This window comes from Rutidosis leptorrhynchoides, chromosome 9 (genome assembly GCF_046630445.1).
Source record: "Rutidosis leptorrhynchoides isolate AG116_Rl617_1_P2 chromosome 9, CSIRO_AGI_Rlap_v1, whole genome shotgun sequence".
In the NCBI taxonomy this organism is placed as follows: domain Eukaryota; kingdom Viridiplantae; phylum Streptophyta; class Magnoliopsida; order Asterales; family Asteraceae; genus Rutidosis; species Rutidosis leptorrhynchoides.
In genome coordinates, this window is record NC_092341.1 from 186,053,575 (window position 1) to 186,125,663 (window position 72,089).

General features: G+C 35.1%; 2 protein-coding genes across 4 annotated transcripts; both read left to right on the forward strand.

Annotated features, from left to right (window-relative positions):
* The first annotated feature begins 16,086 nt into the window (after positions 1-16,086).
* On the forward strand, positions 16,087-32,172 carry LOC139865908 (triacylglycerol lipase 2-like). Of its 3 annotated transcripts, XM_071854010.1 has the most exons (10): positions 16,087-16,281; positions 16,426-16,542; positions 29,358-29,498; positions 30,092-30,235; positions 30,405-30,548; positions 30,653-30,693; positions 30,805-30,884; positions 30,956-31,051; positions 31,162-31,511; positions 32,112-32,172. In XM_071854010.1, the coding sequence occupies exons 1-9, from the start codon at positions 16,099-16,101 to the stop codon at positions 31,482-31,484; spliced, it is 1,269 nt and encodes a 422-aa protein (XP_071710111.1). In that variant the 5' UTR covers positions 16,087-16,098; the 3' UTR covers positions 31,485-31,511; positions 32,112-32,172. The 3 variants fall into 3 exon arrangements, with proteins under 3 accessions (XP_071710111.1, XP_071710110.1, XP_071710112.1); XM_071854009.1 differs by lacking the exon at positions 32,112-32,172 and having other exon boundaries at positions 31,162-31,622; XM_071854011.1 differs by lacking the exon at positions 32,112-32,172 and having other exon boundaries at positions 30,092-30,202; positions 31,162-31,622.
* Positions 31,953-32,921, forward strand: LOC139865910 (mavicyanin-like). The gene is made up of 2 exons (XM_071854012.1): positions 31,953-32,207; positions 32,457-32,921. Exons 1-2 carry the CDS (start codon positions 32,051-32,053, stop codon positions 32,810-32,812), a joined length of 513 nt encoding a protein of 170 aa, XP_071710113.1. The 5' UTR covers positions 31,953-32,050; the 3' UTR covers positions 32,813-32,921.
* The last annotated feature ends 39,168 nt before the right edge of the window (positions 32,922-72,089 follow it).

Here is a 72,089-nt window from a genome sequence, read left to right on the forward strand (position 1 = left end):
TTAACCCCTGGTCCGTAGACCTCACACTTCACCGCGCTATGACCATTTCTTTTACACTTGTTGCAAAATTTGGTGCAGAACCCCGAGTGATACTTTTCACACCTTTGGCATAGCTGCTTCTGATTGTTGTTGTTGTTGCGGTTATTATTGTTGTTGGGATAATTGTTGTAGTTGTTGTTGTTGTTGTTGTTGTTGTTGTTGTTGTTGTTGTTGTTGTTGGGCCGTTTGTTGTAGTTGCGATTGATGTTGCGATTGTTGGGATAGTTGTTGCGATTATTGTTGTAATTGCTGTTGTTGTTGTATTGGTGATTCTTATCACCGTGTTCCTCCCACTTTCTTTTGACTTGCTTCACATTGGCCTCTTCAGCAGTCTGTTCTTTAATTCTTTCCTCAATCTGGTTCACTAGTTTGTGAGCCATTCTACATGCCTGTTGTATGGAGGCGGGCTCGTGTGAACTTATATCTTCTTGGATTCTTTCCTGTAATCCTTTCACAAACGCGTCGATCTTCTCTTCCTCCTCTTCGAACGCTCCCGGACACAATAGGCATAATTCTGTGAATCGTCTTTCGTACGTGGTAATATCAAATTCTTGGGTTCGTAACCCTCTAAGTTCTGTCTTGAGCTTATTGACCTCGGTTCTGGGACGGTATTTCTCGTTCATCAAGTGCTTGAATGCTGACCATGGTAGTGCGTAAGCATCATCTTGTCCCACTTGCTCTAGATAGGTATTCCACCATGTTAACGCAGAACCTGTGAAGGTATGCGTAGCGTACTTCACTTTGTCCTCTTCAGTACACTTACTTATGGCAAACACCGATTCAACCTTCTCGGTCTACCGTTTCAATCCGATCGGTCCGTCGGTTCCATCAAATTCCAAAGGTTTGCAGGAAGTGAATTCTTTGTAGGTACATCCTACATGATTTCCTGTACTGCTAGATCCAAGGTTATTGTTGGTAAGTAGCGCAGCCTGTACTGCGGCTATGTTTGAAGCAAGAAAGGCACGAAATTCCTCTTCGCTCATATTCAAGGTGTGTCGAGTAGTCGATGCCATTTCCTTCAAAATAGTCAAATGAAACGAGTTAATTATATAGAATATCAAGAGTAGTCAATAGTATTTTGTAGCATAATATGAACTTATTTATAAAACATCTTTCTTCATATTAGCGTTTTATACTCTTTAATTCGGGTAGTACCTACCCGTTAAGTTCATACTTAGTAGCTAACATACTATTTCAACTACTACAATTCTATATGAAAAACTAACCACAAAAAAAAAATATATATATCATATTCAAACCTTTATACAATAACTTGCAAACTTACAATATCGCTTTTTTTTTTTACATATAGCATGAAATATAGCACATAAAACTTTGATACAAAGTAGTTGCGAAGATAATTCTAGTTAATAAATAAGGCGTTCAGCAAAGGCAATAAAGACACGTAATTCATACGTCCAGAAACAAGTCATGCATTCTGGTTTTACTAATACCACTTCCCATCCTTGGTTTTATGGAACATAACTGTTGTGACCGATAGTAAGACAATGTGTTGTAACGTCGTCAAAAGGATGAAGGTTACGTAATGACCAACAGTCTCGTAATAACCTAAAAACCTCATTTCTTACCCCAATTACCGACTCCGTCACTTGTGGGAATGTTTTGTTTAATAGTTGTAGCCCGATGTTCTTATTCTCACTTTGCTGAGAAGCGAACATTACTAACCCGTAAGCATAACATGCTTCTTTATGTTGCATGTTAGCTGCTTTTTCTAAATCACGAAGTCCTATATTCGGATATATTGAGTCAAAATAATTTCTTAACCCGTTGCGTAAAATAGCATTTGGGTTCCCCACAATATATGCGTCAAAGTAAACACATCGTAACTTATGGATTTCCCAATGTGATATCCCCCATCTTTCGAACGAAAGCCTTTTATAAATCAAGGCATTCTTGGAACATTCTTCGAATGTCTTACAAACTGATCTCGCCTTAAAAAGTTGTGCCGAGGAATTCTGACCGACTCTAGACAAGATTTCATCAATCATGTCTCCGGGTAGGTCTCTTAAAATATTGGGTTGTCTATCCATTTTGTGTTTTTATACTGTAAAATAGACAAGAGTTAGATTCATAAAAAAAATACTTATTAATACAAGCAATTTTTACATATATCATAAAGCATAAGCACACTATATTACATATATTACACCACAAGAATACAACTATCTTATTCCGACTCGCTCGTTTCTTCTTCTTCGGTTTTGGTTCGTTTTGCCAAGTTTCTAGGGATATATGATGTTCCCCTAATACGAGCCGTCGTTTTCCACATTGGTTTAGAAAAACCTGGTGGTTTAGAGGTTCCCGGGTTATTGTCACAACTTAAGAAATACGGATGTTGACGATACATATAAAGTTCATCTGGTTTGGAATCAAATTTCTCTATTTTTATGCCCTTTCCCTTATTGTTCTCTTTTGCCTTATTAAATTGTGTTGGGGTAATTTCTATAACATCATCGGAATCCTTGTCGGGATCCGATTCATCGGAGAATTGGTGAAATCATAGGTGTATTTGTAAACGTTGTTTTTGAACCACAAGATTTAGTATTCCCATAGTTGATTATCAAAATCGTTTGCATTCCAAAAGTATTGTTCGCGAGCACCCAATTATCAAGACTTAACGTTTCCTTCCATAGAACCCCATCACAATAGTGTTAGAACATACACTGTTTCTCGAAAATATATTTCATCCGTAGACGGTAGCGAACCGTCCGTAATGAGGGTTTGTCAAACCCGTATGGCCACACAATATAAGTTCTCGCTTACACCCTGCAAGTGTAACTAATGATAATCGAATTGAGGATTTTTGTTCTAACTCGCTGTCGAATGTTTGTTTTCCTTGTACTTGTGTTCAAAGTATAAAAGTAAGTAGTACAAAATGTAACAAAATATATTTCTCAGCCCACAATTTAAAAGTATAAAAAGTTGTTGAAAAGGTGAGACTATGATCTCACATAATATATCACATAATATTCACATGTTAAAAATATATAGTTTCCAACAAAATTTGTTAAGCAATCATTTTTCAAGTAAACACGGTCGAAGTCCAGACTCACTAATGCATCCTAACAAACTTGATAAGACACACTAATGCAAAATTCTGGTTCTCTAAGACCAATGCTCTGATACCAACTGAAATGTCCCGTTCATATTGATTATAAACGTTCCATATTAATTGATTTCATTGCGAGGTTTTGACCTCTATATGAGACGTTTTTCAAAGACTGTATTCATTTTTAAAACAACCATAACCTTTATTTTATCAATAAAGGTTTCAAAAGCATTACGTAGATTATCAAATAATGATAATCTAAAATATACTGTTTACACACGACCATTACATAATGGTTTACAATAGATATATATTACATCAACATATGTTTCTTGAATGCAGTTTTTACATAATATCATACAAACATGGACTTCAAATCTTGTCCTTATTTTAGTATGCAACAGCGGAAGCTCTTAATATTCACCTGAGAATAAACATGCTTTAAACGTCAACAAAAATGTTGGCGAGTTATAGGTTTAACCTATATATATCAAATCGTAACAATAAACTACAAGATTTCATATTTCAATATACATCCCATACATAGAGATAAAAATCATTCATATGGTGAACACCTGGTAACCGACATTAACAAGATGCATATATAAGAATATCCCCATCATTCCGGGACACCCTTCGGATATGATATAAATTTCGAAGTACTAAAGCATCCGGTACTTTGGATGGGGTTTGTTAGGCCCAATAGATCTCTCTTTAGGATTCGCGTCAATTAGGGTGTCTGTTCCCTAATTCTTAGATTACCAGACTTTAATAAAAAGGGGCATATTCGATTTCGATAATTCAACCATAGAATGTAGTTTCACGTACTTGTGTCTATTTTGTAAATCATTTATAAAACCTGCATGTATTCTCATCCCAAAAATATTAGATTTTAAAAGTGGGACTATAACTCACTTTCACAGATTTTTACTTCGCCGAGAAGTATGACTTGGCCACTGGTCGATTCACGAACCTATAACAAATATGTACATATATATCAAAGTATATTCAAAATATATTTACAACACTTTTAATACATTTTGATGTTTTAAGTTTATTAAGTCAGCTGTCCTCGTTAGTAACCTACAACTAGTTGTCCAACGTTAGATGTACAGAAAAAAATTGATATATATTATCTTGAATCAATCCACGACCCAGTGTATACACGTCTCAGGCTAGATCACAACTCAAAGTATATATATTTTTGGAATCAACCTCAACCCTGTATAGCTAACTCCCACATTACTGCATATAGAGTGTCTATGGTTGTTCCAAATAATATACACACATGGGTCGATATGATATGTCAAAACATTTGCATACGTGTCTATGGTATCCCAAGATTACATAATATATTAGAATACATGTATAATACAATATAAGTTAGCTAGGATATGATTAATATAGATTTGTTACCAATTTTCACGTTGCTACAACAAGAAAAATTATCCAATCTTGTTTTACCCATAACTTCTTCATTTTAAATCCGTTTTGAGTGAATCAAATTGGTATGGTTTCATATTGAACTCTATTTTATGAATCTAAACAGAAAAAGTATAGGTTTATAGTTAGAAATATAAGTTACAAGTCATTTTTGTAAAGGTAGTCATTTCAGTTGAAAGAACGACGTCTAGATGACCATTTTAGAAAACATACTTCCACTTTGAGTTTAACCATGATTTTTGGATATAGTTTCATGTTCATAAGAAAAATCATTTTTCCAGAAGAAAAACTTTTAATTCAAAGTTTATCATAGTTTTTAATTAACTAACCCAAAACAGTCCGCGGTGTTACTACGACGGCGTAAATCCGGTTTTACGGTGTTTTTCGTGTTTTTCGTGTTTTCAGATTTTAAATCATTAAGTTAGCATATCATATAGATATAGAACATGTGTTTAGTTGATTTTAAAAGTCAAGTTAGAAGGATTAACTTTTGTTTGCGAACAAGTTTAGAATTAACTAAACTATGTTCTAGTGATTACAAGTTTAAACCTTCGAATAAGATAGCTTTATATGTAAGAATCGAATGATGTTATGAACATCATTACTACCTCAAGTTTTCTGGATAAAGCTACTGGAAATGAGAAAAATGGATCTAGCTTCAAAGGATCCTTGGATGGCTTGAAAATTCTTGAAGCAGAATCATGACACGAAAACAGTTCAAGTAAGATTTTCACTCGAAATAAGATTGTTATAGTTATAGAAATTGAATCAAAGTTTGAATATGAGTATTACCTTGTATTAGAAAGATATCTTACTGTAAATAAGAAAGATTTCTTGAGGTTGGATGATCACTCTACAAGATTGGAAGTAAGCTAGCAAACTTGGAAGTATTCTTGATTTTATGAAACTAGAACTTGTAGAATTTATGAAGAACACTTAGAACTTGAAGATAGAACTTGAGAGAGATCAATTAGATGAAGAAAATTGAAGAATGAAAGTGTTTGTAGGTGTTTTTGGTCGTTGGTGTATGGATTAGATATAAAGGATATGTAATTTTATTTTCATGTAAATAAGTCATGAATGATTACTCATATTTTTGTAATTTTATGAGATATTTCATGCTAGTTGCCAAATGATGGTTCCCACATGTGTTAGGTGACTCACATGGGCTGCTAAGAGCTGATCATTGGAGTGTATATACCAATAGTACATACATCTAAAAGCTGTGTATTGTACGAGTACGAATACGGGTGCATACGAGTAGAATTGTTGATGAAACTGAACGAGGATGTAATTGTAAGCATTTTTGTTAAGTAGAAGTATTTTGATAATTATCTTAAAGTCTTTTAAAAGTGTATGAATACATATTAAAACACTGCATGTATATACATTTTAACTGAGTCGTTAAGTCATCGTTAGTCGTTACATGTAAGTGTTTTGAAACCTTTAGGTTAACGATCTTGTTAAATGTTGTTAACCCAATGTTTATAATATCAAATGAGATTTTAAATTATTATATTATCATGATATTATGATGTACGAATATCTCTTAATATGATATATATACATTAAATGTCGTTACAACGATAATCGTTACATATATGTCTCGTTTCAAAATCATTAAGTTAGTAGTCTTGTTTTTACATATGTAGTTCATTATTAATATACTTAATGATATGTTTACTTATCATAATATCATGTTAACTATATATATAATCATATATATGTCATCATATAGTTTTTACAAGTTTTAACGTTCGGGAATCACCGGTCAACTTGGGTGGTCAATTGTCTATATGAAACCTATTTCAATTAATCAAGTCTTAACAAGTTTGATTGCTTAATATGTTAGAAACACTTAATCATGTAAATAACAATTTCATTTAATATATATATAAACATGAAAAAGTTCGGGTCACTACAATTTGCTCCCTTTTTTAATGCTTTTGCAATATATATTTTTGGGACTGAGAATAAATGCGTTGTTTTTATAAATGTTTGACGAAATAGACACAAGTACTTAAAAACTACACTATATGGTTGGATTATTATACCGAATATCGCCCCTTCAAGTCTGGTAACCTAAGAATTAGGGAAATGGCCCCTGATTGACGCGAATCCTAAAGATAGATCTATGGGCCTAACAAACCCCATTCTGAAATTTGGAATGCTTTAGTACTTCGATTTAAATGGTGATTGCGATTGCCAATATTTATGGCATACTTGCGAGTATGCGGGGATATTCTATATGCATTATGTTAATATCGGTTACCAGATGTTCATCATACGAATGACTTTTATACACTTGCGAGTGTAAGGTTGTTTATGAAAAATGAAATCTTGTGGTCTATTAAAATTATGGAATTGATGGATTATGATAAACTAATGAACTCACCAACCTTTTGGTTGACACTTTAAAGCATGTTTATTCTCAGTTATTAAAGAAATCTTCCGCTGTTCATTAGCTCATTTTAAAGATATTACTTGGAGTCATTCATGACATATTTCGAAGACGTTGCATTCGAGTCATTGAGTTCATCAAGATTATTATTAAGTCAATTATAGTTGGATGTATTATGAAATGGTATGCATGCTGTAACATCCCGCATTTTTCCGTTAAATTTATTTTAACACCGTCTTTTTTTTAATAATATCTTTCGTCATTTAATTTGGCATCTTTCGTTAACTAATGTTCATAATATCCTCGTTATTTAATTATAACGTCACCCGTTTACTCGAGCGTTTTAAATATTCGTTTGGTTATTTCCCGCACCCGCTTTGAAACTAGAGGGACCAAACTTGCAAAGAGGCCAAAGATTTGACTAGGTCAACTAGTCAAACCTTCAACCTCCTCCTCTCATTCATCTCTCTCTTTCTCCTTTTGATACTTCCAAATCCTCTCAACTTTCTAACATAAATTCATCATCTAAATCCGGATTAGGGAGCTAGCAACCAAATAAATTACATATTCTTGATCCTCTCATCATCCTCTTCGATTTGATGCTAACTACTTCGATTTTGGGTAACATTTCTAAAACACTAGATTTCTTTAAATTTGTGTTCTTGACTTAAAAGTGTGTTAATTAGTGTCTATGGCTCATTGTGATGTCGTGTATGTAATTTGTATGCTCGATTTGTTGTTTTTGGTGTAACTAGCTTGAATATGAAAATTGCTTGCTTAATCTTTGATTTTGGATGATTAAAAGTTGTTTAATTGTTAAAGTTCATGTATTAAATGTGTTACTAGCATCATTAGCTTCAAATTGATGTGTAGGTTGATTAAGAAAACTTCAAAAACATGATTATTGATTTTGAGATGTTTGACTAGGGTTTGATAGTTCTTGACATGAATTTTTGGATGCTTGAATGTCATGGAATGTTAATTGTTAGTGTTTAGTAGTAATGTATGCTTCATTACCTTCAAAACGGCATATCATATGTGTGAATTGGTTTCCCGAAACTCAAAATGCAATTGATGAACTTGAAACTTTGAAAATGGACTTTTATTGTTCGCTTGATGAGATTTCGGCTATTGTAAAGGATGTTATTGTTGGACCATAAGTGCTTAGTTGTATTCCTCGTCAAAATACCTTTCCAACGATATATGATAGGCATTATAAGTGTTTGCGGGTCAAGAGTTGGGTTGGAAAAGGTTTTGGTTCGTGCATACTTTGAAAAACTGACCAGAATTCTCTGCCCAGATGGTGGCGCGGCGCGCGGATTGGCCTGGTCAGATTCTGACCTCTTTGTCCCATTTCACGTGAAATGTTTGACTAGCTACCGACCTCCGATTCACATGAAACTTGTTCTAATATACTTGTATATGAATAATTAGCATAGAAAAATAGTCCGGGACCCGACCCGAACATGTTGACTTTTTCGTTGACTTTGACCCGACCAAGTTTGACTTTTTGTCAAACTTAACCAATTAATTATGCAATCTTTCTAACATGATTCTATACTTGTATCTTGCATGAAACTTGACAATTTTCTTCACATGTTACATAATCGAGTCGTGTCGAGCCATAGGACTAATTGAACAACTTTGACCCTTCGTGACTATCGTTATTGATACAACCTACTTGTTTAGGTCGAGTTTAGCTTTGTCTCTGCACGCGTTTACTCGTTGAAGTACTTTATTAACTCTTGCGCTCAAGGTGAGATCATAGTCCCACTTTTACTCTTTTGAACTTATATTTGGGATGAGAAAACATAAACGATTCTTTTGAATTAAGTGAACACAAGAACGGGAAAACAAACATTCTACATACGAGTTTAGAACAAAAATCCTCAATTCGATTATCATTAGTTACACTTGACGGGTGTAAGCGAGAACTTATGTTATATGGCCATATGGGTTGACAACCCTCATCTTTGACGGTTCGCTACCGTCTACGGATGAAATATATTTTCGAGAATCAGTGTTTGTTCTAGCACTATGGATGGGGTATACAATGGATGGAATGTTAAGCTTTGATAATTGGGTGCTCGTGAATATTAACTTTTAGAATGTATTACTATTATTTCAACTTTGCAAACCTTGTGGTTCGACTTACTTACTTTTACTCACTTACTTACTTAAACCTATGATTTCACCAACGTTTTCGTTGACAGATTTCTATGTTTTTCTCAGGTCTTGCACGATATGTGATACATGCTTCCGCTCATTATTTGATACTTGCATTGGATGTCGAGTATACATGCATTTCATGGAGCGTCTTATGACTTTACTTTAAACCGTGTCGCCTAGATTTCATTTGTACTCATAACCTTGTAACTTAACTTTTGGTTGAACAATTCTTTTAAACTTTGGAAACAATCTTTATGTTGAAATGAAAGCGACATATTTTGGTCAAACGTTGTCATAAAGACTTATGACCAGGTAATGGGACCCATGTAGACGACGCCGTCACTTGACGATTTGTCGGGGTCGCTACAAGTGGTATCAGAGCTTTGGTTGTAGGGATTTAGAGTTCATTTGTGTCCACCCCGAGTCATAGGGTACATAGGTGAATCTAGACTACAACCGGCATATAGACTGAAGTAGGAATTACTTGACTATTTGTGCGTTTATACTCGAACTCTTCTATCATATCTAACTCGTATTCGATCTTGATCTTACGTTGATAAATTTTGTTGACGCGCCACCTTGACTTTATGAAGTAATGTTAAATGCACATGAGAATCAGGGTAATATAATTTCCGGGATTATATTACGGTGATTCACATGGACTTTCCGACATTATGACATAAAGAATTTAAGGCGAGTCAAGGAAAAAATTTCTCTCTATCCTTATTCCATATCACGGTTAGTATTGTTAAGAATACTAATCAACGATATTCTTGTGTCATGAAGGAACAATGGCTCACCAAGGTTAACACAATACCCCTCTCGAAACTCTAGAACAAGCTCTTCAACGAATGATAACCACCGCCGTGGGTACGGCCGTGGCCGATCACTTTTCCAACAACACCAATCGTGGAGCCGGTAATTCAAGCGAAGGTTGCTCCTACAAGAACTTCATGAAGTACAACCCTCCCACTTTCGATGGAACCGGAGGATCGGTTGTTCTCACCCGATGGTTTGAACAAATGGAGACCGTTTTTAACACAAGCGGTTGTCGAGACCAAGATAAGGTCAAGTTTTCCACCCTCACTTTCACCGGCATTGCTCTTTCGTGGTGGAACAAGTACGTACAATCGGTGGGTATCGATGAAGCCCACACACTCTCATGGACCGAATTAAGAGAAAGAATGATCACCGAATATTTTCTGCGCGACGAGACTCGAAGGCTCGAACAGGGTCTAAGGAATTTAAAAACGGTCGGGAATGACCTCGGAACTTATAATCAACGGTTCACCGAACTAGTCTCAATGTGTCCAAATCTCATGACTCCCGAATCCCTAAGAGTCGAACTTTACATGGATGGCCTCCCTAAGAGCATTCAACACGGGGTAATAGCATCCCAACCCACTAACCTACAAGAGGCTTTAACCAAGGCCCGCCAAACTTTAGAAACGGCGAATGAAATGGAAGCACCGTCACCAATGGTCGAGAACCACCCGAGTAACAACAAAAGAAAATGGGAAGCCTCCCAATCAAGCAACCGCAACAATAACAACTTCACCAAAGAGCCCTTTTTCCCCGGCGACAAGAAAGGGTATGCCGGAAAACTACCTTTTTGTAACGAATGCCACAAGCATCACTTTGAAGGATGTGGCAGGTTTCGCCACCGGCGCCAAGGAAGTGGTCACATCGACAAACATTGTGGAAGTGCCACCCCCATCCCTCGAAAGGGACCCAACACACAAAAGTCGGTCGCTTGCTACGCATGTGGCCAAACGGGTCATTTTAGGAATGAATGCCCAAATAAGAAAATCAACCCCAACGCACGCCGTTAAACTTTCAACATCAACGCCTAGGATGCCCGAGACGAGGATGGACTAGTCACGGGTATGTTTCTTCTCGAAATTCTCACGTTTCATGTTTATTCGATTCGGTTACCGTTAGACGTTTTATAATCAAGGCTCTGACTCATACTCTTTGCACTTCACCTTTTTCCCCCTAGACACTACTTAGGCAATTTAAGTGACCAACGGAAAATATTGTGTGCCTAAAAATTTTATTGGAGGATATACGTTAAGACTTTTGACTTGACACCTATAGAACTAGGGAGCTCGGAACCTATTCGTTAAAAAGAAAATGTTTCCCCATCATCTTGTATAGATTATTGTGAACTGAGTAATTTTCGGTTGGAAACCGATAACCTCTCCCTCGCATCCATGACCTCATGATTACTTGCATGAATCCCGTGTGTATTCCAAAACGACCTCCGTTCCGGTTATCATCAATTGGGGGTTAAGGGAGACGATGTCTCCTAAGCCATCTTCCGAACTCGCAACGTTAGTTGTAAATCTCTCTTAGTACCGTCGATTTATTTAGGACTCCGTCCGTATTCATGAACCTCCTAAACCACGTATGCAAACTTATCTAGACAAATCTGTTATCGTATTTATAGATGACATCTTAACTTATTCAACTAAGTCCAATTTTCTAGACTATGATGTTAATGGTCAAGGCATTACAATCAATCTCGAAATCAAGCCACATGTAATCAGGGAACTCTCCCAACTCAGACTTGTATTCGTAAAAATCTTAGATCTCACCGGTTCTTACCGAAAATTCATTTCTGACTTTTCTCGTGTTACACGACTTTAATCTCTCCGCGATCGAACCTTGAGCGTGATTCTTCACACCAACATTTCTAGCTAAATTCGTACAACACCAGATGGGACTCAAATATGGAAATATTTCTACTTGGACGCCGAAAGGCATACTCCCTCGACTCGAAATCAACGGAACGGAAATTCGTTATTTTGCACGAAGAATTCGAATACTAAATTGTGGATCCGATCAATATTCTCGTCATCACGTACCACACTACATACCTCTGTTATTTCACCGTTACCGTCTGATATTACTGGAAATTAAGATAACACACAATCCAACGATACTTCACTCTTCTTTGACTTAACGCCCTTGTATTTCTGATAATCGGCCAACTATTATTCAACCCCGAACTATACAACTACGTGTACTATCTCGTTTCTCTTTCAGACTTCAACTTTTGACAACTAGAGGCACGTTATGGCAACCTCGAGATGCAAGCTCATCCTATTCTAAGTCCTCATTTCACTCCTATCTTTATCGCTCGCATTTTCGTTTAAAGAAACTCCTTGTAACATTTCTCCATGGATAGAGAAATTCCTCATATTACATTAGTATTCGCCACGAGGGTGAATAGTCCTAACGAACATTTTTCGAACCCTAACTGACTTGTTCAAACATATCTTAAGAGATTCTATTCCAACACGGAGTATCTTTGTCAATTATCCCGTATCGAAATACTCGTTTCGCCTCTAGTTTTACAAGAAACCTTGGAGACCCGCTTAGACATGAGTACCGCGTACCACCCACAAACAGACAAACCGAACAAACGAATGATTTACGTCTTCGAAAGACATGTTTCAAACTTGCATGGTCGCTTTTAGTAGATCCCTCTTACAATAGTAGTTACCACTCGAGTGTTCACACGCACTTTCCGAAACCCTATATGACCGCTAATGTCATACCCCTATTCGTTGGACCAAAGCATGTGGCAAACAAAACACCGAATCTTAACTCATCCAAGAAACAACAATTGAGATAATCCAAGTCCGAGAAGGGCTCGAGACGACCCGTAGTCGCCCAAAAGAGTCATACCAAACTTAGATGAAAACCCCACAAATCCCAGTGTGTAACCGCGTAATATTGAGAAATCGCACCTTGGAAAGGTGTAATCCATTTTGGGAAATCGAGAAAGGCTATATCCGCAATATCGAACCTTTTGAAACCTTGGGGCGTATTGGAACCGCTTCCTATCGTTTAGAACTTCCGACTCAATTAAGTTTCCGTTTACCCTACATTTCGTGTAACAAACTTAGAAACGTGTCCTGCGGAACAGGAACGTGCAATCCTTCTAGATGCACCAACTATTGATGACAAACTTCTCCTCATAGGAAAAACCGGCTGAACTTGTGGATCGTAAAACCAAGCCCTAATACAACGTAACACCCCGACTATCCGGATTCGTGGAATGTCCAAGAAAGTACCTTCAATCATTCGTAGAGTTACTACACTAGGTCTCGAGTAAGAGACATCGACTATTACTTCCAACTAAATTTCGGGACGAAATTTCTTTTGAGGTGTGGATAATGTAACATCCCGCGTTTTTCCGTTAAATTTATTTTAACACCGTCTTTTTTTTTTTTAATAATATCTTTCGTCATTTAATTTGGCATCTTTCGTTAACTAACGTTCATAATATCCTCGTTATTTAATTATAACGTCACCCGTTTACTCGAGCGTTTTAAATATTCGTTTGGTTATTTCCCGCACCCGCTTTGAAACTAGAGGGACCAAACTTGCAAAGAGGCTAAAGATTTGACTAGGTCAACTAGTCAAACCTTCAACCTACTCCTCTCATTCATCTCTCTCTTTCTCCTTTTGATACTTCCAAATCCTCTCAACTTTCTAACATAAATTCATCATCTAAATCCGGATTAGGGAGCTAGCAACCAAATAAATTACATATTCTTGATCCTCTCATCATCCTCTTCGATTTGATGCTAACTACTTCGATTTTGGGTAACATTTCTAAAACACTAGATTTCTTTAAATTTGTGTTCTTGACTTAAAAGTGTGTTAATTAGTGTCTATGGCTCATTGTGATGTCGTGTATGTAATTTGTATGCTCGATTTGTTGTTTTTGGTGTAACTAGCTTGAATATGAAAATTGCTTGCTTAATCTTTGATTTTGGATGATTAAAAGTTGTTTAATTGTTAAAGTTCATGTATTAAATGTGTTACTAGCATCATTAGCTTCAAATTGATGTGTAGGTTGATTAAGAAAACTTCAAAAACATGATTATTGATTTTGAGATGTTTGACTAGGGTTTGATAGTTCTTGACATGAATTTTTGGATGCTTGAATGTCATGGAATGTTAATTGTTAGTGTTTAGTAGTAATGTATGCTTCATTACCTTCAAAACGGCATATCATATGTGTGAATTGGTTTCCCGAAACTCAAAATGCAATTGATGAACTTGAAACTTTGAAAATGGACTTTTATTGTTCGCTTGATGAGATTTCGGCTATTGTAAAGGATGTTATTGTTGGACCATAAGTGCTTAGTTGTATTCCTCGTCAAAATACCTTTCCAACGATATATGATAGGCATTATAAGTGTTTGCGGGTCAAGAGTTGGGTTGGAAAAGGTTTTGGTTCGTGCATACTTTGAAAAACTGACCAGAATTCTCTGCCCAGATGGTGGCGGGGCGCGCCCCATCCCCGCGCGGCGCGCGGATTGGCCTGGTCAGATTCTGACCTCTTTGTCCAATTTCACGTGAAATGTTTGACTAGCTACCGACCTCCGATTCACATGAAACTTGTTCTAATATACTTGTATATGAATAATTAGCATAGAAAAATAGTCCGGGACCCGACCCGAACATGTTGACTTTTTCGTTGACTTTGACCCGACCAAGTTTGACTTTTTGTCAAACTTAACCAATTAATTATGCAATCTTTCTAACATGATTCTATACTTGTATCTTGCATGAAACTTGACAATTTTCTTCACATGTTACATAATCGAGTCGTGTCGAGCCATAGGACTAATTGGAACAACTTTGACCCTTCGTGACTATCGTTATTGATACAACCTACTTGTTTAGGTCGAGATTAGCTTTGTCTCTGCACGCGTTTACTCGTTGAAGTACTTTATTAACTCTTGCGCTCAAGGTGAGATCATAGTCCCACTTTTACTCTTTTGAACTTATATTTGGGATGAGAAAACATAAACGATTCTTTTGAATTAAGTGAACACAAGAACGGGAAAACAAACATTCTACATACGAGTTTAGAACAAAAATCCTCAATTCGATTATCATTAGTTACACTTGACGGGTGTAAGCGAGAACTTATGTTATATGGCCATATGGGTTGACAACCCTCATCTTTGACGGTTCGCTACCGTCTACGGATGAAATATATTTTCGAGAATCAGTGTTTGTTCTAGCACTATGGATGGGGTATACAATGGATGGAATGTTAAGCTTTGATAATTGGGTGCTCGTGAATATTAACTTTTAGAATGTATTACTATTATTTCAACTTTGCAAACCTTGTGGTTCGACTTACTTACTTTTACTCACTTACTTACTTAAACCTATGATTTCACCAACGTTTTCGTTGACAGATTTCTATGTTTTTCTCAGGTCTTGCACGATATGTGATACTTGCTTCCGCTCATTATTTGATACTTGCATTGGATGTCGAGTATACATGCATTTCATGGAGCGTCTTATGACTTTACTTTAAACCGTGTCGCCTAGATTTCATTTGTACTTATAACCTTGTAACTTAACTTTTGGTTGAACAATTCTTTTAAACTTTGGAAACAATCTTTATGTTGAAATGAAGGCGACATATTTTGGTCAAACGTTGTCATAAAGACTTATGACCAGGTAATGGGACCCATGTAGACGACGCCGTCACTTGACGATTTGTCGGGGTCGCTACACATGCTATCAACTTTAGATGTAAAGAAAGTTTGTCTTTTAAAAACGAATGCAATGTTTGTAAAATGTATCATATAGAGATCAAATACCTCGCGATATAATCAACTATTGTGAATTGTTTATAATGTATATGAACGTTCCTTTCATGAAGTATTAGTTTATGGTGTAACTAAACGTAAAATAATTACAGAAAGATAAAGTGGGTCATGGTGACCATCCTACCCTTGTGTCACCGAGAAAATTAAGGAAAAAGGGCTCTCTTCTTTCACACTTTGAGGTAAGAGTTCAGAAAGCAGACCGACCATAACTTTTTCCGAATTTTGTTCACATACTGACATTATATATTATATATACACGTAATTGCTACCTAACAGAATCCTATGTTTTTTTCATTAATAATCGATCTCGATCTAAAAGTTAAGTTATGGGTGAATTAGTTATGAAATTGATCATATGGGTGATTGTAATTATATCAATTCAAAAATATAATACATGTTTGGGTTCACGAAGACTGAGCTCTGATAGTTTGATTATCACAAACCCTCCCCCGCTCGGAATATGCGCCTCAACTGTGATCAAATACGGATACAAGTGTCAAGAAATTGACGTACGTACCTACTATCTTTTTCTAATTTTATTTACTTTTCTCAAACGATACCAAAAAAAAAAAAAAAAAAAAAAAAAAAAAAAAGAAATAAAATGTGATTACTAATTAACGAATTTGTGGTATTTAATTTAATTTAATTTATAGGTGATGACAGAAGATGGATACATATTAAGTGTTCAACGAATTCCCGAGGGGAGAGACGACCACGGGGGTTATCGGAGAAACAGACAACCGGTGTTGTTACAACATGGAGTTCTAGTGGTAATTTTTTATTTTAAATCTATATTTATCGCAATGATACTAGACATACATGATTATTTAAATTAATGTTTATATACAACAACAACCAAACTCACATAGGAGTATGGACAGTAGTCGAACTTGAACCCAGATACAGATGGATCGAATGTAAAAACGTAATAAATTTTTCAAATTTAGCACGAGTTAACACTAAATAAAATCCTTATTTTTTTGGTATAAAATTACAGATGGATCGAATGTAAAAACGTAATAAAATTTTCAAATTTAGCACGAGTTAACACTAAATAAAATCCTTATTTTTTTAGTATAAATTTTTTTTCCGGTTAAATCCGGGTGGGGCTCCTTTGTGATACACCAGAGCTGGAAATTTAGAAAATCCTTCGTATACTCTAGAATAAAGGAAGTAATTTTTTTCACTTAGACTGAAACACTGAAAAAGTAGAGGACGCATAAAAAGATTGCTTTCAAGAGGACCTGACCAATAAGTAGAAAAAATTTTAAATAATAAATAAAAAGAGTAAAAATAAAAAAATCAATAAAAATGAAAAAAATGAGACGACGTGAAAATGGTAGAATCAAATTTCCTGTCTGAAATTCAATTTAAACTTTAAACGGCAGTCAAATTGTTAAAAAATGTACGATTACTGTTGACTCAATTAATAGAGCTGATAATGTTCATATATCATTAGCAGATTTTATTTTATTTTTTTAAAGACATACATACTGATACACATACAACACAATTTTTTAAATATAAAACTTCAACCAATAACCTGCTAGAACTTCAACCAATAACCTCAAGTTTAGAAGACCATCTCAATACCTCTCGGCTAATAAAAAGTATATATTAAGGTAAAGTTCAACTTTGACATAACACTGATATTAGTATATATTTTCAAAATTGTATACTTTATTATTATTTTATATGTATGTATATAAATGTCTGCTGTGTTATTTACATAAAGTACCCAGTTGATATTCATATAAAGCTTAAGGTTTAAATATTACATACAATTAGATACACATGATATGTATACTTTATCTTAGTTTGTTACATATAAATATACTAAGCTCGTATATTAGCAATGTGGTGATTCATGTATCACCTCTCTTTTTATCATATACCACTGGACTAGATAAACCTTTTGGACACTTTTATCCTTTTCTTTGAGTAGTCATATCACAATCATTATTTTTCAACTTAATGATAGAAAGTGTTCAGCAAATTTATTGAGTGGTCTATGAAAAAAGAAAAGTGATATGCAAATTATTACCTTCCATACTAAAAATAGAGTTAAATATACTGTTAGTCCATGTTGTTTATTTAAAATTACATTCGTCATTTATATCTTTAAAAAAATACACGGTTAGTCCCTATGATTTTCCAAACATACGATGGTAGTCCAAATCCTAACTCCGGTTATCTTAGACCGTTAAATAAACACATGAGGTGGTCACATGATGAGTAAAAATGTAATTTAACAATTAAAACTTTATATTCCATTTGTAAGTGATCTATTAACAACTAAAACTATCAGAGCATCGGTGATAACGCTATTGGGAATTGATGTATCCTACATAAAATAGACCTTTCACTATGTATGAGTTCTTTCGAACCAAGATACATATGAACTATGGTTGCATATGGTGTGTATGTATATCGTTAGTTCAATTAGTCCATCTCAAAGTAGTTCTAAAAGCATGCACCATTTTGTCAAAAACTCGCTTACCCACATTTCAATTTTACATACAAAAATAGTAATTACCTTAGTACCATCATTTAATTCAATTACCGACATTTCGGGTATGCATCCATACACAAGTATCTACACCAAGATTTCAATTAAGTGAATTACTAAAACCAATAAAAAAAGTTGTCACGGAAATAAAAAAAATTCACATGATTGATCGAAAATTTGGGTTTCAAGAAAGGAAAAATCACTAGGCTACGTTTAGAAAAACCTGATCTATAAATTTCATCTTCAACAGTGGCGAAGTTGATCAGTGGATGGTAGTCCATTGTGGCCATCGGATTTTCACCGCTACCGTCACTGTCTCGGGTGTTAGCGATATTCATTGGTTGTTTGTGTTGTTTTGGTAGGTGCGTAATCACCGTCGGATTTCCCAAAAAGATATGATCTATGAATTTTAATGATACAGGACATACACAAAAGACGAAAGTACATATGTGTCAATAATTTAACGAAATAAGATAACTTGATCAGTTAGCATTTGGACCATCCTCGTGCGTTTGTAAAACCACGAGGACTACCATTATAATTTTTAAAAGATATGAACGACTAATATAATTTTGTATAAATTACAAGTACAACGGTGTAATTAACTCTTAAAAATATTAAAAATGCATCAACCTCTATCCGTGTTATATTATACGTCAAAAATGTTTTTGCTGTGACGACTAAGTCACATGATAATTTATGTGATTCATTCTCTTCATCTTTTAACATTTAATATAGTAGATATATAGTTTTTTTTTTGAAAAGCAAGCAAAAACTTTTATTTATATATCGGAGAGTTACAAAGCCCTATAAACTATACAATTTAATGAGTCCGAATATGGAAAATATACAAATTCATGAGTGAGGAGGTCATAGACACCCCGGAACTTGAGACATCAAGCTGGGAAGAGGCAACCAGACAGTACCGCACTTGCGATGACAAAGTCGGCTGACACTCCCCATTTAACCAAGTGAAAATGGACAACCAAGCCATGAATGTTCTGACGAATAGGACTTTGTTACAATTAACCAATGCCAGATCTCTGATGATTTGAGGAGATGTAGAAGACGAGATTGACTAGCCATTGATGCCACATAACAATTGATTTTTTGTGTCTTTTGGATATCCATGCGAATGACTGTGTTTGGATTTCGGATAGGATTGTGGCAACACACCATTCTTTTTTACCGAAGACCTTGAAATTCCGGTATTTTCAGATAATGTAAGTGGATGCCCATTTAATGGCTTACCAGATGTTAGTACCATTTTGTGACGTGGTGAAGGACTGATCACTTAAGATTATGTCACGAAAATTGGTGAAGGTGTCGACGGGGAGGTTCCACCATTGTAGGATTGATTCCCAGACAGTTGATGAAAGCGTGCATTGGAATAATATGTGTTCAATAGACTCTATGTGTAGGTTGCATAGTGGGCAGAGAATGGAGTCGAGATCAACGTCTCTTTTGTCGAGTTCTACACACGTCGGGATTCTCTCGTATAGAACTCTCCAAATGAATATGTTAATTTTTTGGGGTAAGAGTTTATTCCTTGGTGTCTTAATGGTGGAAGATGGTGTATCAAGTTTTAGGTTGTCGAGAATGGTGGCTAAAGCTTTTGTTGTATATATGCCGGATTGGTCTAAATTCCATTTCCAGGTATCAGGCTTATCGGAGAGATTGATGGTTGCTATAAGGTGATTTAGTTCTGTTAATTCGGTGAGGCACCGACCGTTAGGTGCACGGGACCAATTCCACGAAGTGGATGTTGTTGAGTTGTTTGTCTTGAGTCTTTCCGCATCTGTGGCGTTTTTATTTGATTCAAGCATATATAATCTTCGAAATTGATTACAAAATATTTATGTACCGCACCAGTTGTCATGCCAAAATTTGGTGTTTGAGCCGTTCCCAATATTTTTGGAAATTGAATTTGTGAAGTTAGCTCCGTATCTGTCTGCAGATTTCCCTGCTTTGATGATTTCGTTCCAAATTGTGCGACCTGCAACATTTCTAGAAAAAACGTTAGTAGAAACCCCCCCCCCCCCCCGTAAATGCTCAATATGATTTTAACCCAAAGCACGTTTTTTTCATTAAAGAATCTCCACCACCATTTGCAAAGTAGAGATATGTTTTTACAAATTAAGGACCCGATGTTTAACCCGCCTTTTTCATAAGGTAAGAGGATGTGTTCCCATTTAATCCAGTTTATTTTATTATCCGCTTCCGCCCCGCCCAAAAAAATTTCCTTCTTTTTGTTTCAAGTGTGTTAATTATTTTAATGGGTGCGTGAAATAAGGAAAAATAATATAAAGGGATGCTAGTGAGGACCGATTTGATTAAGGTTTAGCGACCGCCAAAAGAAATGTATTTCGCTTTCCAATCGGAGGATCGTTTATCGAATTTTTCAATGATTGGTTGCCAAGTGGAGGCTTTTGTGGAAGGAGTGCCAATGGGTAATCCGAGGTATGTGAAAGGAGTTGAGCCGGCCGAGCAGTCGATATAAGTAGCCATTTCCTCAACACCCTTTTTCGAGACCCTGATTCCGTAAAGATTACTTTTTTTGAGATTTACCTTAAGCCCGGAGATATTTTCGAAGCATTTTAATAATTTAGAGGTATTTTTTGCATTACGTTTGCTCCATTCGCCAAAGAAGATAGTGTCATCCGCGTACTGGAGGTGTGATACCACGATCTTGTCGTGTCCAACGCAGATGCCACGGAATTGGTCGTTTGCAATTGCACGTTTAGTGAGGATGTTGAGGCCTTCAGCGGCAATGATAAAGAGAAAGGGGGAGATGGGATCTCCTTGACGGATACCCCTGCCGGGAGAAAATTCCCTGGTCGGGGATGCGTTAATGAGAATGGAGATGGAAGATGAGGAAAGGCAAGCACGAATAAAGCCGATCCATTTAGTACCGAAACCCATGTATTTCATAGTGTCAAAAAGGAAGTCCCATTCTATGCAATCGAAAGCTTTTTCAAAATCAACTTTGAAAATGAGGCCTTTTTGTTTCTTCCTTTTGAGTTCATCAATTATTTCATTTGCGATTAGGACACTATCTAAGATGTTTCAGCCTTTCAGGAAAGCGGTTTGTTCAATTCCGATTAATTTGTGAATAACTTTTGAGATACGGTTAGCAAGAATTTTGGTGAGAATTTTATAGTAGCTTCCGATTAGACATATTGGACGATATTCGTTGAAACCGATTGGGTTGGCTTTCTTAGGAATTAGTGTGAAAAACGAGGTATTACAACCCTTGGATATTTTGGAGTTACACCAAAACCATTCAAGGGCATTGATGAGGTCGTCTTTAATCAACCACCAGTATTTCTTGAAGAATTTCATGTTGAAGCCGTCTGGTCCGGGGGCCTTTGAGCTGTCACAACCATGAAGTGCATCTCATATTTCATTTTCAGAAAAACGGGCTTCAAGAAAGAGATTATCCGTGTGGGATATGTAGGAGCGATTAGGTTCATTTTCAAAAGGGCAAATTCCTTTTCTTTTTTTGGATGTGAAATTTGTTTCGAAATATTTGAGAGCTTCGTTTTTTATTGTGTTAGGTTCCTCTGACCATGATCCATTTAGTGATATGCCCCGGATGTTGTTTTTGCTTATACGTCTTTTAATGTAGTTGTGAAAGTATTTGGAATTTTCGTCGCCCTCGAGGTTCCATTTAATGCGTGTTTTTTGTTTAAGCATGTTAGTTTTCTTTTTTTCTTTTTCACAGTATTGCATTTTATCGTTTATCCAAGATTTTCTTTCGGATTCAGTTAGAGGTCTAGATTCTGCGAGTTTTTCCCATTCATTGGAGGCGTTCAAGTGCATTTTGATTTCGTTGTCAAGGTTTCTTAGTTGTTGGCTACATTTTTTAAGTTCGAGTTTAACGTTTTTTAATTTATTTCGGAAGATACAATCTGGGCGGTTACCGGATACGGGGAGTAACCATGTGGCTTTTATGATATCATCGGCGTTTGGTAGGTTTAGCCAAGTGTTGAATACTCGTGTAGGTTTTGGACCGAAGTCGATGAATGAATTTTTGAGTATGATCGGACAGTGATCTGAGAGGTCCCGATCAAGGGTTTTTTAGGAGATGTCTGGCCATAGATTTAGGATATTTTCAGAGACAAGGAAGCGATCGAGTTTACTGAATTTCATTTTATTAATACAGATGCGGGTAAACTTCTTACCCCCTAGAGGTAGGTCGATTAAATTCGAGTTATTTATGAAGTTGTTAAAGTTATCAGCCCATGTTTGTTTAAAGTTACAGTTGAGGCGTTCGGATTTGGATCTGACTTCATTGAAGTCGCCAAAGATAATGTGGGGGACGTTGATGTAATTAATTAGGTTTGTGAGTTCTGCCCAAAATTTGATTTTTTTCTGGTGAGAGTGCGGGCCATATACGTTTACAATTACTATGTCAGAATTTTAACCCGCCCATGTCCCTTTAATGGCAATAAAGAATCCCCCCTCTAGGGCTTGTTCGAAGGAAAAAGTGGATGGATCTCAAATTAAGAGTAAGCCCCCTGATGCCCCAATTGCGTCTTTTTGTACAAATTGAAAGTTTGAGTTATACCAAAATGATTCAATTAGAGAGTCAGGAGATTGGGCACTTTTGGTTTCTTGTAGACCTAGAATAACCGGATTTTCCTCATTACATATTTTTTTAAGCCATTTTATTTTACCCGATTGTCCCACACCCCGAATATTAAGTGAAATGCAAGACATTGAGAGACTTACAGAGCGAGTAGGAGGATGGTAGATCAATGGTCTGCGGTCCAACGAATTCCCAGTTCCTCGCCGAATTCATGGGTGTCGATAGTGCTGGTAGAGGTCAATTTTGAGCGGGTCCCTCCTTTGTTCGGCAGCTTTTTAGACATGTTTCCCGAAGTTTTAGAAGATGACGTCGCCTTTCTAGAGAGGTGTGACAGTTTCAGCTTTTGTCCGCTTCTAGCACACTGTTTAACATACACAAATTTTGATCTAGAGCCTTTCTTGTTAAACTCAGAAGGTGGATTAGTTTGTGTGATTGGTTTCGGAGGGCTTGGTAACAGGTTGTCATGTGCTTTCCTCTTAAAGTATGTGTTATCGTAACTAAGGATTTTCGAACATGATTTACCCGTAGCCTTGGGTTTTTTGGTTCCTTTACCCTTTGATTTGTTTGTAGCGACAGACGGGTTGTAAAAAATATCTGTTTCTTCGATTATAGGCAGCTGGATGGGATTGATATTCGAAGTATCTTCTTGAACTTTATTTTTCGAAGGTGAAACCGTGATGTCCTCATCCTCAAACTCAGACGATGAATGGATATCAGTAATAGGATCGCTTATTTCACAGACAGGCTTAGTCGGATCATGATTAGGTGTGTCTATATTGGGCTTGCTGGGCTCGTGGGGAGATGGGTTAGGGGAGTCAATGGGCTTTTCAGCGATTAGGTTATTAATGATTTGGATTGGGCTTATAGGAATATTGGTTTCATAGACATTGGGCCTATGATTTACGCTGGAAGTTGGGGAGTTGGGCAGGGATTTATTATAGGGTTTTTGGTTACTGTGTAGGTGGTTATCATGTTGGGTATCCGAAACACGAGAATCATCTTGGATAATATGTACGTTATGGCTTCGAGATTCGTAGTTTTCGGTTGGATGGCAATTAATGTGGTTGGTTGGAAAGGTGGTTGCATTCATCCGATTTGAGGAAAACGAAGTGTCACTGGTATTCTGTTGGTTCGATGGTTCACCTGGCGAGCCACAATTTTTCGGTTGATTATGCTGGACATTATTGTTATTGGAGTTGAATTTTTGGTTGTCAAACGATTTAGAAGCGTGGTCATCGTCCTGTTGGTCACCGTCCATACACGAATCCTCATCAGAGATACAATTATCGGTTTGATCATCATCGTCCCAACATGATGACTCATTATCAGTGGAGTTGAAATCAATAGGTTGTAAATTATTTTCGTTCACATAAGCTAGAGTGATTTTGTTGTCGTGATGAATGTGCACAAGTCCATTGATGAATGCGTGATAATTTGTTTTGATTAGTGCCTTGCCAAGTGATAGATCCTGTGAACCTTTAACATCGACGGAGCAATTTTCGAGTTTGATAACCTCGCCCCAACAGTTTGTTATTTTGCTGAAAGTTACATCGGACCAACATGTGATAGGGACTCCCTTGATGTCAATCCAGACAAGTCGACCCGAAGTTGAATATTCCTCCGGATCCCAAGGTTGTATATCGTCTAGCCAATTCCAGAGTGGGTTTTTCTTGTCTCTTAGCATTTCAAGTGCTAGTCTTTTGTCCTCGTAAATGAGCATGACATCCCTCTCACCAAGATATTTCGATTCAAACCTGAGGAGATTTTCCGACTTGCAAATTTCATTGAAGTATTCTAGGTGTTCGATAACTTTAATTTTCCCGATTACGGCATGCCCAAGAATATCAATGAGTTTTTCATCAGAGGGTATATTGACAGAGAATTCTTTTGTGTGAAGCGAAGGCATAACGTGGTTTATGTTGTGAATAACATCGGAGTATTTGCGTTCATCGGTGAGGTTGGTTGGAATGGAGGTTGTATTCATAGTTGGGGGCTGGTTAGTGTGCTGTGTGTTGTGGTGGTTGACGGTCTTGGGGGTAGTTGAGGGTTGCGATCATGAGCTTTGTATGCAACAAGTAGCATACCATCAGCTTCCACCATGTTTAATTTCCGAAGTAACAGATCTATCTGATGGTTGTGCACGTTCTTGTATCGTACAAACCCATATCTTTTGCCATTTTTCAATCTTGTTTTCGGGATGTATACTTCAAAAATGTCGCCGTGTTTTTTGAATAAACCCCACAGGTTGGCGGCGGTCCAAGATTCAGGGAAGTTAAAGAAGAGGAAGGATGTGATGTTTTTGCTTATTGGGTGTGGTGGTTTATTAGGAGCTGTATGATTCCCGAATTTATGAATCAGATTTCTAGCTTGTTCCTGTTGTTTGAATCGTTGATAAATCATGTTATTTGCAGTGTTCAATCTAGGGTTTAGGTGAGGTTTAGAGTTGTTTTGGTGGCGGCTAAGATGTGGGAAGTCATCACCGATTTGGGTCTGCTTGGGATGAATCTGTTCAGAATGTTTGTTTCGATTCCTTTCCACCTTGACCCAAATACCTACGTTTTCCGGTTGATATTTGATGTGGTTGGTGTTATTCGATGTATGGGTTTGATAGTGGGAACGGTTTGCAGCAGGTTGTCGAGGGGTAAAGGGAGATGTAGGGATATTGAACATTGTAATAGATCTATAAAATAAACTAAAAATCAGAAGGAGATGAAAGAAGAATGCAAGAGTAATATGCCGGAGAGTTCACCGGAAAGTCAGAAGGTTGCAAGAGAGAAGGAGAGAAAGAGAGAGCATTGTATTGCATTCTATTTTTTCTAGTCGATATATAGTTACTAATACCTTAGTATGCAATTTGCAAAATTAATTATGTTTTGTATGCCGTTAAAGAGCAAAATGTTTTCTAGCATTAAAGATGTATTGAAAAGTCAATAGATTTCTTTTTTATTATTATTATTATTATTTTTTTTGTTTGAAAAGATGTATTGGACTTGTATACACCTTTAAACAATAAAGAAAGGTCAAGTCTAAAAAAAGTTTAGAAAAAAAATCCTAGATGAAAGGATAAAAAGGTTTGCTTAAAAGGGTAAAGTATGGAATTAATGTTACTCAGTAAATTGATGTAAAAATACTACATAGTTTTCAAATTAATAATCACGTTTTAGGTTTTCAAAGTCTTTATTTCTTAACTTTGACTTTAAATATTTTTATGTTATATAATATTTAATAAAATTTATATGAATGATAAGTTATATATATATATATATATATATATATATATATATATATATATATATATATATATATATATATATATATATAGGGGCATGATCAATGGGGAAGTAACTAATCGGGGGGAAACAAATTTTTTTTTTCGTTTTTTTGGAATTTTTTTTTCCGGCATCAAGATCACACGAAAATATGAACATTTAGAAAAGACACTTCGTGATGAATGTTATTATTTAGGCGGGAAAACGATCGACAAAAATAACATTCAAGATAATATTGTTCGTGAAGAATATGAACGTTTTTTTTCTTCATGTTTTGTGAAGTAAAATTTAGCCCGATTTAGAGTTTAGGGTTTAGGGTTTAGGGTTTAGAGTTTGGTGTTTTGGGTTTATTCCATAAACCCAAAACACCAAATCCTAAACCCTAAACTCTAAACCGTTCGTGTTAAAAACTCAATCTAAACCCTAAATCTAAACCCTAAACCCTAAATTTCTAAGCCCTATAAACCCTAATATCTAAACCCTAATAGCTAAACCTCAACATACGCTCGAAAAATACGATAATTGTTATATATTACTTCTTCGAGCGTTTTCCCGCCAAAACAAAAACATTTATCACAAAGTGTCTCTACTAAATGTTCATATTTTCATCCCATCTATATAGTGGTAGGATCAAGAGGGAATATATATATATATATATATATATATATATATATATATATATATATATATATATATATATATATATATATATATATATAGTGGTAGGATCAAGAGGGAAGCAACCATTCGGGGGGAAGCCGGGGGAAGCAAAAACTTTTTTTTTGTTTTCGTTTTTTGAAAAAACTTTGTTTACGAACATTATAGATGGGATGAAAATATGAACATTTAGTAGAGACACTTTGTGATAAATGTTTTTGTTTTGGCGAGAAAACGCTCGAAGAAGTAATATATAACAATTATCGTGTTTTTCGAGCGTATTTTGAGGTTTTAGCTATTGGGGTTTAGATATTAGGGTTTATAGGGTTTAGATATTAGGGTTTAGAAATTTAGGGTTTAGGGTTTAGATTTAGGGTTTAGATTTAAGATTTAGATTGAGTTTTTAACACGAACGGTTTGGGGTTTAGGGTTTAGGGTTTAGGGTTTAGGATTTGGTGTTTTGGGTTTATGGAATAAATCCAAAACCCTAAACCCTAAACCCTAAACTCTAAATCGGGCTAAATTTTACTTCACAAAACATGGAAAATAAAACGTTCATATTCTTCACGAACAATATTATCTTGAATGTTATTTTTGTCGATCGTTTTCCCACCTAAATAATAACATTCATCACGAAGTGTCTCTTCTAAATGTTCATATTTTCGTGTGATCTTGATGCCGGGAAAAAAAAATTTCAAAAAAAACGAAAAAAATAAAATAAATTTGCTTCCCCCGCTTCCCCCCGATTGGTTACTTCCCCATTGATCCTGCCCCTATATATATAATATATATATATATATATATATATATATATATATATATATAACTTTTATTAAATATTATATAATAATAAAAAAAATTACTAAAATCAAAATTATGCAATAAAGACTTTAAACAGTTAAAATATATGATTATTAAATTTGAACCGAGTACCCTTAAAAAAAAAAGATCTAGCTTACGCTTTTGCTTGGTAACAATGAAACACAAGTAAATACTGCGATATAGTACACTGTACATGTCCTATGTTGAGCTGTTTGTGCGTATAATTTCATAATAAAAAAACAGAATACTAGTACGTACAGTAATACTACTTCCTCGTCTCAATTTTAATGTCAATATAAAAAAACACACAACTTAAAATATATTATTATTACATTGTATTTGTTGTCATTTCAAACGGAGGAAGTATTATTTATTAAACGGATATTTGGTAGAGGTGTCTTCGAACATAGGCAAGATGAACTACCGCCTAGGATTCAAAAATTTTGAAGAGCTCAAATTTTTAAATATGCATGCGCAAAATAGTCAATTGAATTAAATAAATAATTGTCACTTAAAAGTTAAATACTATAGTTTTAATTTGTGAAATACATTATAAATATTAAATAGATAAATTTTAGCATTATCTTTTTACTGGTAAACTAAATAGACTTGTAGTGATATTCACTCTGCTAGTCTGCTTTCAGCAGCTCTACCTCAAATTTCGAGTTTTGTTTCAAATTATATTTAGCTACAATAATATATTGTGTTTGATATAGTAATACTAAAATTTTAATACTACTGAAATAACGTTGCATAAGTGTGAACGAATAAGTTTACAAACCGGTGTGAAATAAGACATGCATATATTTGCGTGATGGAACAGAAGAAGATTGGATCCCCTGCGTTAACGTTTTACTCGTGTCGTACGTCCCATATTATTTATTATTTTTAATATTTATCGAATTTAGTTTAAGATATATAGAAACACAGGAACACATGCATGATGCCACCTCATTTATTTTCATTTTGTCAGGATCAATAGGTGTGCCCTGGAATTTGACTATACGTTCTCTGTATCCAGGACGCTTGTTACCAAATACGTACATCTAACTAATTCTTTGCTTCAAACTTAAGTATAGACTATTATAGTCATTGATTTAGCAATATCAATCATCAAATAATTACGTGTTCATTAAATTACGTGTTCAAGTCAAGTTCAACAATAAACATAAACAATATGTATATATCCTTACAAAATATTGGTATCGGTGTGCATGAGTTACCTTCAAAAAATGAGGGGTTATATTGCGTGATCATTCACTCAAACAATATTGTACACCACAAAACTATAAAGTATATTTGTTCGTGTATGAGTAATAGGATTGCACCTAATTATATCACGTGTTTATCTATTTATTGTAATGAATACTGAATTGAGTATATTTCATTATTTTTTATAACCATTATCTATTACGAGTATCTACTATTCTACGATTTATAATATAATACGTACAATTTTAGATACCGACCCGAACGTCAAGGTTTTTATGGGCTCCATTTTTGTCGTTGGCCCAATACATCCAAAAGACCCGTGATGTGCCTTGATCATAAACTTTGACATCTAGCCCCATGTTAGTATGTTACTCCATGTAAACGAATTAATCTACAACTAAAGTTATACGTCATTCAGAAATGAAAAAAAAAATCTAACATTTTCATAACAAAGAGTACTAAAAATATGTACAAGTGTATATGTAGTTTGAATAATATTGTTTTGGATGTTTTGGATTCGTGCAGGATGGCATGACATGGCTGCTAAATTCTCCAGAGCAATCTCTTGCTTTGATCTTGGCGGATAATGGTTACGATGTTTGGATAGCCAACACTAGAGGAACATCTTTTAGTCGACGCCACATTTCTATTGACCCCAGCAAACCTGTATGTACTATTTTAATTATGCTATATATTTCAAAAATTTCAATTTCATTGGATTGCACAATTCAAGTGTCGTGAGGGATGGGTATTTGGTCAAAACGGATGGGGTCACTTTGGGTGACTAGAAACACTATTTTAACATCAATTTACCATAATGATTCAACAGGTTATATATCTTAAATCTTAATAACATAGTGTATAACTTATCACGAGTGCATGTGAATAAGTTGTGATGTGGTCCAGCGGTTGGTGACCTTGGATCGGTTTCAAGGTTTCCTCCCGGGCAGCGATGGAGGCGGGGTTATTATCGCTGCATCGGCATAGTCGAAACAGGAGATGATCGCAACGGGTGGTTTAGTCCCCGGGGTGATCCCAATCGCTCTTCAAAAAAAAAAAAAAAAAAAAAAAAGAGTGCATGTGAACTGTTTCAATTAACTTTCCTTTTTATCCGTTGATTAGAGATTAGAAATTAGAAAAGGAAAGATAATCCTGAATGGAATTGCTCAAAAGATAATGAGTTCATACTTCATAGTTTAGAGTGCATAATTTATACAGTAGTTTTTTTCTTATTCAAACTGTCACAAATTAATTTTTAGGAATTCTGGAATTGGACATGGGACGAGATTGCTGCTCGTGACTTACCTGCTGTTATCGCGTTTATCTTCAACCAAACTAACCAAAAGATTCACTATGTCGGCCACTCCCTGGTAGAACATCTATTGGGCCCGAAATTATATATGGTTGTAGCGACGTATTTTGTATCAACAATTGACCTATTCATTTCATAGTGCTTTACCAATGGAAGTACTAGCTTTTCATACTACTTTATGTATTCAGTACACACCACGTACTATAACATGAAGTACACAACTCTTTAATATAATTAACGCTTGTTCCCAACATACATAGGGAACTTTGATTGCATTGGCATCTTTCTCAGAGTGGAAACAAATAGACAAGATGAAATCAGCTGCATTGCTTAGCCCAATCGCTTACTTGAGCCATATGACCACCCCCCTTGGTATCCTCGCTGCCAAAAACTTTGTTGGTGAGGTATGTAGCTAGGTATTCATTTATAATCAACTCGTTTCCCGTGTCAAATAGACAAGATAAAATCAGCTAACAGGTTTATTTATTTATTTATGAATTCTGTATAGGTCACAATAGTGTTTGGGTTAGCCGAGTTCAATCCAAAAGGGTAAAACAAATGGATTTCCTCTTGTCTTTGTTGATCAACGATATATATATTTTACCAACTTAAAATAATTAAATATTAACCACACTATGGATTTTTGCATTAAACATACAGTGATGACGTGGACCGTTTCCTCAAAGGCCTTTGTGCAGATCCAAAGGTTGATTGTTATGACTTGATGTCTTCCATTACAGGTTAGATAATATAAGCCATCAATTTGTTATTTGGGTGTATTTTATCTGATATCATCATTCTTATGCCATAGGTAAAAACTGTTGCCTCAATGCTTCAACCGTTGACGTTTTCTTAAGAAATGAGCCTCAATCTACTTCAACAAAGAACTTAGTTCACTTGGCTCAAAGTAAGTAATTTGTTTATACTAATTGCACACAAATTGTAGTCACAAATTTGTAATGACTGAAATAAATAGATACTGTTTGATCAAATATCCATGCATCTGTTAATTTGCAGCTGTTAGGGATGGGGTTTTGGCAAAGTACGATTATGGAACTCGTGCATTTAATGTGGAACACTATGGGGTACCAAAGCCTCCAATTTATAATCTCTCGAACATCCCGACAGATTTTCCTCTGTTTCTTAGTTATGGAGGACAAGATGCTCTTTCTGACCCTAAAGACGTTGCTACTTTACTCGATGATCTTAAGATGCACGATGAAGGAAAGCTTAGTGTGCAATATATCAAGGATTATGCTCATGCTGATTTTATCATGGGTGTGACAGCTAAAGATGTTGTTTATAACAAAATCATCTCCTTTTTTCAGAGAAACCAATAAGAATATATAGTGATATTAATTGCAACTGTACGTGTTCTCGATCTTTTGCACGCCCTCTAAATGAAAAGAAGTTATCATTGATTAAGTAGCACATTCCACAAGGAACAATTGTTTGTTTAGTTTGTTTTACACAATGGATGGAAGGAAGTTTATATCATCTGTTCATTTTCTTGAAAATGAAGTTTACCAAAAGCATATAATAAAGTCATTTATGATAAGTTTCAAAGGCAAGCAAAACTCTAACAACTCAGCCTACAATAATGTTTTGCTTAAGCCACAATTAATATGTCTGTCAGTTGATTTTACGTTGAACCTACCAAGTACCATAATCAATTGCCAATTGATCATATCTTTAAGAAAAAGACATTACAACCATTCCATAATTGACAATACAGAACTACCCAACCAACTTGCTAATCTTAGGGGCAAATCAGTAAATGAGAGTAAAGATATGTGTATGCATTTGATTCACCTTTGTAGTATATATATAGCTATACAGATACCAACTTCTGTTTCACATACACAAATCATTTGACCAAACAAAATTGGGGAATTTTTCATACAACATGTCCTTTTTCATGGGTTGCGTTGTGACGCTATTAATGTTATTGAAACAAAGTTATGCAGAACAACATGTTGTTGGAGGCAAACAAGGATGGGACGAATCAACAGATTTTGACACTTGGGCTTCTGGTGAAACCTTTAAAGTCGGTGACACATTAGGTACATATTGTATAATTTTAATTTAATATCTACTCGACTTTTACGATTGTATCAGTGCATTTGAAAATTGTTTTGTTTCAAGTATTTATATATGCTTAAATGGAGTAAGCATTTACCAACCTACTTAATTTAAGTACTTACAACCAAAATCATGTAACATGTAAACACGAAATAAGCAACCCCCTTGTACCATAAAAAAAAATCGTTGACTTTGAAATTGAAGTGGTTTTTTTGTTGGTTTTTGGGTAGTATTCAAGTACAGTCCAATGCATACTGTTGCGGAGCTTGGTAGTGAGAGTGACTACAAGAAATGCGACGTGGGATCAGCCACGAATTCAATGAGCGACGGGAACAGTGTAGTGAAGTTAACTAAAGCGGGTACTAGATACTTTGCATGTGGTACAAGTGGACATTGTGGTCAAGGTATGAAGGTCAAGATTACTACTGTCTCGGGTTCTTCTTCTGGTTCCGGTTCGTCATCACCATCATCGTCATCATCAAATGCATCACCAACTTCAACTTCGGGAGCAACATGTGTTTCAGGATCCTTTGTTTTAGCCACTGCCATTTTTGTGATGTGTTATATGATGACCATATTATTTTAAGGCCTAGTAATATATTTCAGCTCATTCGTTTTGATATCTAGATAAATATTGTTCATTGTATACTCTCGTTGAGAACTAGAATAAATATTGTTTGGTGATATGCCTTTTATTTCTTAGTATTGAACGTTGAACTATTTTATTGAACTCGTTGATTTTTTTTGCTGTTGGTCCCTCCATTATACACCAAAAAGCAAATAGCGTTCATCCGGATTTGTTTTGGCTAACATCATCCTTCCATTATCTCATTTAAACATACCGAGTCACTCCGTCAACCATCCGTTTCAATGGGACGTTAAGTGTCATCACGTGCCTGAAACGTGATGAGTATTTTCGTCATGTTTATCATCTGGAGCTATTAAACGAGTTTTGGAAACCTTGCTGCCTCATTTCATTATCACTCGTCACTTTCATCCTTTCATTATCCACTCTCGTAAACCCTAAATCGAACACAATTGCAGCCATGTCTTGGCACATTCGCAAACCAGATATCGATCCAAATTGGCCGTCGATGATATATACGGTATGTATTTCTATACTTTAAATTATTCAAATTTGGAGATTAAGAGCCCTAGAATCGATTAAACTCTAATTATATTTCCACACAATTATTTGCATATTGTTAGCCTGATTTGTTCACAAATATCTTACATCATGATGGTTATCTAATGAAAAAAAGACTGAATTGGTTACACTCGTGTTCAAACAACATTTGCAATTGTAATTGGCATTTACAATTATTTACATTTGTAATTGTAACTGCCATTGTTACACCCATTATTGATCAAATAGCATTACATAATTCCAAACAAAAGTGTTACGTAGATATAGCAAACACAATCCACATTACATAATTCCATTACATAATTCCAAAACATTGTTGATCAATTACTAAGTAATATATAGCAAACACAATCCAGCTAACAATGAACATTAACTTTCAACTTTTAGCACTTTGTTCTTGATTTCTAAGTCATTCATAAACTGCAGATATCACTGGATTCGGAGGATCGTACCAAGCAAAGAAGGTGCAACTTGACCTTCTGTACCATATATAATCCATCACATTAATTATAAATCCTAACATAATACTCGAATATATGTTTTACAAATTGGGTTTACTCCACTAACGTGTGATGCACAACAATAAAACGACGACCAGGGTTTGCACCAGTACATGATATATGAACTACAGCAGCTCGTCCACACCAGCAATCCATTGCGAACAAGTTATTGCTCAAATGGAGGTTAAATCGAATTGGGGCTTTTTCTAGGGTTCTTGATTTTGACTTGTGAAATGAGAGGGAAGCAGCTTATATATGCCCGCTTACTACCAGGAAACGAATGAATATAACGAGAATACCTATCACGTTTCACACACGTGATGGCACTTAACTTCCAATTTAAATGTATTGTTGATGGATGGACTCAGTATGTTTAAATGGGATTATGGAACGATGTTGTTAGCCAAAAAAAAAAAATCGAAGGAAAGCTTTTGGTGTATAATGGAGGGACTAACGGCAGAAAAAAAGTCGAATCCATTTTTGAGACAAGATTCACAATAATCATTTAAGATTTACAATAAGTCGAATCCATTTTTGGACTTATGGACCAAGTTGTATCTTGAAAACTATGTTTTGTCCATGAAAATCAAGTCAACTTTGGAGACTGAGTTGAGCTTGGTGACCAAGCAATACTTGATGACCAAGTTGAAGTTGATTATAAACAAATATGATGCTTTCATTCTCAACTCGCTAAAAGTAAACAATACACTTCAAGATTTAGTGAGAGTCTTTGTAAGAGTGTATTGAGTTTAAGAAAGAGTTGTTAGTTAGTTATTTATGTCATTGTAACAATTTGTGATATAATTAGCTATCGGGTCTATTTTACTGTACAAATTTATGATATATTGTATTTCCTCTCTTTGGAGGTCCGTGGTTTTTCTCCTGCTTTGAAGTTTTCATGTTAAATCTTGTGTTGTGACCTGTTCTTTTTTTTTTATCTGTTTTTCACTGAGCAGGATGGTGGGAATCAATGAGACCGTAATTTCTCAACACAAATTAGGGTATGATTTTACTTTTAAATGTTTGAAATTTAAACGGAAAAATATGTTTGAAATATGAATACACTTGAAACTTATAAACTAAGAATTTTTCTAAATGTAGCTCTAAGGGCAACACTTAAGCATTTAATTTTTGTATTGATTCACTTAGTAATTACTTCTTAGCATATTAATACACATGAATCTTCACTCCATTATATTAAGAAATTAAATTGTAACTAAAATCTCTATTCAATAATGCTGTGTATATAATAATTATAAAAACAAATTACTCCAACTCTAGCCTTTACACAATTTGATATTCCGGATAATGAGGTGTCTAGAGTAAATCGGTTGGATTTGATTGTTGGATTTTTCGAACAGTTGCCAATTTATTGGGACCAAAAGGATCATGCCTCTCCATAAAAGGTGTACCTGACCACTTGTCTTGGATAATAAATTGTGTATAAACCCCCATCTTAATAACTAAATTACATAAATAAGCTTCATTTCAAATTCTCCCGCTCAAGGAATGACCCTAGGTTATATTTGCACATGCTAACCTATAGGAAAGAAGAATAGATTTAGACCCAACACATATAAATTAAATAACATGTTGACCTTGTTACACGACAAACGTAACCGACTTTTTGAGCGATATAAGTGTTGTTGACCTTTCGGATATAGCAACAATGTTGTAGTATTCAGAATTTAGGGTATTCAAGTCCAAGCACTACAGTTATTCAAAGCTTTAAGAAAAAGCACATCCACCTCCGATGAGTGTTGTGTATGTGATGCGTTCGTGCGATATACATCTTTTACCCTCTAAATTTATATTTGATTCAAACACTACAATCAAGCACACATAACTAACGAGCACTTAGAACCCGGTTATTATAGCACTTTAATGTAAGTATTTTAATCAAGTTCGTCCCAAGAGACACGGTGTAAGTCAAATATTTGAAACTATCAATTGTCCTAGGGTTTGTTTGATTGGGGGGTTTCGATTTATATCGACTAACAACTAAAACTTGCACAATTAAACAAACTTAAATTTATCAATTAAACTAGTAACAAGAAACAAGTAATGAAGTATTAAGACTTAACAAATTAACTAAGACGTGTTCAGTTATCTAATCCTCTCTATACTTGGCTTGCCCCATTTTGCCTATTTTGCTATCTCATTAGTTGTTGAACTATTAAATATTTAACATCACTATTAAACCTCAAATCAAATGATACTCCACAAACTCACATAAGCTTTATATCCTAAGATCGAGTTAAGCATGATTTGGTCATTGAGATTGAGCTTGGGTTGAAATCACTTAAAACCCCCAACTATCGAAATCACTCAAGATATAATCGGCATTACTATGTTGACTAGAGGCCAATTGAAAATCAACCTAGATTAAGAACACAATCACTTGCAATTCCTAAGCTAGTTGTCTAGATCACCCAAGGTGTTGAAGCACATATTGATTCACTTCTTAAATTACTAAGAGAGCTACACAACATATGTAATCAAAGTCAAGCCTAAAACAAACTCATAGCAATGGATCTTTAGCTAACTCAACAACACATGATCATGTAATTCATTCAAACAACAATAATCAATTGATTTGGGGCAAACACTAGCATTAGAGATTCACAGATAAGTAAACACAAGAGATTTAGCCAATCATAGCTAAAATTAAACTAATAATAAGCATAGAAATGTAAATCATCATCATCTTCAAGTTATTACAAGTAAACAATGCAAAATATGAATAGTAAAGTAAAGATTGTAGTGACCCGAACTTTTCCATGTTTATATATATTAATTGAGATTGATATTTACATGACTAAATGTTTCCAACGTGTTAAGCAATCAAACTTGTTAAGACTTGATTAAATGAAATAAGTTTCATATAGACAATTGATCACCCAAGTTGACCGCCGATTCACGAACGTTACAAATTTGTAAAAACTACATGTTGTGGTATATATAGACATATATATATGGTTGACATGAGATTATGATGAGTAAGTATCTCACTAAGTATATTAACAATGTGTGATATACATAAGAAATGAGATTACTAAGTTAAGAAACTCGAAATGATATATATAACGATTATCGTTATGATAACGTCTACTAAATACATATGTATCATATTAAGATATTGATAAACTATATTTAACATGATAAAATGATATTTAAATATATCATTAAGTGTGTTAACAATGAACTACATATGTAAAAACATGACTACTAACTCAAGAATTACGATACGAGACTTATATGTAACGATTATCGTTGTAACGATATTTTAATGTATATATCATATTAAGAGATATTCATACATCATAATATCATGATAACATAATAATTTAACATCTCATTTGATATAATAAACATTGGGTTAACAACATTAATTGAGATCGTTAACGTAAAGGTTTCAAAACAACACTTACATGTAACGACTAACGAAGACTTAACGACTCCATTAGAATGTATATACATGTTGTGTTTTGATATGTATTCTTACACTTTTGAAATACTTCAAGACACATATCAAAGTACTTCTACTTAACAAAAATTCTTACAATTACATCCTCGTTCAGTTTCATCAACAATTCTACCCGTATGCACCCGTATTCGTACTCATACAATATACAGCTTTTAGATGTATGTACTATTAGTATATACACTCCAATGATCAGCTCTTAGCAGCCCATTTGAGTCACCTAACACATATGGGAACCATCATTTGGCAACTAGCATGAAATATCTCATAAAATTACAAAAATATTAGTAATCATTCATGACTTATTTACATGAAAACAAAATTACATATCCTTTATATCTAATCCATATACCAACGACCAAAAACACCTACAAATACTTTCATTCTTTAATTTTCTTCATCTAATTGATCTCTCTCAAGTTCCATCTTCAAGTTCTAAGTGTTCTTCATAAATTCCATAAGTATAGTTTCATAAAAATCAAGAATACTTCCAAGTTTGCAAGTCTACTTCCAAGCTTTCTAATCCATTCCAAGTAATCATCTAAGATCAAGGAACCTTTGTTATTTACAGTAGGTTATCTTTCTAATTCAAGGTAATATTCATATTTAAACTTTGATTTAATTTCTACAACTATAACAATCTTATTTCGAGTGAAAATCTTACTTGAACTGTTTTCGTGTCATGATTCTGCTTCATGAACTTTCAAGCCATCCAAGGATCCTTTGAAGCTAGATCCATTTTTCTCATTTCCAGTAGTTTTATCCAGAAAACTTGAGGTAGTAATGATGTTCATAACATCATTCGATTCATACATATAAAGCTATCTTATTCGAAGGTTTAAACTTGTAATTACTAGAACATAGTTTAATTAATTCTAAACTTGTTCGCAAACAAAAGTTAATCCTTCTAACTTGACTTTTAAAATCAACTAAACACATGTTCTATATCTATATAATATGCTAACTTAATAATTTAAAACCTGAAAACATGATGAACACCATAAAATCGGACATACGCCGTCGTAGTGAAACCGGGGGCTGTTTTGGTTTGGATAATTAAAAACTATGATAAACTTTGATTTAAAAGATGTTCTTCTGGGAAAATAATTTTTCATATGAACATGAAACTATATCCAAAAATCTTGGTTAAACTCAAAGTGAAAGTATGTTTTTCAAAATGGTCATCAAGATGTCGTTCTTTCGACGGAAATGACTACCTCTTTAGTAATTGACATGTAACTTAAATTTCTGACTATAAACCTATAACTTTTCTGATTGGATTCTTAAATTAGAGTTAAATATGAAACCATAGCAATTTGATTCACTCAAAACGGATTTAAAATGAAGAAGTTATGGGTAAAACAAGATTGGATATTTTTGATCTTTTTAGCTACGGAAAATGTTTAACAAATCTATACAAATCATATCCTAGCTAACTTATATTGTATTATACATGTATTCTAATATATTATGTAATCTTGGGATACCATAGACACGTATGCAAATGTTTTGACATATCATATCAACCCATGTATATATATATTATTTGGAACAACCATAGACACTCTATATGCAGTAATGTTGGAGTTAGCTATACAGGGTTGAGGTTAATTCTAAAAATATATATACTTTGAGTTGTGATCTAGCCTAAGACGTGTATACACTGGGTCGTGGATTGATTCAAGATAATATATCGATTTATTTCTGTACATCTAACTGTGGACAACTAGTTGTAGGTTATTAACGAGGACAGCTGACTTAATACACTCAAATCTTTAAAACATAATAAAAATGGTTGTAATTATATTTTGATCATACTTTGATATATATGTACATATTTGTATAGGTTCGTGACTCGATCCGTGGCTAAGTCTTATTTCTGAGGAAGGAAATATTTGTGAAAGTGAGTTATAGTCCCACTTTTAAAATCTAATATTTTTGGGATGAGAATACATGCAGGTTTTATAAATGATTTAAAAAATAGACACAAGTACGTGAAACTACATTCTATGGTTGAATTATCGAAATCGAATATGCCCCTTTTTATTAAGTCTGGTAATCTAAGAATTAGGGAACAGACACCCTAATTGACGCGAATCCTAAAGATAGATCTATTGGGCCTAACAAACCCCATCCAAAGTACCGGATGCTTTAGTACTTCGAAATTTATATCATATCCGAAGGGTGTCCCGGAATGATGGGGATATTCTTATATATGCATCTTGTTAATGTCGGTTACCAGGTGTTCACCATATGAATGATTTTTATCTCTATGTGTGGGATGTGTATTGAAATATGAAATCTTGTGGTCTATTGTTACGATTTGATATATATAGGTTAAACCTATAACTCACCAACATTTTTGTTGACGTTTAAAGCATGTTTATTCTCAGGTGAATACTAAGAGCTTCCGCTGTTACATACTAAAATAAGGACAAGATTTGGAGTCCATGTTTGTATGATATTGTGTAAAAACTGCATTCTAGAAACATATGTCGATGTAATATATTTCTATTGTAAACCATTATGTAATGATCATGTGTAAACAGTATATTTTAGATTATCATTATTTGATAATCTATGTAATGCTTTTAAAACCTTTATTGATAAAATAAAGGTTATGGTTGTTTTAAAAATGAATGCAATCTTTGAAAAACGTCTCATATAGAGGTCAAAACCTCGCAACGAAATCAATTAATATGGTACGTTTATAATCAATATGAACGGGACATTTCAGTTGGTATCCGAGCGTTGGTCTTAGAGAACCAGAAAATTTGCATTAGTGTGTCTAATCGAGTTTGTTAGGATGCATTAGTGAGTCTGGACTTCGACCGTGTTTTCTTTAAAAATGATTGCTTAACATTTTTGTTGGAAACTATATATTATTAACATATAAATATTATGTGATATATTAATATCTTAACATGTTTGATATTGTGTGATAGATGTCTACCTCTAGCACAAATCCCATTGACTCACCTAATAATAACGAAGAGTCGAATATATATTGGCAAGATTCACAAGTTCCCGAAGAACCGGAAGAAGAGGAAACGGAATTGGAAGAAGAGGAACCGGAAGAAGAGGAACCAGAAGAAGAGGAACTGGAAGAAGAAGAGGTTCCGGAGGGGGGAATAGTAGGAACCACAGAAAACCGGTCAAATAAAAGAAAATCCTCAACCAATAGACCAAAGTTAATAATGGTCAATGGTGTTTCCGCTAAGGAAGCAAAATATTGGGAAAATTACCAATTTTCTGATGAATCGGATCCTGATGAGGATTCCGATGATTATATAGAAATTACCCCGACCCAATTTAATGAGGCAAAAGAAAATAATAAGGGAAAAGGCATCAAAATAGAGAAATATAATTCCGACCCCGATGAACTTTATATGTACCGTCAACACCCGTATTTTCAATATCGTGACAATAACTCGGGAACCTCTAAACCACCAGGTTTTTCTAAACCAATGTGGAAAATGACGGCTCGTATTAGAGGAACATCATATATCCCTAGAAAATTAGGAAAAAGAACCAAGTCCGAAGAAGAAGAAACCAGTGATTCAGATTAGAGGGGTGTGAGCATGTTGTGTAATAAATGTATTGTAGTGTGCTTGTACTTTTATGTTCTATGTAAAAATTGCTTGTATTGTTTGTTATTACGAATCTAATCCTTGTCTATTTTACAGTATAGAAACAAAATGGACGTTAAGGGTAGACAACCGAATATTTTAGAAGACCTACCAGAGGATATGATTGAGAAAATCTTGTATATAGTCGGTCAGAATTCATCAGCACATTTAGTTATGGCGAAATTAACTTGTCAAATATTTGAAAGACTTTCCAGAAATGCCTTAGTTTATAAAAGGCTTTCCTTTGATAGGTGGGGTATATCACATTGGGGAGACTTTAAGTTACGCCGTGTTTTCTTTAAAGCGTTAAATGCGGGGAACCCAAATTCAATTTTACGCTACGGGTTAAGAACCTATTTTGACTCAACATATCCCAACAAAGGATTTCGTGAATTAAAAAGAGCTTCTAACATGAAACATAAAGAAGCATGTTATGCTTACGTGTTAGTGATGTTTGCTTCTTACCAAAGTGAGAAAAAGAACATCGGATTGCAGCTTTTAAATAAAACTTTCCCACAAGTGACGGATTCAGTAGTTGGGGTGAGAAATAAGGTTTTTAGATTATTACGGGGCTGTTGGACATTACGAAACCCTCGTCCTTTTGACGACATTACAACATGCTGCTTAGCCAATGGTCATAACGGTTATTTTCCACAAGACCAAGGATGGGAAGTCGTCTTAGTAAAACCAGAATGCATGACTTGTTTCTGGACTTATGAATTACGTGTCTTTATTTCCTTTGCTGAACAACTTGCGTATTAACTAGATTTATCTTCAAAACTGTCCTGTATCATAGTGTACTATATTTCATGTTATATGTAATATAACGAAGTTGTAAGTTTGAAGAATATTTGTATGTGATATATTATTATAATCAGTTTTTCATATGGAATTGTAGTAGTTGAATTGTATATTAGCTACTAAGTGTGAACTTAACGGGTAGGTAGTACCCGAATTTAAACTTATAAAACGCTAATATGAAGAAAAAGCTTTGATAAATGAGTTCATATTATGCTACGAGATACTATTGACTACTCTTAATATTTTGTATGATTAACTTGTTTCATTTGACTATTTTGAAGGAAATGGCACCGACTACTCGACACACCTTGAATATGAGCGAAGAGGAATTTCGTGCCTTTCTTGCTTCAAACATACCCGCAGTACAGGCCCCGCTACATACTGATCATATACATAGCATTGTATATGTATATTTTATTTGCTAAAGGCCGAGGGCAGAATTGCACGAACTATAAGGCAAAGTTATGAAGTGTTCGCTGAAAATAAGATCAGCAGATGGATTCCTACGCTAATAAATGACTGCGGTTTATTCCGCTAAGTTTCCGCGGATAGTTAAGCAAACCGCAGACCGCGGATATTTCGAATACTATAAATAGAGAGCTTGGCCTCTCATTTATAGGTTGTTGATTCTCTGCCATTTTGCCCAAGCCTTTGTAATTTCCACTTGTGATCTTGCCCAAGGGATTTTTACATCGCGCAAAGGTGAATTATGCTAATTAACAATCAAGACCGGGTCGGGGTGGTTGATCACTTGATAGTTAAAGTGAAAGACGATCATCGGGGCCCAAAATAATCATCAAACATTCCATCCTCCATTGTAATCTTATTGTACTCAATCCGTAATTAAGTAACATCGCTAATTAAGGATTGATCAACTGGCACCATCCGTGGGACACGTTTTACAAATTAAACTGAAAATTTTTTGTTTCGTGCCATCAAACAATTAATTCGTTGGTTTAATTTCGATCGTGTTTTTGTTGTGATGATTTGCAGGTGCATACATCTAAAATCGGCGGTGAATTGCTTGATTGCTTAGAATAATGAGTAATATTGGAAATGATAGTGATATAGTGGTCGCTGTGCGAGCGAATGCCCAAAAAAGAGGAAAAAGCGAAAGTCCACTAAAATGTATCATAATTGGTAATTTGCGCCAATTAGTTTCCCGAAAATGCAGAGCGATGATTTCTCTGAAATGCCGATAGTGGTAACGTGCAAAATCGCGGAAGCTGACATCACAGTCATGAAAGTCCATGTCGATAACGGCAGTAGCGTTGATATTATTTACGAACAATGTTTCGCTCAACTGCCAGAAAGTATTAAAACACACATGCAAACAACCACGGTTTCGTTAACCGGTTTTGCAGGAGAATATTCATTACCTATAGGTGTTTTGCCATTAAACGTCGAGCTAGCTGATGTAAACGATGATGCTTTGGTGCGACAAGCGCGGCTAGATTTTTATGTTATGCGAGCCTCATCTCGTTATAACATGCTGCTGGGAAGAACCACTATAAGTAAATTTGGAATTGTCCCGTCCACAATTCATGGCATGATTAAGTTTCCAACATATAAAGGGGTTGCCACAATATGTTCAATGAGCATTATGCCTATTTGTGCGGCTGTTAATGTAAAAACTGCAGGGCAGGACCCTGTTGATGATGCGGATACTATGGAAATAATTAATCCCGCATATCCAGAGCAGAAAATTAAAGTAGGACGCAATGTTAGTGCAGATATTAGGAAACAAATCGTGCAATTACTTGTCCAATACATGGATGTTTTTGCTTGTTGCGAAAATGATATGACCGGGGTTCCGCGTCATATTGCGGAACACAGGCTTAATGTAAATCCAGCTCTAAAATCCGTAGTGCAAAAGCGAAGGGGCATGGCCCCAGATCGTGTAAAATGGCTATGCGAAGAAGTAACAAAATTGGTAAGAGCTGGAATTCTGCGCGAAGTTCAATATCAATCATGGATTGCAAATCCAGTGTTGGTGAAAAAACCTGATGGTTCCTGGAGAATGTGTATTGATTACAAAGATTTGAATAAAGTGAAATGTCCCGTTCTTATTGATTAAAAACGTTCCATATTAATTGATTTCGTTGCGAGGTTTTGACCTCTATATGAGACGTTTTTCAAAGACTGCATTCATTTTTAAAACAAACCATAACCTTTATTTCATAAATAAAGGTTTAAAAAGCTTTACGTAGATTATCAAATAATGATAATCTAAAATATCCTGTTTACACACGACCATTACATAATGGTTTACAATACAAATATGTTACATCGAAATCAGTTTCTTGAATGCAGTTTTTACACACTATCATACAAACATGGACTCCAAATCTTGTCCTTATTTTAGTATGCAACAGCGGAAGCTCTTAATATTCACCTGAGAATAAACATGCTTTAAACGTCAACAAAAATGTTGGTGAGTTATAGGTTTAACCTATATATATCAAATCGTAACAATAGACCACAAGATTTCATATTTCAATACACATCCCATACATAGAGATACAAATCATTCATATGGTGAACACCTGGTAACCGACAATAACAAGATGCATATATAAGAATATCCCCATCATTCCGGGACACCCTTCGGATATGATATAAATTTCGAAGTACTAAAGCATCCGGTACTTTGGATGGGGTTTGTTAGGCCCAATAGATCTATCTTTAGGATTCGCGTCAATTAGGGTGTCTGTTCCCTAATTCTTAGATTACCAGACTTAATAAAAAGGGGCATATTCGATTTCGATAATTCAACCATAGAATGTAGTTTCACGTACTTGTGTCTATTTTGTAAATCATTTATAAAACCTGCATGTATTCTCATCCCAAAAATATTAGATTTTAAAAGTGGGACTATAACTCACTTTCACAGATTTTTACTTCGTCGGGAAGTAAGACTTGGCCACTGTTGATTCACGAACCTATAACAATATATACATATATATTAAAGTATGTTCAAAATATATTTACAACACTTTTAATATATTTTGATGTTTTAAGTTTATTAAGTCAGCTGTCCTCGTTAGTAACCTATAACTAGTTGTCCACAGTTAGATGTACAGAAATAAATCGATAAATATTATCTTGAATCAATCCACGACCCAGTATATACGTATCTCAGTATTGATCACAACTCAAACTATATATATTTTGGAATCAACCTCAACCCTGTATAGCTAACTCCAACATTCACATATAGAGTGTCTATGGTTGTTCCGAAATATATATAGATGTATCGACATGATAGGTCGAAACATTGTATACGTGTCTATGGTATCTCAAGATTACATAATATACAATACAAGTTGATTAAGTTATGGTTGGAATAGATTTGTTACCAATTTTCACGTAGCTAAAATGAGAAAAATTATCCAATCTTGTTTTACCCATAACTTCTTCATTTTAAATCCGTTTTGAGTGAATCAAATTGCTATGGTTTCATATTAAACTCTATTTTATGAATATAAACAGAAAAAGTATTGGTTTATAGTCGGAAAAATAAGTTACAAGTCGTTTTTGTAAAGGTAGTCATTTCAGTCGAAAGAACGACGTCTAGATGACCATTTTAGAAAACATACTTCCACTTTGAGTTTAACCATAATTTTTGGATATAGTTTCATGTTCATAATAAAAATCATTTTCTCAGAATAACAACTTTTAAATCAAAGTTTATCATAGTTTATAATTAACTAACCCAAAACAGCCCGCGGTGTTACTACGACGGCGTAAATCCGGTTTTACGGTGTTTTTCGTGTTTCCAGGTTTTAAATCATTAAGTTAGCATATCATATAGATATAGAACATGTGTTTAGTTGATTTTAAAAGTCAAGTTAGAAGGATTAACTTTTGTTTGCGAACAAGTTTAGAATTAACTAAACTATGTTCTAGTGATTACAAGTTTAAACCTTCGAATAAGATAGCTTTATATGTATGAATCGAATGATGTTATGAACATCATTACTACCTTAATTTCCTTGGATAAACCTACTGGAAAAGAGAAAAATGGATCTAGCTTCAATGGATCCTTGGATGGCTCGAAGTTCTTGAAGCAGAATCATGACACGAAAACAAGTTCAAGTAAGATCATCACTTGAAATAAGATTGTTATAGTTATAGAAATTGAATCAAAGTTTGAATATGATTATTACCTTGTATTAGAATGATAACCTGCTGTAAGAAACAAAGATTTCTTGAGGTTGGATGATCACCTTACAAGATTGGAAGTGAGCTAGCAAACTTGAAAGTATTCTTGATTTTATGAAACTAGAACTTTTGGAATTTATGAAGAACACTTAGAACTTGAAGATAGAACTTGAGAGAGATCAATTAGATGAAGAAAATTGAAGAATGAAAGTGTTTGTAGGTGTTTTTGGTCGTTGGTGTATGGATTAGATATAAAGGATATGTAATTTTGTTTTCATGTAAATAAGTCATGAATGATTACTCATATTTTTGTAATTTTATGAGATATTTCATGCTAGTTGCCAAATGATGGTTCCCACATGTGTTAGGTGACTCACATGGGCTGCTAAGAGCTGATCATTGGAGTGTATATACCAATAGTACATACATCTAAAAGCTGTGTATTGTACGAGTACGAATACGGGTGCATACGAGTAGAATTGTTGATGAAACTGAACGAGGATGTAATTGTAAGCATTTTTGTTAAGTAGAAGTATTTTGATAAGTGTATTGAAGTCTTTCAAAAGTGTATAAATACATATTAAAACACTACATGTATATACATTTTAACTGAGTCGTTAAGTCATCGTTAGTCGTTACATGTAAGTGTTGTTTTGAAACCTTTAGGTTAACGATCTTGTTAAATGTTGTTAACCCAATGTTTATAATATCAAATGAGATTTTAAATTATTATATTATCATGATATTATCATGTATGAATATCTCTTAATATGATATATATACATTAAATGTCTTTACAACGATAATCGTTACATATATGTCTCGTTTAAAAATCATTAAGTTAGTACTCTTGTTTTTACATATGTAGTTCATTGTTAATATACTTTATGATATGTTTTATTATCATAGTATCATGTTAACTATATATATATATATATCCATATATATGTCATCATATAATTTTTACAAGTTTTAACGTTCGTGAATCACCGATCAACTTGGGTGGTCAATTGTCTATATGAAACATATTTCAATTAATCAAGTCTTAACAAGTTTGATTGCTTAACATGTTGGAAACATTTAATCATGTAAATATCAATCTCAATTAATATATATAAACATGGAAAAGTTCGGGTCACTACAGTACCTACCCGTTAAATAAATTTCGTCCCGAAATTTTAAGCTGTTGAAGGTGTTGACGAATCTTCTGGAAATAGATGCGGGTATTTCTTCTTCATCTGATCTTCACGCTCCCAGGTGAACTCGGGTCCTCTACGAGCATTCCATCGAACCTTAACAATTGGTATCTTGTTTTGCTTAAGTCTTTTAACCTCACGATCCATTATTTCGACGGGTTCTTCGATGAATTGAAGTTTTTCGTTGATTTGGATTTCATCTAACGGAATAGTGAGATCTTCTTTAGCAAAACATTTCTTTAAATTCGAGACGTGGAAAGTGTTATGTACAGCCGCGAGTTGTTGAGGTAACTCTAGTCGGTAAGCTACTGGTCCGACACGATCAATAATCTTGAATGGTCCAATATACCTTGGATTTAATTTCCCTCATTTACCAAATCGTACAACGCCTTTCCAAGGTGCAACTTTAAGCATGACCATCTCTCCAATTTCAAATTCTATATCTTTTCTTTTAATGTCAGCGTAGCTCTTTTGTCGACTTTGGGCGGTTTTCAACCGTTGTTGAATTTGGATGATCTTCTCGGTAGTTTCTTGTATAATCTCCGGACCCGTAATCTGTCTATCCCCCACTTCACTCCAACAAATCGGAGACCTGCACTTTCTACCATAAAGTGCTTCAAACGGCGCCATCTCAATGCTTGAATGGTAGCTGTTGTTGTAGGAAAATTCTGCTAACGGTAGATGTCGATCCCAACTGTTTCCGAAATCAATAACACATGCTCGTAGCATGTCTTCAAGCGTTTGTATCGTCCTTTCACTCTGCCCATCAGTTTGTGGATGATAGGCAGTACTCATGTCTAGACGAGTTCCTAATGCTTGCTGTAATGTCTGCCAGAATCTTGAAATAAATCTGCCATCCCTATCAGAGATAATAGAGATTGGTATTCCATGTCTGGAGACGACTTCCTTCAAATACAGTCGTGCTAACTTCTCCATCTTGTCATCTTCTCTTATTGGTAGGAAGTGTGCTGATTTGGTGAGACGATCAACTATTACCCAAATAGTATCAAAACCACTTGCAGTCCTTGGCAATTTAGTGATGAAATCCATGGTAATGTTTTCCCATTTCCATTCCGGGATTTCGGGTTGTTGAAGTAGACCTGATGGTTTCTGATGCTCAGCTTTGACCTTAGAACACGTCAAACATTCTCCTACGTATTTAGCAACATCGGCTTTCATACCCGGCCACCAAAAATGTTTCTTGAGATCCTTGTACATCTTCCCCGTTCCAGGATGTATTGAGTATCTGGTTTTATGAGCTTCTCTAAGTACCATTTCTCTCATATCTCCAAATTTTGGTACCCAAATCCTTTCAGCCCTATACCGGGTTCCGTCTTCCCGAATATTAAGATGCTTCTCCGATCCTTTGGGTATTTCATCCTTTAAATTTCCCTCTTTTAAAACTCCTTGTTGCGCCTCCTTTATTTGAGTAGTAATGTTATTATGAATCATTATATTCATATATTTTACTCGAATGGGTTCTCTATCCTTCCTGCTCAAGGAATCGGCTACCACATTTGCCTTCCCCGGGTGGTAACGAATCTCAAAATCGTAATCATTCAATAATTCAATCCACCTACGCTGCCTCATATTCAGTTGTTTCTGATTAAATATGTGTTGAAGACTTTTGTGGTCGGTATATATAATACTTTTGACCCCATATAAGTAGTGCCTCCAAGTCTTTAATGCAAAAACAACCGCGCCTAATTCCAAATCATGCGTCGTATAATTTTGTTCGTGAATCTTCAATTGTCTAGACGCATAAGCAATCACCTTCGTTCGTTGCATTAATACACAACCGAGACCTTGCTTTGATGCGTCACAATAAATCACAAAATCATCATTCCCTTCAGGCAATGACAATATAGGTGCCGTAGTTAGCTTTTTCTTCAATAACTGAAACGCTTTCTCTTGTTCATCATTCCATTCAAATTTCTTCCCTTTATGCATTAATGCAGTCAAGGGTTTTGCTATTCTGGAAAAGTCTTGGATGAACCTTCTGTAGTAACCAGCTAGTCCTAAAAACTGGCGTATGTGTTTCGGAGTTTTCGGGGTTTCCCACTTTTCAACAGTTTCTATCTTTGCCGGATCCACCTTAATACCTTCTTTGTTCACTATGTGACCGAGGAATTGAACTTCTTCCAACCAAAATGCACACTTTGAAAACTTAGCGTACAATTCTTCCTTCCTCAATACTTCTAACACCTTTCTCAAATGTTCACCGTGTTCTTGGTCATTCTTTGAGTAAATAAGTATGTCATCAATGAAAACAATGACAAACTTGTCAAGGTATGGTCCACACACTCGGTTCATAAGGTCCATGAACACAGCTGGTGCATTAGTTAAACCAAACGGCATGACCATAAACTCGTAATGACCGTAACGTGTTCTGAAAGCAGTCTTTGGAATATCATCTTCTTTCACCCGCATTTGATGATACCCGGAACGTAAGTCAATCTTTGAATAAACAGACGAGCCTTGTAGTTGATCAAATAAGTCGTCGATTCTCGGTAGTGGGTAGCGGTTCTTGATGGTAAGTTTGTTCAACTCTCGGTAGTCGATACACAACCTGAATGTACCATCTTTCTTCTTGACAAACAAAACAGGAGCTCCCCACGGTGATGTGCTTGGTCGAATGAAACCACGCTCTAAAAGTTCTTGTAATTGGCTTTGCAGTTCTTTCATCTCGCTGGGTGCGAGTCTGTAAGGAGCACGAGCTATTGGTGCAGCTCCTGGTACAAGATCTATTTGAAATTCAACGGATCGATGTGGGGGTAATCCCGGTAATTCTTTCGGAAATACATCGGGAAATTCTTTTGCAATGGGAACATCATTGATGCTCTTTTCTTCAGTTTGTACTTTCTCGACGTGTGCTAGAACAGCATAGCAACCTTTTCTTATTAGTTTTTGTGCCTTCAAATTACTAATAAGATGTAGCTTCGTGTTGCCCTTTTCTCCGTACACCATTAAGGGTTTTCCTTTTTCTCGTATAATGCGAATTGCATTTTTGTAACAAACGATCTCCGCTTTCACTTCTTTCAACCAGTCCATACCGATTATCACATCAAAACTCCCTAACTCTACTGGTATCAAATCAATCTTAAATGTTTCGCTAACCAGTTTAATTTCTCGATTCCGACATATATTATCTGCTGAAATTAATTTACCATTTGCTAATTCGAGTAAAAATTTACTATCCAAAGGCGTCAATGGACAACTTAATTTAGCACAAAAATCTCTACTCATATAACTTCTATCCGCACCCGAATCAAATAAAACGTAAGCAGATTTATTGTCAATAAGAAACGTACCCGTAACAAGCTCCGGGTCTTCCTGTGCCTCTACCGCATTAATATTGAAAACTCTTCCACGGCCTTGTCCATTCGTGTTCTCCTGGTTCGGGCAATTCCTAATAATGTGGCCTGGTTTTCCACATTTATAACAAACTACATTGGCATAACTTGCTCCGACACTACTTGCTCCGCCATTACTCGTTCCGACACCATTTGTTCCTTTCGTTCTATTAACCCCTGGTCCGTAGACCTCACACTTCGCCGCGCTATGACCATTTCTTTTACACTTGTTGCAAAATTTGGTGCAGAACCCCGAGTGATTCTTTTCACACCTTTGGCATAGTTGCTTCTGATTGTTGTTGTTGTTGCGGTTATTATTGTTGTTGGGATGATTGTTGTAGTTGTTGTTGTTGTTGTTGTTGTTGTTGTTGGGCCGTTTGTTGTAGTTGCGATTGATGTTGCGATTGTTGGGATAATTGTTGCGATTATTGTTGTAATTGCTGTTGTTGTTGTATTGGTGATTCTTATCACCGTTTTCCTCCCACTTTCTTTTGACTTGCTTCACATTGGCCTCTTCAGCAGTCTGTTCTTTAATTCTTTCTTCAATCTGGTTCACTAGTTTGTGAGCCATTCTACATGCCTGTTGTATGGAGGCGGGCTCGTGTGAACTTATATCTTCTTGGATTCTTTCCGGTAATCCTTTCACAAACGCGTCGATCTTCTCTTCCTCATCTTCGAATGCTCCTGGACACAATAGGCACAATTCTGTGAATCGTCTTTCGTACGTGGTAATATCAAATCCTTGGGTTCGTAACCCTCTAAGTTCTGTCTTGAGCTTATTGACCTCGGTTCTGGGACGGTACTTCTCGTTCATCAAGTGCTTGAATGCTGACCACGGTAGTGCGTACGCATCATCTTGTCCCACTTGCTCTAGATAGGTATTCCACCATGTTAACGCAGAACCTGTGAAGGTATGCGTAGCGTACTTCACTTTGTCCTCTTCAGTACACTTACTTATGGCAAACACCGATTCAACCTTCTCGGTCCACCGTTTCAATCCGATCGGTCCTTCGGTTCCATCAAATTCCAAAGGTTTGCAGGCAGTGAATTCTTTGTAGGTGCATCCTACACGATTTCCTGTACTGCTAGATCCAAGGTTATTGTTGGTATGTAGCGCAGCCTGTACTGCGGCTATGTTTGAAGCTAGAAAAGTACGGAATTCCTCTTCATTCATATTCACGGTGTGTCGAGTAGTCGGTGCCATTTCCTTCAAAATAGTTAAATGGAACAAGTTAATCATACAGAATATTAAGAGTAGTTAATAGTATTTCGTAGCATAATATGAACTCATTTATAAAAGCTTTTTCTTCATATTAGCGTTTTATAAGTTTAAATTCGGGTAGTACCTACCCGTTAAGTTCATACTTAGTAGCTAATATACAATTCAACTACTACAATTCTATATGAAAAACTGATTATAATAATATTTCGCGTTCAAACTTTTATACAATATTTTACAAACTTACAATACCGCTTGTTTTACATAAAGCATGAAATATAGCACACAATAACTTTGATACAAGATAGTTGTGAAGACAATTCTAGCTAGTACACAAGTCGTTCAGCAAAGGCAATAAAGACACGTAATTCATACGTCCAGAAACAAGTCATGCATTCTGGTTTTACTAGGACTACTTCCCATCCTTGGTCTTGTGCAACATAACCGTTATGGCCGTTGATAAGACAGCGTGTTGTAACGTCATCAAAGGGACGAGGGTTACGTAATGTCCAACAGTCCCGTAATAATCTAAAAACCTCATTTCTTACCCCAATTACCGACTCCGTCACTTGTGGAAACGTTTTGTTTAATAGTTGTAGCCCGATGTTCTTGTTCTCACTTTGGTGAGAAGCGAACATTACTAATCCGTAAGCATAACATGCTTCTTTATGTTGCATGTTAGCCGCTTTTTCTAAATCACGAAGTCCAATATTCGGATATATTGAGTCAAAATAATTTCTTAACCCGTTGCGTAAAATAGCATTTGGGTTCCCCGCAATATATGCGTCAAAGTAAACACATCGTAACTTATGGGTTTCCCAATGTGATATCCCCCATCTTTCAAACGAAAGTCTCTTATAAACCAAGACATTCTTGGAACGTTCTTCGAATGTCTTACAAACTGATCTCGCCTTAAATAGTTGTGCCGAAGAATTCTGGCCGACTCTAGACAAGATTTCATCAATCATGTCTCCGGGTAGGTCTCTTAAAATATTGGGTTGTCTATCCATTTTGTGTTTTTAAACTGTAAAATAGACAAGAGTTAGATTCATAAAAAAAATACTTATTAATACAAGCAATTTTTACATATATCATAAAGCATAAGAACACTATATTACATATATTACACCACACGAATACAACTATCTTATTCCGACTCGCTCGTTTCTTCTTCTTCGGTTTTGGTTCGTTTTGCCAAGTTTCTAGGGATATATGATGTTCCCCTAATACGAGCCGTCGTTGTCCACATTGGTTTAGAAAAACCTGGTGGTTTAGAGGTTCCCGGGTCATTGTTACAACTTAAGGACTTCGGGGGTTGACGATACATATAAAGTTCATCGGGGTTGGAATTAGATTTCTCTATTTTTATGCCCTTTCCCTTATTATTTTCTTTTGCCTTTTTAAATTCAGTTGGGGTAATTTCTATAACATCATCGGAATTCTCGTCGGAATCCGATTCATCGGAGAATTGGTAATCCTCCCAATATTTTGCTTCCTTGGCGGAAACACCATTGACCATAATTAACTTTGGTCGGTTGGTTGAGGATTTTCTTTTACTTAACCGTTATATTATTTCCCCCACCGGTTCTATTTCTTCATCCGGTTCCGATTCTTCTTCCGGTTCCGATTCTTCTTCCGGTTCCGACTCTTCTTCCGGTTCCTCTTCGGGAACTTGTGAATCAGTCCACAAATCATTCCAATTTACATTTGACTCTTCATTATTATTAGGTGAGTCAATGGGACTTGTTCTAGAGGTAGACATCTATCACATAATATCAAACATGTTAAGAGATTAATATATCACATAATATTCATATGTTAAAAATATATAGTTTCCAACAAAAATGTTAAGCAATCATTTTTAAAGAAAACACGGTCGAAGTCCAGACTCACTAATGCATCCTAACAAACTCGATAAGACACACTAATGCAAATTTTCTGGTTCTCTAAGACCAACGCTCGGATACCAACTGAAATGTCCCGTTCTTATTGATTAAAAACGTTCCATATTAATTGATTTCGTTGCGAGGTTTTGACCTCTATATGAGACGTTTTTCAAAGACTGCATTCATTTTTAAAACAAACCATAACCTTTATTTCATAAATAAAGGTTTAAAAAGCTTTACGTAGATTATCAAATAATGGTAATCTAAAATATCCTGTTTACACACGACCATTACATAATGGTTTACAATACAAATATGTTACATCGAAATCAGTTTCTTGAATGCAGTTTTTACACACTATCATACAAACATGGACTCCAAATCTTGTCCTTATTTTAGTATGCAACAGCGGAAGCTCTTAATATTCACCTGAGAATAAACATGCTTTAAACGTCAACAAAAATGTTGGTGAGTTATAGGTTTAACCTATATATATCAAATCGTAACAATAGACCACAAGATTTCATATTTCAATACACATCCCATACATAGAGATAAAAATCATTCATATGGTGAACACCTGGTAACCGACAATAACAAGATGCATATATAAGAATATCCCCATCATTCCGGGACACCCTTCGGATATGATATAAATTTCGAAGTACTAAAGCATCCGGTACTTTGGATGGGGTTTGTTAGGCCCAATAGATCTATCTTTAGGATTCGCGTCAATTAGGGTGTCTGTTCCCTAATTCTTAGATTACCAGACTTAATAAAAAGGGGCATATTCGATTTCGATAATTCAACCATAGAATGTAGTTTCACGTACTTGTGTCTATTTTGTAAATCATTTATAAAACCTGCATGTATTCTCATCCCAAAAATATTAGATTTTAAAAGTGGGACTATAACTCACTTTCACAGATTTTTACTTCGTCGGGAAGTAAGACTTGGCCACTGTTGATTCACGAACCTATAACAATATATACATATATATTAAAGTATGTTCAAAATATATTTACAACACTTTTAATATATTTTGATGTTTTAAGTTTATTAAGTCAGCTGTCCTCGTTAGTAACCTATAACTAGTTGTCCACAGTTAGATGTACAGAAATAAATCGATAAATATTATCTTGAATCAATCCACGACCCAGTGTATACGTATCTCAGTATTGATCACAACTCAAACTATATATATTTTGGAATCAACCTCAACCCTGTATAGCTAACTCCAACATTCACATATAGAGTGTCTATGGTTGTTCCGAAATATATATAGATGTGTCGACATGATAGGTCGAAACATTGTATACGTGTCTATGGTATCTCAAGATTACATAATATACAATACAAGTTGATTAAGTTATGGTTGGAATAGATTTGTTACCAATTTTCACGTAGCTAAAATGAGAAAAATTATCCAATCTTGTTTTACCCATAACTTCTTCATTTTAAATCCGTTTTGAGTGAATCAAATTGCTATGGTTTCATATTAAACTCTATTTTATGAATCTAAACAGAAAAAGTATAGGTTTATAGTCGGAAAAATAAGTTACAAGTCGTTTTTGTAAAGGTAGTCATTTCAGTCGAAAGAACGACGTCTAGATGACCATTTTAGAAAACATACTTCCACTTTGAGTTTAACCATAATTTTTGGATATAGTTTCATGTTCATAATAAAAATCATTTTCTCAGAATAACAACTTTTAAATCAAAGTTTATCATAGTTTTTAATTAACTAACCCAAAACAGCCCGCGGTGTTACTACGACGGCGTAAATCCGGTTTTACGGTATTTTTCGTGTTTCCAGGTTTTAAATCATTAAGTTAGCATATCATATAGATATAGAACATGTGTTTAGTTGATTTTAAAAGTCAAGTTAGAAGGATTAACTTTTATTTGCGAACAAGTTTAGAATTAACTAAACTATGTTCTAGTGATTACAAGTTTAAACCTTCGAATAAGATAGCTTTATATGTATGAATCGAATGATGTTATGAACATCATTACTACCTTAATTTCCTTGGATAAACCTACTGGAAAAGAGAAAAATGGATCTAGCTTCAATGGATCCTTGGATGGCTCGAAGTTCTTGAAGCAGAATCATGACACGAAAACAAGTTCAAGTAAGATCATCACTTGAAATAAGATTGTTATAGTTATAGAAATTGAACCAAAGTTTGAATATGATTATTACCTTGTATTAGAATGATAACCTGCTGTAAGAAACAAAGATTTCTTGAGGTTGGATGATCACCTTACAAGATTGGAAGTGAGCTAGCAAACTTGAAAGTATTCTTGATTTTATGAAACTAGAACTTTTGGAATTTATGAAGAACACTTAGAACTTGAAGATAGAACTTGAGAGAGATCAATTAGATGAAGAAAATTGAAGAATGAAAGTGTTTGTAGGTGTTTTTGGTCGTTGGTGTATGGATTAGATATAAAGGATATGTAATTTTGTTTTCATGTAAATAAGTCATGAATGATTACTCATATTTTTGTAATTTTATGAGATATTTCATGCTAGTTGCCAAATGATGGTTCCCACATGTGTTAGGTGACTCACATGGGCTGCTAAGAGCTGATCATTGGAGTGTATATACCAATAGTACATACATCTAAAAGCTGTGTATTGTACGAGTACGAATACGGGTGCATACGAGTAGAATTGTTGATGAAACTGAACGAGGATGTAATTGTAAGCATTTTTGTTAAGTAGAAGTATTTTGATAAGTGTATTGAAGTCTTTCAAAAGTGTATAAATACATATTAAAACACTACATGTATATACATTTTAACTGAGTCGTTAAGTCATCGTTAGTCGTTACATGTAAGTGTTGTTTTGAAACCTTTAGGTTAACGATCTTGTTAAATGTTGTTAACCCAATGTTTATAATATCAAATGAGATTTTAAATTATTATATTATCATGATATTATCATGTATGAATATTGAAATGTCCCGTTCTTATTGATTAAAAACGTTCCATATTAATTGATTTCGTTGCGAGGTTTTGACCTCTATATGAGACGTTTTTCAAAGACTGCATTCATTTTTAAACAAACCATAACCTTTATTTCATCAATAAAGGTTTAAAAAGCTTTACGTAGATTATCAAATAATGATAATCTAAAATATCCTGTTTACACACGACCATTACATAATGGTTTACAATACAAATATGTTACAACAAAATAAGTTTCTTGAATGCAGTTTTTACACAATATCATACAAGCATGGACTCCAAATCTTGTCCTTATTTAAGTATGCGATAGCGGAAGCTCTTAATAATCACCTGAGAATAAACATGCTTAAAACGTCAACAAAAATGTTGGTGAGTTATAGGTTTAACCTATATATATCAAATCGTAACAATAGACCACAAGATTTCATATTTCAATACACATCCCATACATAGAGATAAAAATCATTCATATGGTGAACACCTGGTAACCGACAATAACAAGATGCATATATAAGAATATCCCCATCATTCCGGGACACCCTTCGGATATGATATAAATTTCGAAGTACTAAAGCATCCGGTACTTTGGATGGGGTTTGTTAGGCCCAATAGATCTATCTTTAGGATTCGCGTCAATTAGGGTGTCTGTTCCCTAATTCTTAGATTACCAGACTTAATAAAAAGGGGCATATTCGATTTCGATAATTCAACCATAGAATGTAGTTTCACGTACTTGTGTCTATTTTGTAAATCATTTATAAAACCTGCATGTATTCTCATCCCAAAAATATTAGATTTTAAAAGTGGGACTATAACTCACTTTCACAGATTTTTACTTCGTCGGGAAGTAAGACTTGGCCACTGGTTGATTCACGAACCTATAACAATATACATATATATATCAAAGTATGTTCAAAATATATTTACAACACTTTTAATATATTTTGATGTTTTAAGTTTATTAAGTCAGCTGTCCTCGTTAGTAACCTACAACTAGTTGTCCACAGTTAGATGTACAGAAATAAATCGATAAATATTATCTTGAATCAATCCACGACCCAGTGTATACGTATCTCAGTATTGATCACAACTCAAACTATATATATTTTGGAATCAACCTCAACCCTGTATAGCTAACTCCAACATTCACATATAGAGTGTCTATGGTTGTTCCGAAATATATATAGATGTGTCGACATGATAGGTCGAAACATTATATACGTGTCTATGGTATCTCAAGATTACATAATATATAATACAAGTTGATTAAGTTATGGTTGGAATAGATTTGTTACCAATTTTCACGTAGCTAAAATGAGAAAAATTATCCAATCTTGTTTTACCCATAACTTCTTCATTTTAAATCCGTTTTGAGTGAATCAAATTGCTATGGTTTCATATTGAACTCTATTTTATGAATCTATACAGAAAAAGTATAGGTTTCTAGTAGGAAAAATAAGTTACAAGTCGTTTTTGTAAAGGTAGTCATTTCAGTCGAAAGAACGACGTCTAGATGACCATTTTAGAAAACATACTTCCACTTTGAGTTTAACCATAATTTTTGGATATAGTTTCATGTTCATAATAAAAATAATTTTCTCAGAATAACAACTTTTAAATCAAAGTTTATCATAGTTTTTAATTAACTAACCCAAAACAGCCCGCGGTGTTACTACGACGGCGTAAATCCGGTTTTACGGTGTTTTTCGTGTTTTCAGGTTTTAAATCATTAAGTTAGCATATCATATAGATATAGAACATGTGTTTAGTTGATTTTAAAAGTCAAGTTAGAAGGATTAACTTTTGTTTGCGAACAAGTTTAGAATTAACTAAACTATGTTCTAGTGATTACAAGTTTAAACCTTCGAATAAGATAGCTTTATATGTATGAATCGAATGTTGTTATGAACATCATTACTACCTTAAGTTCCTTGGATGAACCTACTGGAAAAGAGAAAAATGGATCTAGCTTCAATGGATCCTTGGATGGCTCAAAGTTCTTGAAGCAAAATCATGACACGAAAACAAGTTCAAGTAAGATCATCACTTGAAATAAGATTGTTATAGTTATAGAAATTGAACCAAAGTTTGAATATGATTATTACCTTGTATTAGAATGATAACCTACTGTAAGAAACAAAGATTTCTTGAGGTTGGATGATCACCTTACAAGATTGGAAGTGAGCTAGCAAACTTGAAAGTATTCTTGATTTTATGAAACTAGAACTTTTGGAATTTATGAAGAACACTTAGAACTTGAAGATAGAACTTGAGAGAGTTCAATTAGATGAAGAAAATTGAAGAATGAAAGTGTTTGTAGGTGTTTTTGGTCGTTGGTGTATGGATTAGATATAAAGGATATGTAATTTTGTTTTCATGTAAATAAGTCATGAATGATTACTCATATTTTTGTAATCTTATGAGATATTTCATGCTAGTTGCCAAATGATGGTTCCCACATGTGTTAGGTGACTCACATGGGCTGCTAAGAGCTGATCATTGGAGTGTATATACCAATAGTACATACATCTAAAAGCTGTGTATTGTACGAGTATGAATACGGGTGCATACGAGTAGAATTGTTGATGAAACTGAACGAGAATGTAATTGTAAGCATTTTTGTTAAGTAGAAGTATTTTGATAAGTGTATTGAAGTCTTTCAAAAGTGTATAAATACATATTAAAACACTACATGTATATACATTTTAACTGAGTCGTTAAGTCATCGTTAGTCGTTACATGTAAGTGTTGTTTTGAAACCTTTAGGTTAACGATCTTGTTAAATGTTGTTAACCCAATGTTTATAATATCAAAAGAGATTTTAAATTATTATATTATCATGATATTATGATGTACGAATATCTCTTAATATGATATATATACATTAAATGTCGTTACAACGATAAACGTTACATATATGTCTCGTTTCAAAATCATTAAGTTAGTAGTCTTGTTTTTACATATGTAGTTCATTGTTAATATAATTAATGATATGTTTACTTATCATAATATCATGTTAACTATATATATAACCATATATATGTCATCATATAGTTTTTTTTACAAATTTTAACGTTCGTGAATCACCGGTCAACTTGGGTGGTCAATTGTCTATATGAAACCTATTTCAATTAATCAAGTCTTAACAAGTTTGATTGCTTAACATGTTGGAAACATTTAATCATGTAAACATCAATCTCAATTAATATATATAAACATTTACTCTAGTCGGTAAGCTACTGGTCCGACACGATCAATAATCTTGAATGGTCCAATATACCTTGGATTTAATTTCCCTCATTTACCAAATCGTACAACGCCTTTCCAAGGTGCAACTTTAAGCATGACCATCTCTCCAATTTCAAATTCTATATCTTTTCTTTTAATGTCAGCGTAGCTCTTTTGTCGACTTTGGGCGGTTTTCAACCGTTGTTGAATTTGGATGATCTTCTCGGTAGTTTCTTGTATAATCTCCGGACCCGTAATCTGTCTATCCCCCACTTCACTCCAACAAATCGGAGACCTGCACTTTCTACCATAAAGTGCTTCAAACGGCGCCATCTCAATGCTTGAATGGTAGCTGTTGTTGTAGGAAAATTCTGCTAACGGTAGATGTCGATCCCAACTGTTTCCGAAATCAATAACACATGCTCGTAGCATGTCTTCAAGCGTTTGTATCGTCCTTTCACTCTGCCCATCAGTTTGTGGATGATAGGCAGTACTCATGTCTAGACGAGTTCCTAATGCTTGCTGTAATGTCTGCCAGAATCTTGAAATAAATCTGCCATCCCTATCAGAGATAATAGAGATTGGTATTCCATGTCTGGAGACGACTTCCTTCAAATACAGTCATGCTAACTTCTCCATCTTGTCATCTTCTCTTATTGGTAGGAAGTGTGCTGATTTGGTGAGACGATCAACTATTACCCAAATAGTATCAAAACCACTTGCAGTCCTTGGCAATTTAGTGATGAAATCCATGGTAATGTTTTCCCATTTCCATTCCGGGATTTCGGGTTGTTGAAGTAGACCTGATGGTTTCTGATGCTCAGCTTTGACCTTAGAACACGTCAAACATTCTCCTACGTATTTAGCAACATCGGCTTTCATACCCGGCTACCAAAAATGTTTCTTGAGATCCTTGTACATCTTCCCCGTTCCAGGATGTATTGAGTATCTGGTTTTATGAGCTTCTCTAAGTACCATTTCTCTCATATCTCCAAATTTTGGTACCCAAATCCTTTCAGCCCTATACCGGGTTCCGTCTTCCCGAATATTAAGATGCTTCTCCGATCCTTTGGGTATTTCATCCTTTAAATTTCCCTCTTTTAAAACTCCTTGTTGCGCCTCCTTTATTTGAGTAGTAATGTTATTATGAATCATTATATTCATATATTTTACTCGAATGGGTTCTCTATCCTTCCTGCTCAAGGAATCGGCTACCACATTTGCCTTCCCCGGGTGGTAACGAATCTCAAAATCGTAATCATTCAATAATTCAATCCACCTACGCTGCCTCATATTCAGTTGTTTCTGATTAAATATGTGTTGAAGACTTTTGTGGTCGGTATATATAATACTTTTGACCCCATATAAGTAGTGCCTCCAAGTCTTTAATGCAAAAACAACCGCGCCTAATTCCAAATCATGCGTCGTATAATTTTGTTCGTGAATCTTCAATTGTCTAGACGCATAAGCAATCACCTTCGTTCGTTGCATTAATACACAACCGAGACCTTGCTTTGATGCGTCACAATAAATCACAAAATCATCATTCCCTTCAGGCAATGACAATATAGGTGCCGTAGTTAGCTTTTTCTTCAATAACTGAAACGCTTTCTCTTGTTCATCATTCCATTCAAATTTCTTCCCTTTATGCGTTAATGCAGTCAAGGGTTTTGCTATTCTGGAAAAGTCTTGGATGAACCTTCTGTAGTAACCAGCTAGTCCTAAAAACTGGCGTATGTGTTTCGGAGTTTTCGGGGTTTCCCACTTTTCAACAGTTTCTATCTTTGCCGGATCCACCTTAATACCTTCTTTGTTCACTATGTGACCGAGGAATTGAACTTCTTCCAACCAAAATGCACACTTTGAAAACTTAGCGTACAATTCTTCCTTCCTCAATACTTCTAACACCTTTCTCAAATGTTCACCGTGTTCTTGGTCATTCTTTGAGTAAATAAGTATGTCATCAATGAAAACAATGACAAACTTGTCAAGGTATGGTCCACACACTCGGTTCATAAGGTCCATGAACACAGCTGGTGCATTAGTTAAACCAAACGGCATGACCATAAACTCGTAATGACCGTAACGTGTTCTGAAAGCAGTCTTTGGAATATCATCTTCTTTCACCCGCATTTGATGATACCCGGAACGTAAGTCAATCTTTGAATAAACAGACGAGCCTTGTAGTTGATCAAATAAGTCGTCGATTCTCGGTAGTGGGTAGCGGTTCTTGATGGTAAGTTTGTTCAACTCTCGGTAGTCGATACACAACCTGAATGTACCATCTTTCTTCTTGACAAAAAAAACAGGAGCTCCCCACGGTGATGTGCTTGGTCGAATGAAACCACGCTCTAAAAGTTCTTGTAATTGGCTTTGCAGTTCTTTCATCTCGCTGGGTGCGAGTCTGTAAGGAGCACGAGCTATTGGTGCAGCTCCTGGTACAAGATCTATTTGAAATTCAACGGATCGATGTGGGGGTAATCCCGGTAATTCTTTCGGAAATACATCGGGAAATTCTTTTGCAATGGGAACATCATTGATGCTCTTTTCTTCAGTTTGTACTTTCTCGACGTGTGCTAGAACAGCATAGCAACCTTTTCTTATTAGTTTTTGTGCCTTCAAATTACTAATAAGATGTAGCTTCGTGTTGCCCTTTTCTCCGTACACCATTAAGGGTTTTCCTTTTTCTCGTATAATGCGAATTGCATTTTTGTAACAAACGATCTCCGCTTTCACTTCTTTCAACCAGTCCATACCGATTATCACATCAAAACTCCCTAACTCTACTGGTATCAAATCAATCTTAAATGTTTCGCTAACCAGTTTAATTTCTCGATTCCGACATATATTATCTGCTGAAATTAATTTACCATTTGCTAATTCGAGTAAAAATTTACTATCCAAAGGCGTCAATGGACAACTTAATTTAGCACAAAAATCTCTACTCATATAACTTCTATCCGCACCCGAATCAAATAAAACGTAAGCAGATTTATTGTCAATAAGAAACGTACCCGTAACAAGATCCGGGTCTTCCTGTGCCTCTACCGCATTAATATTGAAAACTCTTCCACGGCCTTGTCCATTCGTGTTCTCCTGGTTCGGGCAATTCCTAATAATGTGGCCTGGTTTTCCACATTTATAACAAACTACATTGGCATAACTTGCTCCGACACTACTTGCTCCGCCATTACTCGTTCCGACACCATTTGTTCCTTTCGTTCTATTAACCCCTGGTCCGTAGACCTCACACTTCGCCGCGCTATGACCATTTCTTTTACACTTGTTGCAAAATTTGGTGCAGAACCCCGAGTGATTCTTTTCATTGGTCTTGTGCAACATAACCGTTATGGCCGTTGATAAGACAGCGTGTTGTAACGTCATCAAAGGGACGAGGGTTACGTAATGTCCAACAGTCCCGTAATAATCTAAAAACCTCATTTCTTACCCCAATTACCGACTCCGTCACTTGTGGAAACGTTTTGTTTAATAGTTGTAGCCCGATGTTCTTGTTCTCACTTTGGTGAGAAGCGAACATTACTAATCCGTAAGCATAACATGCTTCTTTATGTTGCATGTTAGCCGCTTTTTCTAAATCACGAAGTCCAATATTCGGATATATTGAGTCAAAATAATTTCTTAACCCGTTGCGTAAAATAGCATTTGGGTTCCCCGCAATATATGCGTCAAAGTAAACACATCGTAACTTATGGGTTTCCCAATGTGATATCCCCCATCTTTCAAACGAAAGTCTCTTATAAACCAAGACATTCTTGGAACGTTCTTCGAATGTCTTACAAACTGATCTCGCCTTAAATAGTTGTGCCGAAGAATTCTGGCCGACTCTAGACAAGATTTCATCAATCATGTCTCCGGGTAGGTCTCTTAAAATATTGGGTTGTCTATCCATTTTGTGTTTTTAAACTGTAAAATAGACAAGAGTTAGATTCATAAAAAAAATACTTATTAATACAAGCAATTTTTACATATATCATAAAGCATAAGAACACTATATTACATATATTACACCACACGAATACAACTATCTTATTCCGACTCGCTCGTTTCTTCTTCTTCGGTTTTGGTTCGTTTTGCCAAGTTTCTAGGGATATATGATGTTCCCCTAATACGAGCCGTCGTTGTCCACATTGGTTTAGAAAAACCTGGTGGTTTAGAGGTTCCCGGGTCATTGTTACAACTTAAGGACTTCGGGGGTTGACGATACATATAAAGTTCATCGGGGTTGGAATTAGATTTCTCTATTTTTATGCCCTTTCCCTTATTATTTTCTTTTGCCTTTTTAAATTCAGTTGGGGTAATTTCTATAACATCATCGAAATTCTCGTCGGAATCCGATTCATCGGAGAATTGGTAATCCTCCCAATATTTTGCTTCCTTGGCGGAAACACCATTGACCATAATTAACTTTGGTCGGTTGGTTGAGGATTTTCTTTTACTTAACCGTTTTATTATTTCCCCCACCGGTTATATTTCTTCATCCGGTTCCGATTCTTCTTCCGGTTCCGATTCTTCTTCCGGTTCCGACTCTTCTTCCGGTTCCTCTTCGGGAACTTGTGAATCAGTCCACAAATCATTCCAATTTACATTTGACTCTTCATTATTATTAGGTGAGTCAATGGGACTTGTTCTAGAGGTAGACATCTATCACATAATATCAAACACGTTAAGAGATTAATATATCACATAATATTCATATGTTAAAAATATATAGTTTCCAACAAAAATGTTAAGCAATCATTTTTAAAGAAAACACGGTCGAAGTCCAGACTCACTAATGCATCCTAACAAACTCGATAAGACACACTAATGCAAATTTTCTGGTTCTCTAAGACCAACGCTCGGATACCAACTGAAATGTCCCGTTCTTATTGATTAAAAACGTTCCATATTAATTGATTTCGTTGCGAGGTTTTGACCTCTATATGAGACGTTTTTCAAAGACTGCATTCATTTTTAAACAAACCATAACCTTTATTTCATCAATAAAGGTTTAAAAAGCTTTACGTAGATTATCAAATAATGATAATCTAAAATATCCTGTTTACACACGACCATTACATAATGGTTTACAATACAAATATGTTACAACAAAATAAGTTTCTTGAATGCAGTTTTTACACAATATCATACAAGCATGGACTCCAAATCTTGTCCTTATTTAAGTATGCGATAGCGGAAGCTCTTAATAATCACCTGAGAATAAACATGCTTAAAACGTCAACAAAAATGTTGGTGAGTTATAGGTTTAACCTATATATATCAAATCGTAACAATAGACCACAAGATTTCATATTTCAATACACATCCCATACATAGAGATAAAAATCATTCATATGGTGAACACCTGGTAACCGACAATAACAAGATGCATATATAAGAATATCCCCATCATTCCTGGACACCCTTCGGATATGATATAAATTTCGAAGTACTAAAGCATCCGGTACTTTGGATGGGGTTTGTTAGGCCCAATAGATCTATCTTTAGGATTCGCGTCAATTAGGGTGTCTGTTCCCTAATTCTTAGATTACCAGACTTAATAAAAAGGGGCATATTCGATTTCGATAATTCAACCATAGAATGTAGTTTCACGTACTTGTGTCTATTTTGTAAATCATTTATAAAACCTGCATGTATTCTCATCCCAAAAATATTAGATTTTAAAAGTGGGACTATAACTCACTTTCACAGATTTTTACTTCGTCGGGAAGTAAGACTTGGCCACTGGTTGATTCACGAACCTATAACAATATACATATATATATCAAAGTATGTTCAAAATATATTTACAACACTTTTAATATATTTTGATGTTTTAAGTTTATTAAGTCAGCTGTCCTCGTTAGTAACCTACAACTAGTTGTCCACAGTTAGATGTACAGAAATAAATCGATAAATATTATCTTGAATCAATCCACGACCCAGTGTATACGTATCTCAGTATTGATCACAACTCAAACTATATATATTTTGGAATCAACCTCAACCCTGTATAGCTAACTCCAACATTCACATATAGAGTGTCTATGGTTGTTCCGAAATATATATAGATGTGTCGACATGATAGGTCGAAACATTATATACGTGTCTATGGTATCTCAAGATTACATAATATATAATACAAGTTGATTAAGTTATGGTTGGAATAGATTTGTTACCAATTTTCACGTAGCTAAAATGAGAAAAATTATCCAATCTTGTTTTACCCATAACTTCTTCATTTTAAATCCGTTTTGAGTGAATCAAATTGCTATGGTTTCATATTGAACTCTATTTTATGAATCTATACAGAAAAAGTATAGGTTTCTAGTCGGAAAAATAAGTTACAAGTCATTTTTGTAAAGGTAGTCATTTCAGTCGAAAGAACGACGTCTAGATGACCATTTTAGAAAACATACTTCCACTTTGAGTTTAACCATAATTTTTGGATATAGTTTCATGTTCATAATAAAAATCATTTTCTCAGAATAACAACTTTTAAATCAAATTTTATCATAGTTTTTAATTAACTAACCCAAAACAGCCCGCGGTGTTACTACGACGGCGTAAATCCGGTTTTACGGTGTTTTTCGTGTTTCCAGGTTTTAAATCATTAAGTTAGCATATCATATAGATATAGAACATGTGTTTAGTTGATTTTAAAAGTCAAGTTAGAAGGATTAACTTTTGTTTGCGAACAAGTTTAGAATTAACTAAACTATGTTCTAGTGATTACAAGTTTAAACCTTCGAATAAGATAGCTTTATATGTATGAATCGAATGTTGTTATGAACATCATTACTACCTTAAGTTCCTTGGATGAACCTACTGGAAAAGAGAAAAATGGATCTAGCTTCAATGGATCCTTGGATGGCTCAAAGTTCTTGAAGCAAAATCATGACACGAAAACAAGTTCAAGTAAGATCATCACTTGAAATAAGATTGTTATAGTTATAGAAATTGAACCAAAGTTTGAATATGATTATTACCTTGTATTAGAATGATAACCTACTGTAAGAAACAAAGATTTCTTGAGGTTGGATGATCACCTTACAAGATTGGAAGTGAGCTAGCAAACTTGAAAGTATTCTTGATTTTATGAAACTAGAACTTTTGGAATTTATGAAGAACACTTAGAACTTGAAGATAGAACTTGAGAGAGTTCAATTAGATGAAGAAAATTGAAGAATGAAAGTGTTTGTAGGTGTTTTTGGTCGTTGGTGTATGGATTAGATATAAAGGATATGTAATTTTGTTTTCATGTAAATAAGTCATGAATGATTACTCATATTTTTGTAATCTTATGAGATATTTCATGCTAGTTGCCAAATGATGGTTCCCACATGTGTTAGGTGACTCACATGGGCTGCTAAGTGCTGATCATTGGAGTGTATATACCAATAGTACATACATCTAAAAGCTGTGTATTGTACGAGTACGAATACGGGTGCATACGAGTAGAATTGTTGATGAAACTGAACGAGAATGTAATTGTAAGCATTTTTGTTAAGTAGAAGTATTTTGATAAGTGTATTGAAGTCTTTCAAAAGTGTATAAATACATATTAAAACACTACATGTATATACATTTTAACTGAGTCGTTAAGTCATCGTTAGTCGTTACATGTAAGTGTTGTTTTGAAACCTTTAGGTTAACGATCTTGTTAAATGTTGTTAACCCAATGTTTATAATATCAAAAGAGATTTTAAATTATTATATTATCATGATATTATGATGTACGAATATCTCTTAATATGATATATATACATTAAATGTCGTTACAACGATAAACGTTACATATATGTCTCGTTTCAAAATCATTAAGTTAGTAGTCTTGTTTTTACATATGTAGTTCATTGTTAATATAATTAATGATATGTTTACTTATCATAATATCATGTTAACTATATATATAACCATATATATGTCATCATATAGTTTTTTTTACAAATTTTAACGTTCGTGAATCACCGGTCAACTTGGGTGGTCAATTGTCTATATGAAACCTATTTCAATTAATCAAGTCTTAACAAGTTTGATTGCTTAACATGTTGGAAACATTTAATCATGTAAACATCAATCTCAATTAATATATATAAACATGGAAAAGTTCGGGTCACTACAAATATCTCTTAATATGATATATATACATTAAATGTCTTTACAACGATAATCGTTACATATATGTCTCGTTTAAAAATCATTAAGTTAGTACTCTTGTTTTTACATATGTAGTTCATTGTTAATATACTTTATGATATGTTTTCTTATCATAGTATCATGTTAACTATATATATATATATATATATCCATATATATGTCATCATATAGTTTTTACAAGTTTTAACGTTCGTGAATCACCGATCAACTTGGGTGGTCAATTGTCTATATGAAACATATTTCAATTAATCAAGTCTTAACAAGTTTGATTGCTTAACATGTTGGAAACATTTAATCATGTAAATATCAATCTCAATTAATATATATAAACATGGAAAAGTTCGGGTCACTACATAAAGCGTGCCCCAAGGATAACTATCCGCTTCCAGAAATTGATTTAAAAGTGGAATCTTTACATGCTTCTCTATATAAATGTTTTCTGGAAGCGGCAAGAGGATATCATCAGATTCCTATGGCGCAAGAAGACGCAGATAAAACCGCATTTCATACGGGCAAAGGCATATATTGCTATATAATGATGCCTTTCGGTTTAATCAATGCAGGTGCGACATATCAACTGTTGATTGATACCGCGTTTGACAAACAAATAGGGCGTAATCTTGAAGCTTATGTAGATGATTTAGTCATCAAAAGCATGACGCAAGAGCGAATCATTGAAGATATGGGCGAAACATTTGACAAACTGCGAAAAATAAACATGAAGCTTAATCCGCTAAAATGTAGCTTTGGCGAAACTGAAGGAAAATTTTTGGGATATCATGTTATAGAACAAGGTATTCAAGCTAATCCGAAAAAGATCGCGGCTATAGAAAATATGACCGCGCCAAAAACGGTTAAAGAAGTGCAAAGTTTGACGGGAAAACTAGCCGCATTAACGCGTTTCTTGTCTAAAGCTGTCGAAAGGCAGTTGCCATTTTTCAAAACTCTAAAAGGGTGCTTGAAGCAAAAGAATTTTATTTGGTCCAGTGAAGCAGAAACCGCGTTTCAAGAGATGAAAAAGTTGTTGAAAACTTTGCCTACACTAACAGCGCCAGTTCAGGGCGAAATTCTTTATCTTTATATCTCAGTGGCAAACGAAGCTTTCGGTTCAGTTTTGATCGTGGAAAGGAACAAAATACAAAAGCCGGTGTATTTTGTTAGTAAAGCTCTTACGGGAAGTGAAATAAACTATGCGCCGATTGAAAAGTTTGTGTATGCGCTTATTTTAACAACGCGAAGGCTACGAAGGTATTTTCAAGGGCATCCAGTGCATGTATTAACTAATATGCTAATCAAGCAAGTCTTAACCAAACCAGAGATATCTGGTAGACTCGCATTGTGGGCAGTAGAATTAGGTGCTTATCAAATATCTTACCTTTCGCGTAGTGCTGAAAAAGTTCAGGTGATGGCGGATTATCTCGCTGAACTGTCTGGAGAGTTGGAGGTGATTAATGAGCGAATAGCGCTAAAACCGGTACTCAGCAAAACTTGGGATTTGTTTACTGATGGCGCTTCGTGCGCAGAAGGTGCAGGTGCGGGTTTGGTTTTGGCAAGCCCAAGTGGTGAGGAGCATACATACGCATTGCGGTTTATTTTTGATGTGACAAATAATGAGGCCGAATATGAAGCATTGCTCACAGGCTTAAATATTGCGCGAAAAATGAATATTGTTAAGCTGCGTGTATTTACAGATTCGCAGTTAGTAGCGAATCAGTTTAATGGATCTTTTGAAGCACACGATCCCTCTATGAGGAAATTTTTGTAGCTATTGAAAGAAATGGTAGCGCGATTTGAGCATTTCGAACTCGCACAAGTGCCAAGAAGCCAAAACAAAAAGGCGGATGCGTTGAGTAAATTGGCTGCTTTAACGTTCTCGCACTTTCGAAAACAAGTATGGGTCGAGGAATTACCAAGTAAATCAATAGATAGTGACTTAATGGTCGCATCTGTTACAGAAGAACAACAAAACTGGATGGACCCAATTCTGCAATATATCCGCAGTGATATTCTGCCAGATGATAGTCGCGAAGCTCGTTTAGTAAGAGAGCGAGCACCGGTGTATATAATTCAAGATGATATCTTATATCGAAAATCATATTGCGGACCAATGATGCGTTGTGTTGGCCCAATCGAAGCAGAAATGATTATAGAAGAAGTGCATAATGGTACTTGTGCACTGCATTCAGGCTACAAAACTATCGCCGCGAAAATTATGCGAATGGGATACTTTTGACCATCCCTATACCGCGATGTAGCGAAAATTGTTAAACACTGTAAAAGTTGCCAAAGGCATGCTCCGCAAAATAGAATGCCGCGGCATGATATTATTCCTGTTAATTCACCATGGCCGTTTAATAAATGGGCTATTGACATTGTAGGGCCATTTCCTGCAGGGCCTGGCAATGTTAAATTCCTGATTGTCGCAATCGATTACTTTACTAAATGAGTTGAAGCTAAGGCGGTTCGCACTATTACTGGTGTACAAGTGCGAAATTTTGTATGGGAATACATTGTTTGCCGATTTGGCATTCCGCGAGAATTGGTTAGCGATAATGGTGCTCAAATAGCGAAAGATCCTTATAAGACATGGTGTACTGATTTAAATATTGTGCAAAAGTTTACGTCAGTGGCGCACCGACAAGCTAATGGTTTATGCGAAGTAACCAACCGTGATATAGTAAGCGGTATTAAAAAAGGATTGTGCGAAAAGCGAACCGGTTGGGTAGATGAATTACCCAATGTGTTATGGACACATTGCACAACATTTAAGAAAAGCACAGGGGAAACACCTTTTAGCTTGGTATATGGTTCTGAGGCAGTAATTCTCGCAGAAATTCTGGTACCAACGCATAGAATAGTTAACTTTGAAGAAGAAGCGAATGATGCTGCGTTGAGCGAAAACCTGAATTTCATTGAGGAGCGGAGAATAATGGCTGCTATCAGAGAAGCGAATAATAAACAGCAAATAGCTAAGTATTATAACAAAAGAGTGCGTGCTTTATCCTTCGCTAGAGGCGAATGGGTGCTGCGAAATAACGAAGCAAGCAGAGCAGAAAAGCTTGGTAAGTTGGGTCCTAACTGGGAAAGCCCTTATCAAATTGTGGCAATCAATGCGGCATGTTCATATAAGCTCGCGGATGTGGAAGGGCGAACTTTGCCTAATGCGTGGCATGCTGTTTTATTAAAGCGATACTATGCATAGCTTTGCGAAAACTATCAAGGATATATGTACAAAGTGCGAAATTAGATACAAGGCATACGGCTGAAATACTTATTATGTGATCTTGTTTTTAATTTTTTGCAAGTCTTGATCACGCTTGTAGAAATTTTAAGAATAGTCACTTGTAAAAGTACGCGAAAAGTTTACTTGTGAAATGCGAATAGTTATGAAATGTTTTACAGTTTTTTTCATAATGCTATAGTATTTCGCAGTGTTTAAATAGCAAAGTGATGAAATTGCCCACTTTTGCATGTGAATTATTCCGAAAGGAATTTTATATCCTAAGTATTTGATTTTTGCCAATGCTTAGATGCTTCGCAATGCTGATTAATTGCCTAAGGATCGTTTCAGCGGACTTAGAAGATTCATAACGTATAAGCATATACGTATACAGATTGTTTCGCAAAAGTACGCATTTATTATGTGCACAATAATATATGTTGGAAATTGCAAAGGACAAGTTTGTGTTATGAATATTGTTGATACAAGCGCTATATAAATAAAGAGTACTCGCGAATAAATATGAAAAAATAAAGTTTCATTGATAACGGCGCAGAGATAGCTGCGCGCTAATTTCTACAATATTTTATTCTAGCTTAGACAAGTCAAGATCAAAGATGTCTTTTAAAGTAACATCATCTTGTTGACATATTGCAGTAACTTTGTCGATTGGAATATCCGCTAAGCTTGCTTGTGCAGTAGCAGCTGCTTCACGTGCTTTTACAAGTGAACAAACGCGATCTCCAATGGCGGGAGGCAGGGGATCTGGTATGGTGCAATGTGGAGCAATTTCATCCAGAAACTCTACTCTCTCGCGCAGTCGTAAAGCAGCTGCATAAGTGGAAAACAGAACATTCACGGGCGTGAATTGAGAACCTTTTTAGCAAACTCTGGTAGGTGCTG

Excerpts from the sequence above, each read along its gene's own strand:
- LOC139865908 (XM_071854010.1), top strand. The coding sequence starts at position 16,099 with ATGGGTGAATTAGTTATGAAATTGATCATATGGGTGATTGTAATTATA. Across the intron at positions 29,499-30,091 it reads CTATTGACCCCAGCAAACCT|GAATTCTGGAATTGGACATG; the intron begins GTATGTACTATT and ends ATTAATTTTTAG. Across the intron at positions 30,549-30,652 it reads CCAAAAACTTTGTTGGTGAG|GTCACAATAGTGTTTGGGTT; the intron begins GTATGTAGCTAG and ends AATTCTGTATAG.
- LOC139865910 (XM_071854012.1), top strand. The coding sequence starts at position 32,051 with ATGTCCTTTTTCATGGGTTGCGTTGTGACGCTATTAATGTTATTGAAA. Across the intron at positions 32,208-32,456 it reads TAAAGTCGGTGACACATTAG|TATTCAAGTACAGTCCAATG; the intron begins GTACATATTGTA and ends GTTTTTGGGTAG.